Source organism: Clarias gariepinus, chromosome 27, assembly GCF_024256425.1.
Source record: "Clarias gariepinus isolate MV-2021 ecotype Netherlands chromosome 27, CGAR_prim_01v2, whole genome shotgun sequence".
In the NCBI taxonomy this organism is placed as follows: Eukaryota; Metazoa; Chordata; class Actinopteri; order Siluriformes; family Clariidae; genus Clarias; species Clarias gariepinus.
Genome location: NC_071126.1, coordinates 19,626,360 through 19,698,448, shown reverse-complemented (window position 1 = coordinate 19,698,448; position 72,089 = coordinate 19,626,360). Strand labels below are relative to the sequence as shown.

The 72,089-nt window shown below is 39.6% G+C and overlaps 3 protein-coding genes across 4 annotated transcripts; 2 read left to right on the top strand and 1 right to left on the bottom strand.

Moving 5' to 3' along the window:
- The first annotated feature begins 15,734 nt into the window (after window positions 1-15,734).
- mthfd1a (methylenetetrahydrofolate dehydrogenase (NADP+ dependent) 1a, methenyltetrahydrofolate cyclohydrolase, formyltetrahydrofolate synthetase) lies at window positions 15,735-41,111 on the top strand. Of its 2 annotated transcripts, none has more exons than XM_053488921.1 (29): window positions 15,735-15,939; window positions 16,046-16,177; window positions 16,279-16,380; window positions 18,261-18,345; window positions 19,150-19,209; window positions 19,306-19,359; window positions 22,066-22,202; window positions 22,536-22,636; window positions 23,150-23,286; window positions 23,382-23,493; window positions 23,845-23,972; window positions 25,165-25,253; window positions 25,381-25,554; window positions 26,016-26,152; window positions 27,931-27,977; window positions 28,093-28,200; window positions 28,281-28,355; window positions 28,643-28,735; window positions 28,847-28,981; window positions 29,276-29,344; window positions 29,896-30,007; window positions 31,317-31,441; window positions 32,057-32,098; window positions 32,185-32,285; window positions 32,474-32,654; window positions 36,249-36,356; window positions 36,549-36,683; window positions 39,129-39,203; window positions 39,780-41,111. In XM_053488921.1, exons 3-28 carry the CDS (start codon window positions 16,280-16,282, stop codon window positions 39,195-39,197), a joined length of 2,715 nt encoding a protein of 904 aa, XP_053344896.1. In that variant the 5' UTR covers window positions 15,735-15,939; window positions 16,046-16,177; window position 16,279; the 3' UTR covers window positions 39,198-39,203; window positions 39,780-41,111. The 2 variants fall into 2 exon arrangements, with proteins under 2 accessions (XP_053344896.1, XP_053344897.1); XM_053488922.1 differs by having other exon boundaries at window positions 15,736-15,939; window positions 27,934-27,977.
- A 13,235-nt stretch (window positions 41,112-54,346) lies between these two features.
- On the bottom strand, window positions 54,347-60,316 carry zbtb25 (zinc finger and BTB domain containing 25). The gene is made up of 3 exons (XM_053488934.1): window positions 60,249-60,316; window positions 56,012-56,200; window positions 54,347-55,501 (listed from the first exon to the last, which is right to left on the bottom strand). Exons 2-3 carry the CDS (start codon window positions 56,182-56,184, stop codon window positions 54,493-54,495), a joined length of 1,182 nt encoding a protein of 393 aa, XP_053344909.1. The 5' UTR covers window positions 56,185-56,200; window positions 60,249-60,316; the 3' UTR covers window positions 54,347-54,492.
- Window positions 60,317-63,931: 3,615 nt separating this feature from the next.
- Window positions 63,932-72,057, top strand: zbtb1 (zinc finger and BTB domain containing 1). Its single transcript, XM_053488927.1, has 2 exons — window positions 63,932-64,069; window positions 68,786-72,057. The coding sequence occupies exon 2, from the start codon at window positions 68,800-68,802 to the stop codon at window positions 70,816-70,818; it is 2,019 nt and encodes a 672-aa protein (XP_053344902.1). The 5' UTR covers window positions 63,932-64,069; window positions 68,786-68,799; the 3' UTR covers window positions 70,819-72,057.
- The last annotated feature ends 32 nt before the right edge of the window (window positions 72,058-72,089 follow it).

The following is a 72,089-nucleotide window of genomic DNA, read 5'->3' as shown; positions in this document are numbered from 1 at the left end:
GCTCGTAATAAGTTTTTTATTTAGAATTATTCTCTGCACTATAATTTACTTCTAATTTTCATGCATTAAACATACAGTATCTTTAATATGTGTCATGGGCCAAACCGAAAAACAACAACAGACGACTTAGCAGTTTAGCTTGTGTAGCGTGGATGGTTACTCAATTGCAGAAGTACTGCAAAAAGGCAGGATAACCACGCAAATTATTTTCAGAACTTTCTCGTAACGAGAGCAAGAGTCTACACAAATAAACTCGCGTTCTTACAACACACACTCTGTCAGGAAGATTAACCCAGAAATAGTGAGTACTCACGATTTGGCAGGTAAACGTCGGAACCAGCATGGGCAACTCAATGACTGAGCGATGTGAAACGCCATTTTGCCTCCCTTTATGCTTCCTGTGTCACGGCCATACTACTTCCGGGTCCTAGTGCCGTCGCGGAGCGAGTGTGTATGACAGTACCCCCCTGTCCAGGACCAGCTCCCGACGGTCCTGGGGTGGAGCATACCCGACGACGGTAGTCCCTCCACCATGGGAGATGTAGTGAAGAGTTGTGAGGTGTGAAATACCTAATGAATTCAAAGCGCGGCGGGCAGCTGGAGCCGGTAGGTGACAGGATTGATTCCGAGGTTGATGCGATATGGACTAATAAACCTGGGCGACAGTTTTTTTGATTCGGTATGGAGGTGTAGATTTCTTGTTGATAGCCACACTTTGTCACCTACGTTGTACAATCGTCCCAGGGGGTGTCGGCGGTGATGTTGAGTGGCATAATGGGTGTTGGCTTGGTGCGGACCAACTGTTGGGCCGATGGTACGTTAACCTCCGGTTCTTGGTGTTCGAACATCGGAGGCTGGAAACCGTGGCATACCTCAAATGGGCTTAGATTTGTGGCAGAAGAGACATGGAGGTTGTGTGACAGCTCAGCCCTATGAGGTAGCGGCCCAGGAGCGCTGACGATCAGCGATAAGGCATTTTAGATAGCGGTCCAGTTGTTGGTTGGTCCGCTCTGTCTGACCGGTGGTCTGGGGATGGTACCCAGAAGAGAGACTACAGGTGGAATTAATCAGACAGCAGAAGGCCTTCCAGAACCGGGCGGTGAACTGGGGCCCCCTGCCCGAGATGATGTCTTTTGGGAACCCATGCAGGTGGAGTAATATTAGCTTGGCTGTGTTTTAGCTGACGGGAGTCCGGTGAGGGCCACCAGGTGCACGGCTTTGGAGAACCGATCTACGATGGTCATGATGGTGGTCTTTCCTTCTGAGGCCGGCAAGCCCGTGATGAAATCAACGGCAATGTGCGTTTAAGGGCGACGAGGGACAGGATTTGTGTCCTTTGCCCTGGACACCTGGACGAACTCATCGATGTCCCAGGTCATGGAGGGCCACCAGAAGGCGAATTAAGCGAACTGAATAGTGCGCCGGGTACCCGGATGTCCGCTATAGGCGAAGTGTGACCCCACTGCATGACTTTGTTTCTCATGGCTGAGGGCACGTAGAGACGTCCAGACAGCGTACCTGCCGGTTCAGTCTCACCATGGCCTGTGCCTGGCGTACCCTTGTTTCCAAGTCCCAATGGATAGGTACAATGATTTTTGACGGGGGAAGGATAGGCGCGGGTTCCACTCGGGTGACGTCCTCCTCAGGTCCTCGGGAGAGAGCGTTGGCCTTGATGTTTTTGGACCCCGGGCTACGACAGATGGAAATTGTAATGTTCGAAGAACAGAGGGTGAAGTGGTGAGATGATGGACGGGTCAGAGTGGTTAAAGGTGCTGCAACTGTTCTGTAGTCCCTGGTGAAGCGATGATAGAAGTTCACAAACCCAAGGAACCGTTGAAGTTGCTTGAGGGTCTTGGGTAGGGGCCAATGACGCACAACTTCCAGTTTCTGCGGGTCCAAGGCCACCCCCTGGGACGAGATGACAAAACCCAGGAATGTGGTGGAGCGCTCGTGAAAAGTGCACTTCTCCAACTTACAGTACAGTTGATGGGCAAGCAATATTTTGAGAACCGCCCTGACATGTTGGGTGTGCTCTTTGACACTTCGTTAGTATATGAGGATGTCATCCAGATATGCGAATGCTCATCAACCTAGCATACCCCTGAGAACATAATTGATGAAGTGTTGGAATGCAACGGGGGCATTGCAGAGTCCAAAAGGAATAACCAGGCTTTCGTAGTGTCCAGTGGGGGTAATAAATGCCGTCTTTCACTCATCACCCTCTTTGATACGCACCGAGTTGTAGGCGCTCTGAAGGTCCAACTTAGTGAAGATGGTGGCACCAGAGAGGGCATCCAGGGCAAAGTTGATAAGAGGCAGTGGGTGTCGATTTTTAATGGTGATTTTGTTCAGCACCCAATAGTCGACACACAAGCGAAGTTTACTGCCTTTCTTCGGCACAAAGAATAACCCCGCGGTGGCGGGTGAGAAGGAGTGTCTGATGTTGCCTTGGCAAAGGGGTGCTGGACATGTTCTCCTCCATCGCCTGCTTCTCGGTGGCTGAGATGGAGTAGAGATGGCCGCGGGGAAGCACAGAGCCCGGCTGAAGGTCTATTCCCAGATCGTAGGGGCAATGAAGAGGAAGATGAGTGGCACCCCATTTGGAGAACACTTCAGCTAGGTCTTGGTAGGCAGGGGGGATGGCGTTGGTGTCGATGTCGGGGCCTCAGACTCCCTAGAACACGTCCCAGTCGTTGTCTGTAGGCAAAATTCAAAGCAGGTTGGTCCCCACTGTAGAATTTGGTTTTGTGTCCAGGATATAAGGGCGTTCTTGGTGCATGTTGATGGTCAGGGTGATGGGTTGAGTGTGAGTGGTGATGGGGCTCGATGATACACTGTAAAAAATTTTCATGTAAAATTACAGTAAATTACTGGTAGCAGTTTTGACCAGTAAAATGCTGTTTTATTACAGTATTTGTACTGTAGAAATAGCCTACAGTGCGTTGCTGTATTTTGATATACAGTTTATTACTTTGATTTTTTTATTTTTTTAAACTGACCGCAATAAAGTGCGACAGAACGGTTTTAAAATGCGTGAGTAATTGTTTTTTAAAAATGTGTTGATTATCTAATTTACAGCTGAAAAATGTAAATGCTGCATAAATAGAATGCTTACAATACCTGATGATTGTGGGTTTCTCATAATAGGTCGTCCGGAAGGCGGAGTCTCCCCAGGTTGTTTGGACGGCGAGTGTACGAAACTCAGCCCTGCAGCGACTCACGGACGAACCTCCCTGCCGCAAATGGTAAAGCTTCGTGACGGTCTCACCGGCAGGATGTTTGAAGGTAGGTCTTAGTTGTCATGTGAATTCATTGTATGAATGCGCAGTGTCAGAATCAGCTGTGGTCTCGCGCCGCGGCTCCGCCACCTCTCTTGGACGCTGCTATGGAGAGCCGCAATCTCACCGGTCAGCTGATCGATCAACTTAGCGTGTCCGTTTACATGCTGGGTTAATTGCTCAGTCATTCTGTCAAATTCTGACAAACCGGAGACAACAGCAGACGACTTTGCAGTTTAGCCTGTGTTGCGTGGATGGTAACCCAATCGCGGAAGTAGCGCGAAAAGGCAGGATAACCAGTCGGATTATTCTCAGAACTCTCTCGTAACAAGAGCAAGAGTCTACACAAATAAACTTGCGTTCTTACAACACACACTCGGTCAGGAAGATAAAACCAGAAATAGTAAGTACTCATGATTTGGCAGGTAAACGTCGGAACCAGCATAGGCAACTCAATGACTGAGCGATATGAAACGCCATTTTGCCTCCCTTTATGCTTCCTGTGTCGCGGCCGTACTACTTCCGGGTCCTAGTGCCAGGCGCGGAGCGAGTGTGTATGACAATATGATAGGTTAAGTTGAGTCATTTTCACTTTCTATGTAATTAGCTAGCATATATTATGTTTTTTTTCTTTTATAAAACCAAAAGACTTAATGTATTGTAAAAACATAACGTTAAAGGTATGATAAAAATTTCGAAAGTTTTGTCACTTAGAAACTGATCTAAATTCTAAACTCAGTGTTCTCCTTATTGAATGTTTTTGTTTAGAGATTTAACTGATTATGTTTATTCTACTACAATATTATTTCTATGGTAACAGCTCATTCTGCGATCACTCGGTGCACAAACGGATTATTCACTGAAGAGGTAAATTTTTCTTCTTTAAAGATACATTTATTTAAAAAATGTATGTAAGGAGTCTCCAGTGCCAGTGCTTTGTAATTTAAAACTTGATTAGCTGTGCTTTTCACTTTAAGAACGAGGACAATCAAACAACATAGAAACACATACGCATCATCATCCTACTTGACCGCTAGTTAGACCTCACTTCATTACGGCACCTCTGGAAACAGATCTGATAATCACAAAAACACCCGGTTCAATAGGATCCGAGCCGCTCCTTTTCTTCCCCCTACTGTTTGAGTAATCCATTCTGCTAATGGCGTCCGATCTGCCCGCATCGCACATCACACGTTTCAAACAGACCACTGCATCAAGGGATTATCGAGTGGACGCTGCCATTAAGGAGGAAAAAAGAAAGACTTCCATTACGCAGAAAGAAGAATGAACGCATTCTCAGGGTTTTCAGCTTCCTCGCATGAATTGAGGCCCTCATTAAAAAACAGCCAGGGAGCCTCGACAGGCTTGAAAGTGCTGCTGATTCACTCAGGCTCGGGTCGGCACTTCAGAGACGTGTTTTATCGGCCTTATCAGTCCAGCTGAGCTTTTAAAATAAGGGTGAAAAATAACAGCATTCAGTGAAATTGGAGCCTGAAGCTGGTGATTGCATGCTATAAAGTAATGTTTGGCTACAGGGCTTTCTGAGTTACAAGGTCTTTTCTTTTTTCTTTTTTTTACAGAATGTCATAAACACAAGCTGAATAAAATGCCAGAGTAAACATCAGTTAAGGTTACATGGGTTAAAAAAATAAATAAATAAATTGAAGGATTTATTTTCAATCAAGAGCCTCGGGATAATTTTTGTTTGTGACTAGAGTCAATTTTCTTTTTTTATTCTCTTTTAATGACTGTAAACTGAGGGAAAGAATTTTGTGTTACATATGCTTTCTCGGCAAAAAAAAAAATTTTGTTTGTTTATTTATTTATTTATTCATTTATTATCCAGGGGGAAATTATACCTTTTTGCAGTATGTAAAATGGAGTTACATGCAAAACTCCATTACTGTACATAACATAAACATCATGCAGGAATGTAGTTAAGTAAAAGTACAGCTATTTGCTATTGTCTTAAAACATACATATATATATATATATATATTTTTTTTTTTTTGCAAAATCTATAAAACCAAACACACTATACAACTTAGGAAATGTGATTTAAATTTTTTTTTTTTTCGGGGGTGCACAAAATTTTGCACTGTACAGTAAATCTATGCAGCAGAAACATTTGTAATCACTTGGAGCATCTTATAAATGCTCTATAAATGCTAATGAAATAGGAGATGACATTTCGTGAAATCAGGTTAATATAGGTCGTCTTGTTTTACCGGAGCTCTATTTGCATATCGTTTCACTAAACGTTGTGCAGCAACGATTCGCTAAAGGGCACCGCGGCACTTTTACCTGATGAGCTTCTGGTGTAACAAACGGCTAATCAGGTCATCTTTAAGAAAGCCTCCGTTTAAATATGTGTGTGTGTGTTTGGCAGGAGGGGGTTGGTGAACAAGAGCTTGATCAGACGTCAGTGCAGTGAATTGTGAACTGACTTAAAACTCAGCAGACTTGAAATAAATAAGTGGTGTTTTTACTCTATACACAGATGTTGCACAAACAGATAGATCCTTTCAGTGCTGTCGTAACCTTTACATCACTGCATCACCTTGGCCTCAGATTATCTGTAATGGCTCTAAAAGTCAAGACATCCTAAGAAGTCTTCATGAATATGAGATATTACTAATTACTTTGTGAAGGCTTCCTAAACATGGGTTTAATATAAAGACTTAATATCCAATTGCTTTTTGTCATTTTTGGAGATTCTGATTGGTCCCAACACTGGTAAAAAAAAATAATAAAAAAAACTAACTCCCATTTTAACCGGGCTTGGAACCGGCACTGCATGCAGTGGCTGGGTAGTATGCGGTGTGGCAACCACTTGATGAACCCGGATCCTAAGATCCCCAACCCAACAACCAAGCGCTTTAGCCGCCTGAGCCAAATAGTTTTGCTCTATAATATGACCTCATGTAAGTAGAGCCCCTCTCAAGACCTTTTGCAGTTCTATAGAGGGGCGTGGCACAGGAGTCACTCATTAGCATACTGTAAAGACATATAGTACAGTATGCTTTGAGGGAACTCCAAGACCTGTGTTTATATGGGACCTTTAAAGGGTCTTGAAGAGGTCCTGCAGTCCTATTTGTGTCTCCTATACCTTGGGTTTAATTTGAAATAGAACTTGATCCAGCACATCCTAGCATGTTATTTGTTAGTCCTTTTTGTTTGTTTCTTTCCTTCTTATTATCCAGTTGTAATGGTTAATTACACAGACAAATTAATAGAAGTAAAAGAACCTTTCTCTGAACTTTAAAGGAATGACACAGAATTAATTAACTGATAGGCCTGGCCTAAGAGTTTGTCTCCTCGGGTTATTTTTTGAGTAAGATTCACCCACTGATTTGTTCAGTTGTATGAACTTCAAAATCAGATTAGATTCCCAAGGATGAGTCTCAGTCTGAAAGCACTACCTGCTTGAATCGGATTTCAAACTTTCCTTTATTTTACCGCAACCTGACAAGGAAGCTGAAATTTGTGGTATGGACATGGATATGTTGTTTAAAAAACAAGTGAGAAGATGGTGGAAGAAATGGATATGGTAATAAATACAGAGGTACCCCAGCATTCCAGCTTGAGTGTTTTGGCTTTACGAACTTTGCAAGAAACAGGGAAGCATTTTCAACATACGGGTGACCAAACTGAGCTGAAGCGAACATCGGCTAAGTTGCAATACGTCCCGAAGCCACTCAAAACTTGTTTACGTCAGTGGAAAGACAAGTGAAGCAAGTTTACATTGTGTTTGTTTTTTTGTTTTTTTTTGCATTTTGTGTAAGATTTAGTGAAGACGTAGCATCATGGGGTCCACAGGAATGGTATCAATGATGGTAGCAAGAAGAAAAGGGAAACGCTTTCAGTTTGGTTTTTAAAGCAGCCGATGCCAAGAGGAATCATAAATTAAGGTTAAGTAAGGTTTAATGTCCATTTATTACATATTTAACTTCATTTACATGTCTTTTCTAAATGTTTTCATTGTTTTATATGCAAAAATATGACTATAGTGTTGGAAATTGGTAATATGGTGATATTTTTGGGTGGCTGAAACGGATTATCTGCATTTACATTATTTCCTATGTAAAAATGTGTTTCACAATACGACATATGGTTGGGGGAAGGGGGGGATGGGGGAGATGCACCAGGACGGGAAAAGCTAGAGGAAGTTAACCGAAACGGGGTGATGTTAGGAAACATCGTGCTGCATGTAAGTCCTGTTGCAATCGCAACCAATGCAGAGAGGTCAACAACATGTCGGATTTGGGCTCAGGATTAGATTAATAGAACCAATCAGATTTGCCCGCGGTCTGGACCAGGCCTTACTGACTCATGCGAACAAAACGTCTAAGTCAAGGTTGTGTTTTCACTTTGCAGCTGTTCCGATTCCCGAAATAGATGTTTCTTTGTGATATGAAAATCCAACAAGTTCCTCCTACAAAATATAAAGCAATCATTAATAAGTGTCCTACATACCGCCTGTGCCACTGGTACACTGGTACGGTACTTCAGCAGACTTCACTAGACTTCTTTTCCTCCTCTGGTCTCCGGTGAGTGATTTATTAAAGCACATCCTCAGAGCCCTGTTTTATTAGAGCCCTCTTATCGAGTCCTGACTCTTGACGTAAGTGGGACAGAGGAACGTGCTCGGGGATGGCTGTCGTCCGCACTGCTGTGGCAGGGACTCACCGAGAAACCACCGGGTTCCTGAGAAGAAGGATTTCGAGTGTCCAATATGCCATCCTCGCCGTGTTTAAAATGTATGAGAATAGAGCAAACAGCACAGCAGGATTTTTAGCACTTTACTCCAGAGTACAGATAAAGAAAAAAATATCTGAAATGGGATTCAGGCAGTGGGAAGAAGTAGAACACATCGACTTGAGAGTTTTCTTTTATTTATTAATTTATGTTTTTTTTTTCATTTACAGTCAGCAATTTAAATATTTATGTGCAGATAAGCTTCTCGTATTCAAAATCAGGATGTGCACACCATACATGTGACGTGAATCAGGGTTAACGACATCACTTTTAAACATAATCACTCACCTTTTAAAATTAAAACAAAAAAATAGTGGTAAAGAAAATACAGACTTTTTTGTCTTTGTTGTCAAACAAATGATATAACAGTATATACTGTAAATAAGAAGTTGGCAAGTGTTGTAAGGAACTTGAGTATCTTCAATACATCACTGCGTCAATAATTATTGGTGTAATTTATGAAAACGGCTTCCACACATGTCGAATAGCACTTGATCCAGCATAGACTATTGTTCCTGCCAATAAATAAAATCTAGCATAAATATAGTGATTAAATCAGATCCATCAGATGGTGCCACTCTCTTAATCCCATATTGCTCAGGACCTTGGCTTCAAAGTCATTTCAAGGTCAGAATAATGTGTAACTGAAAAACATCTCTGTTTTTCTCCGCCTCCACACTTTTAACGATTAGCGCTAAGCTCACCTAGTGCTCCTCAGACCCGGGCGGTGTGAGTGCGTGACCACATACAGGAAGTGCACGAGCGCACGAACGGATCCTAACGAGAACCGGGTGCGAGGAACCCAGAGTGGATCCAGACGCTCCTCTGGACTGAGCAGGTGAACATCTCCACACATCACAGCACACTGAACACGTTTACACATGATTACATCAGACATCTGGAGCGGTTCTCAGGAGAGACGTGAAACTGTCGAGTCAGGTCCGTTATTAATGGCACCGCTCGTATACAGTACACTAAACAGCAAACAGTGTGCATGATTAAAATATAGAATTTTTTACCTTACACTAGATGCATGTAAATATTTAAAGAGATTTTAATCTCCTTTTAATTAGTTTTGGTCATTTTTTTTCTTTATAAAAAAACTTTTTTCTTTACTTTTTATATAATGAGAACTGTATTATTTATGTAATAAAATTATATATGTTGGCATTTGAATGCTTGGATTTTTAGCCACATGCTTCATTAATTTTTTTTTAAAAAAGGAGATTTTTTTGTCTTCATGGATAGGTGTAGACTAAATTATTACTTATTAAACAAATTAATAAATAAATAAATATGTTTTTCGTATTATTAGTTAAATGTATGCCTATTTTACTTATCTATCTATCTACAGTATTTATCTGTCTTCTTATATTTTTTTCTACTTTTTATGTAATAATATAATGAGAACTATATTATTTACGTACTTAAATTTTGTAGTTTGATATTGTGATAATTGGAGGATTTTTAGCTGCATGATTTATAAAGAAATAATGTATTTATTTGTCTTTATTGATAGGTGTAGACTAAATTATTACTTATTAAACAAACAAATGCAAACAAATACTTTTTATAATTATTATTATTAATCGTTTTAGATTTATTTATTTATTTATTTGTTTATTTAATATTTCAGTCACATTTAAACCCTGCACTTCTGTTCCTTGCCCTAACCTGGAGCACTAAGATCTTTAAAGCCCTTAATAGATAGTTGTATGTTGTATGAAATATAAAACCTTCATATACCTCTATATAATATATATTACATAAACATCTTTGACATAATTTTACTTATTTCTAGATATTTTTATATATTTTTGTTTAGGTATTTAAACATCCATCTACAAAACAACCCTTTTGGTATCCATAATGTGACTTAAAGTCTAACATACTGTAACCTTTGTAGGTAAATCCTGTTCAGTTATTACATTTAATAGACTTTTATTCCAGCTCGATTTTAATTCCACACTGTTAGTCAGGAACAATTATCTCTGTATAGCACAGTACACAGAGCGTGACTCTAAAACCAGCTCAGAGTTTGTGAATCCGACAGTAATATTAGGAATGTAGTAAATTATTGAGAAGTCCGACTGTTTGGGAGTAATAAAGCTCAAAAGGAGAGAAGAACACAGTTTTTCTCCAGTACATCACCGAGACCAGGACACTCCGGAGGAGCAGCTGGTTAAAGTCCCACTGGTGCCCTGATAGTTCAGTTTGTTTTATGTTACTAATAATATCTTACTTATGGACGTGATCAAAAGCCGCTCGGCGCGAGTGCGCATTTATACTATCGAATCAATCCAGAAGTATTGGCACCCCTCAAGATTAATGACTTTATACGTAAAAAAGGAATAAAGTATGTAATATATGGTAGGTTTCTTCAGAAATGTGTGTGTGTGTGTGTGTGTGTGTGTGATGCGACTCTTCAAAGCAGCATGTTGGTATTCGTGTTGTCACATCACACCTCGCAATGTTACATGCAACTAATAAAACTACAGTTCTTATCATCTCATCAAGTTCCTAATCAAACATCTATTTACTGTAAGCGTTCTCTCGTTCACACGCTCCACATCTCACACTTTGTGACGGCGTATACTGTACAACCTGGCGCTACCAGACTGCTGTTCCTGTACATGGTTATCTGTTTGGGCCTCTTTTGACCTCCTGTCTGTTACTGAGCCGTATTTGGGATCATTTGCCTTTCAATGCACTTAGTAAGGCTTTTACTGCCATCGCATCCTGTATCAGCTTTCCATTCCAACACAAGTGGTGTTTAAGGCTACGTTCACATCACAAGCATTACTGTTGTTTAATTATAATTTTTTGGTCAGATCGGATTTGCATGTCATGATGGTTCACATACATAATTACACTAATGTCTGAAACGGCACGTATACACCCATCGATATGACTTTTCTCACGCCATCTGTGTTAAAACATGTCGTATTAGTGTGAGCACTCATTCACATCAAACAATTGATGTGATTTTACCAAAACATGCGCTTGTGGTTTCGCTCTAGACGACGGCGAGCAGTTAGTCGACTGTGTTGAGGACCAGATGAAGAAAGAAAGCCAGACCAGTTCCTTTGGCTGTTTCAGCACTCCTATAAAACCTCCACACTGCTCGTCCTGACTGATGATATCAATGATGTCCGGTCTAGGACCACATACTCGGATCCAATCTGAGAAACATCAGATTTGAGTCACTTCTGGCTGGTTAATGTCAATGTAGCCTTTTAGCTTTTAATATCTTGACAGAAGTCCACTCCTGCTTGCTCGATTTGCTTTACATTATGGCAACTCTTTTTGCACTTTGGCACCAATATTACATTTGGCAGAAACCCAGCACTGCTGCTCATTATCCTGGAACATCATCATTCCTGTAAAGCACGCTGGTGGTAGCACGGTACACACCATTACTTTGGCCTTCTCTAACTTCCCCCGTCTATACCTGAGTATTTCATTATAACTGGAACAGCGCTAGTTAAATAATCACATGACTTCCGATGGTCTGTTTCATTTCCAGGCTGAACTTGGGACAGTTTTAGTAGGGGGTTAATACTTGTGCAATGTGTAATGTTACTAATTTGATGATGTTTTACGCATTTTACATGACACTGTGATAGGATAGCAGAATTTCTGGATAGTTAAAAGAAATTTGTATTTATTTGTTAGGGTGGCATTACTTTGACCCCGGGGTTGAGGGTTTGAGTCGTACCTTGTGTCTGTGTGCAGGGTGTTTGCATGTGCTCCTCGTGCTTGATGGGTTTAGGCCAAAGACATGCAGATTGGTGTTTCCAAATGACCTTAAGAGTATGTGTGTGTGTGTCTGTGCCCTGAGATGGATTGACATCATAAGATAGACTTCCTGTTTTCCATATTTTTGGCTAAGGGTGCCAATATTTCTGAGGAACTCTTGAACGCTATGTAAGGATGGCTCAGCAGAAATGATCTGTGCACCAGGAAAAAAAAAAAGTCAGGCTTATATAATTTGGCTAACAAGATCAACCCGAGCAGAGCAATTACGTGCTAATGTTCATTGAGCAGGAAATAATGCTAATGCTTTTAAAGGCTCCAGGGTTCTAATGGTGCTGAGGAGAGCCCACGCCGCCGGGGCACAGAGTGCTAATGCCAGAAACACTCCGCTCATCTTACTGCACCGAGAAACACACACGCGCACACACACACACACACTCCTGCAAGTCATCTCTGGTAGCGGTCAGAGAGAGTGACCAGTGGGGTTTATGGTTCATGCAGGAGCGATGCTGAGGGGCTTCGACTTTTCATCATCAACACATAACCTGAGTTTGTCTTATTCTTTATTACGCTGGATTGTGTTTTCATTTGTTCTTTAACAAACTTTGGGGTTTTTTCTCCAGCAGACAGTGTGGTGTAGTGATATTGAGCTCATCTTCACACAGTTACAGGGTCGAGGGTTCGAGTCCCGTCTCGAGGTCTCTGTGCATGGAGTTTGGAGCTTGGTGGGTTTCCCTCTGGGTTCTCCGGTTTTCTCCCACAGTCCAAAGACTTGCAAATTAGGCAATTTGGCATTTCCAAATTGTCCACAAGGAGAGTGTGTGTGTGTGTGTGTGTGTGTGTGTGTGTGTGTGTGCAATTTATATTTGCATCCTTTAACTCCATATTTATTATATAATTAATAAAACCAGGAAAAAAGTTATATATTATATGATTAAACCCAATGTCTTTGCGCTGATGTCTAGGTTGGATTTCTCATTAATACCTGATGTCGTGTTGGTGGTCTGGGTTTTTAGTCTTGTTCTGTAAAGCTGCTCGACCCTTAATAAAAACATTGTACAGTATAAGGAACTTAACAGGAGTTAAAACAACAACATAACGTTTCCGAACTCCAGTGTAACATCAGCACTAACAATAGCAGACTAATGATTCCTAACACTCGTAACATCACTACAGAACCCAGGACTTCAGGTCAGTGTGAGGAGTCACACAATCTGCTTTCATGGCTTTGTGTCGCCATCTAGTGGAATAAAATAATAATAATAATAATAATAATAATAATGATAATAATAATAATTACTCATTCTCTATACTGCTTTATCCTGTATACAGTGTTGCAGGGGGGCCTGGACCCTATCACAGGAGACTTAGGGCAAGAAGCGGGGTACACCCTGAGCGGGGTGCCAATCCATCACAGGGCACACTCACATAATACGGGCAATCTGGGGAACCAATAAGCCTAATCTACATGTCTTTGGACTGTGGAAGGAAACCAGAGTACCCAGAGGAAACCCACCAAGCACGGGGAGAACATACAAACTCCATGCACACAGACCCCGTTGGGTGGGAATCGAACCCGGACCCTTGAGGTGCGAGGCGACACCACTAAGACACCACGCCACAAAAAAAAAAGAAAAAAGCCAATTAAAAAGTGTATATTTTTAGACATGGATGAAGATTTTCATATTTTGGGTATTTATATTCTGACGTTTATTATATTATATGCAGTTGTAAACGATCAGTTTAATAAATCTGTAACAAATCTAAAATATTTTGTTAAATTAACATCATGATCAATGAGGAACTGATGAATCACAATGAATAATTTTTTTACATAATTATTGTGCAAAATTACAAACAATATAATGTATTAATATAAGAGAAAGTTCAATCTTATTAATAAAATAAGTCAAATTGCAATAAAATTATTAATTAACTTGCTAATAAAACATAGCGAGTGAACTGTGTATTACTCAACTATTTATTATAAATAAATAAAAAATTATAATAAATAGCATTCATTCAGTCATTAATCTATTATTAACTGTTTTGTAACAGCCAAATCTTATATGCACAAACACACACACACACACACACACACACACACACACACACACACACTGAGAATAACAGAATTGAAAACCAGTGTGTATTTTGCCAAAGACAATTACATTATTATTATTTTTTTATTTATTTGATTTATAAAACATAAATGAAACTAACATTAGAAAAAGTATGGATGACAATTTATTTACATTTATTTTAATAATACTTAAAAATTTACTGTGTGAGTGAAGAAGTAAACAAAGAACCCACAGTCTAGGTGAAAGGAATAACAATAAATAAATAAAACAATAAATATATAAAACATTTTACCCAACTTACAGCTTCCTAAATGCTTTTACTTTTACTGATTCTAAAAACATCATTTTGCAACATTTTATGTCTCCTACACTGTGTTTCTCTTTTATTGCTCTCTTTATACACAGTAGTACTGTAGGTCTCGGCCATGCAGAAGTCACGGGTTCGACTCCCAGCCAATACTCGAACCCCAACCACTGGACACAGTTCTGGCTCCGAGCCCGGATTCAGTGTTAGGGTCGTGTCAGGAAGGGCATCCGGGCCTAAAACCTTGGCCAATCTTGTTATGCGGACTGAATAAACCCCTCAACAGGAGCAGCCAAAAGACTAACAACAACCAGTCAAAAGTTTGTACACCCCTTCTAACTCCAGGGTCGTTTCTGATGTTTATTTCTTTCTACTGAAGGCGTTTATCCCAAACACACAATGATCTCCCCCGAACAGTTGGTCTGTAAATCCTTCATAAAGGCTCTAATCTGAAGTTCTGGTTGTTAATTGGTGATTTCTGAGGTTGGTGACTCTAAATGAACGTCTCCTATGCAGCAGAGCTCAGTTTTGGTCTTGTTTTCCTGGGAAGGTCTTCATGAGAGACAGTTTCATCATGGAGCTTGATGGGTTTTACAAACGCACTCGACACGATACTGTTCTTGTAGGAACTGATCCAGAACAGCCGACCTTCATGTCTTAAAATAACAACTGACTGTTTAATGGTTGTGAACCTTTGACTGTATTTTGTATTTATGGTGTAATTTAAAAGGAAGAGAAGGTTCTGTCACGTATAAAAGATCTGTAATGACCTCCTGGTGACTTTAACCCAAATAGTAAACCTCCAAACAAATAGACCGGTGAAGACTAAATTCTCAAAAATAGAATTTAGGAAAAACAGTATAAATATCACACTGACGGCTTATTTGCCCCAGATACGAAATTAATGTCTGTGAGACTCTAATTGCCTTAAACCTTAAATATAAATACTTCTAATTATAAATACTAATTATTCCTGTTAATTGATTACACAGTAAAGACCTCAGTGACCACTAATTGTCTCAAAATATACAGGTTTAAAAAAAACAGTATACACACTTCAGGAAAAGAAAAAACTATATAAATATTTAAATACTAAATTTAATACCAAATGCATTGGGGTGTGTGTGTGTGTGTGTGTGTGTGTATGTGTGTGCATTTTATAAGTGTAGTATAAATTAAACTTGCCCACTTATGTATATATACAACATTTGCTTTTGCAACCAAAAAATATGCGGTGGGTGTGTTGGGGGGGGGGGGGGGGGGGGGGGTGTTGCACCAACATTTTATCCAGCAGAAAAACATCTCCATAACTCGTCGTGTTACGAAGGCGGAACCTCCTCACCCACCCCCTTTGTGATTGGACGGTAGCCAGGTATCCTTTAACCCATTGGAGGAAGAAGCACAGGGGGCGGGACTTTCCCCGGGGGCTCACCAGAGTGCAGCATGAGTTGGGGAGAGAGAGAGAGAGAGAGAGAGAGAGTGTGTGTGTGTGTGTGCGTGTGTGTTAAAATATTTATCCTGCTGGTTGCTGGCCAAGATCCTCCCAGCTCTCCAGACAGAGCCTCCCTGTGCACGCAGACATTTTCTTGTTTTTCTGTGCAGCAGAGTAAGAAATAAAAAAAGGGAAAGGAGATGAACCGGGCTCTGTGATTGGCTGAGATGGAGATGAGACGCATCACTTCCTGGAGTGCTGGAGGCTGAACCTGAACCTCTACGCATGGGCTTGTGAACTTTTTTTGTTTTTAAATCAACCACAAGGGTGTGTGTGTGTGTGTGTGTGTGTGTGTGTGTGCAGACGTAAGGAAGACGACTGCCTGTAACTGAACTGACACTTGTTTGTTTGTCATCCATTTATTCACCTACAGCTTTTCCCAGAACATCCAGAGTGAGGTGTCATAACCTGGAGAACGCCGGAGACACCAGACTTTGGACTGAGGATGAGAGGAGGAGACTTTATATCACATGCAGCACTGAGGCACTGAATAACCACTACACAGGTGCTCATGATCAGGATATATAGCATTACATAACGTTGTCTCGAACCTGAAATGCTTTAATAAACCTTCCTTCCTTTTTTTTTTGTTTGTTTTGTTCATAGCATGCTTCCTGCGATTGCAATAAATCTCCGAAGGAGAGCCGTGAAATGCTGGGGGAATCGGCGCTCCGTAGCTACAGTCATCTCCGGCAACAAGATCTCACAGTGAGTCCAAACTCTCAGTCTGAGTGTATTCAGTGCTGTAAGAGCAACCAAAGTCCAGGAGTTATGTAAGTCAAACACCTGCAGTCGTCTTCTTATGTAACGAAGACAGCGAGACAGGAGCGCATTATCTAATTCAGGGTCAGGTCTTACTGTAGGTGTTTAACCCCTTCATCAATCAGGAGTGAAAAAAAAACAACAGAAAGAAAACTTATTGTGCTGAAACAAATGTAAGGAAACAGTTTGGCTTGAACAGCCCTCGTACCGTACAGTATGTATACAACACTTATACATTAATCTCAAACCAGGACTGTTCTCTTATTTATTTATTTGATATAGATTTACTTGCATCATATTAACATTTAAACCTGTTTCACTTGTTAAGATTAAAGATCTAATTGCAACTAAAAGTGTCATAACACCTGTTATAACCCTGTCATAACACCTGAGTCCCTGAGTCATGTGTTATGACATTTTCTACATAAACTGCAATAAAATGTTTCTATTTCTAAACTCCTTTGTTTATGTCATAACCTTCTTTTTCCTGATAATCGACATAAACCGACACAAATGTTTATGAAGTCTTATTCCAACCTGTTATAAACACACCTTTAGTGGCAGAGCACAAGTGCACATCACGGTCATTATGACCTGTTATTATTATCTTGTTGTGGAATCACTATGACCATTCCTAAACCTCTTATAAGCAGCAATGAAATATTTTTTATTAACAAGTTATAAGACATTATGAACATTTTAAACACTGCATGAGAACAAATCGTGATCTTTAAGACCTGTTATGGGTTCACCATTCATTAAGTATTCATTTAACTCTGATAAATTACAGTATATACCATGAGACATAAATAGCCATTCCTGACGACAGATATAACCACATAATCAGCATAAAACTTACACTGTACATGCAATAATAAGCCTCATTCCAACAGGATCATCTGTTATAAACACTGACCTTTTTGGTTGGTGCTTTAGCACGAGTGCACATCATGAGCACCGTGTTTGTAGGATGACGTTTACACACACACTAACGGATTGGGAATGATTTCATATTCTGATTTCAGATTCATAAATTGTCTGAATAACGGATTACATTTCTGAAAATATAACTAAATAACTAATACTTAAATGGCGGACCTAACACGTTAGCTTACTCGTTACATCAAAAAAGTACGCCAAGTACTCTAATGTGTTACTTTGTAACGCCTTACACCCAACACTGTCAATGACTCGTCATGACAATTTTGGCGACAGGTTTGATATTAGTGTGATGTTGCATAAAAAAAGGTGACTATGACACCTGATGTCTGATGGAACGGACATTTCGTGTAGGGTTTTTGTCAGTTGTCATAATGGCCTCATAAACTGTTGTAACATCATCTAAATGTTGCTGTTTCACTCTATTCAGATGTTACGTCAGCTTGACATTATGACTAAAAAGAAGTGTACATGACAGCTGCCAGCAGTCACTATAAACATAAATGTAGGTTTTATGTCACATGCCATAATGTCCTCTTATGACACAGTCTAATAGCATCTTTGTCATCTATGTCACATGACAACAGGGGACACCATGGTCATGTAGGTTTAAGTTGTAAAAAAAAAAAAATGTCAACATTGTAAGAATGTTATGTCGTCCCTACATCATCCATATAACTTGACTCAATTCTTATTTTTATCTTGACATTGCAAGTGCAAGTTCATGTCGAGCATGCGTTATGACAGTTCATGTCCCTGTCACAAGACACTGATGTACTGTAGGTGTCATAAACACAACATGTAATTAAAGTGTTTTTTTTTTTTTTTTTTTTACGTTAAGCTCTTTTTTTGCCCTAAACACTAAAACCATGCTTGTTTATCTCAAGACATGTGACGGAGCGTCTGAAGAAGGATGTAGAGGAGATGTACCGTCAGCTCCCGGGCTTTAGACCAGGCCTGGTGGTGCTACAAGTTAGTCTTGTGTTTTGTTTGTTTTTATCTTTAATAGTATTTTTTCTGCTAATAAAAAAGTGAACACTGTTTTCATTCTGATAATCTGATTCACAATCTTTCATTTATTCTTTCTTCTTCCTTTTTTCCTCTTTCTTTCTTTCTTTCTTTCCCCAGCTGCTCATTTGGTAACGTGCTTTTCTCTTTTTCTTCATTGTTTTCACATAAGAAAATATTGTAATAATTGCTAAAGAAAAAACAGCTATAATGAAGATAGGTATATTATGATGAACACACACACACACCAACAAATGACCCCATTTTGACCACAAACACCAGTGTGACCCTGTTTTGTCCACCATACGACAATGTGTGTTCCCATTTTGACCCCATACAAAATGTGTGTGTGTGTGTACGCTATTTTGTCCATCATGCACCAGTGTGCGTCCTCTTTCTGATCCCATATACCAGTGTGGGACCCCATTTTGTCCACAATAAAGTAGTGTGTGACAATATGTCCAACATAGACTAGTGTGCAAAAAGCATGTATCCCATTTTGTCCACCATACACCAGTGAGTGACATTGTTCCGACCCGATGCACCATTGTGTGACCCAATTAGTCCATCATACTCCAGTGTACCATTCCATTCAACCCATACACTAGAGTATTACTTTAAATTAAGAGACAGTTTATTTGGTCCTTGTTTGCTTGCCTATGGGCTTTTAGGATGTGCTTATCTTCTAGCTCATGAGTTTATCCAACATGGGACATTAATACATTTCTACGCATGCAGCTTAAGCATGTATAATCTTATCCACTTCAGGTCGGGGACAGAGACGACTCCAACCTTTACATCAGTATGAAGTTAAAGGCAGCAGCCAGAGTAGGTTGGGATTCCACAATACAAACGTGTTTATTTGAAAGTGCTATTTTTTATTCTCTTTATCTTTAAATCTCACTCACTTTCTACCTTTTGCAGATTGGAATTAATGCCAACCACATCAGGCTTCCTAAGACAGCTACAGAAGACGAGGTGTGTCCAAAAGATTTTGCTGTTATGCAGTTAAATTCCTAAATCATTCAATTTATTATAGTTTGGACAACACTGTATAACTGTGAAATAATGACGAAGCAGTACATACTGTAGACTAGATATGTACTTAGTCCTATATTATTTGGTCAGTGTGGTCGTGATAAACTCGGTTTATTTTGTAGAAAGACAATTTACTGTAACGTTCACAGAACAACTAAGCTTCTACTATCTATATTATTTAAGCACAACTTGTTTTTAATACTTTGTAAAACTTTTGCAAAGGTTTTTAACAAATTAAAAGCTTTCAATCTTGTCCGTGATTCCCAACATTATAGGGAAAAACATCCATAAGGTTAAAAAACTTTCAGTTGGAAGCAAAATAGTTTTCTTCATTTTAAATGTTAGATGAAAATGTGTGTGTGTGTGTGTGTGTGTGTGTGTGTGTGTGTGCTATGTCAGTTTTTGTAGAGCTGCATTTCTTTTATTTTTTATTTATTATTTGTGGTGGTGAGCACCCATTTATCTGTCCTCTTTATTAGAATAAATAACTTTTTTCATATTATTTGTATTTAGTTTATTATAAGGTATTTTGTGTCTCAGAGTCGCAAGGAGAGTTTTATTGGTTCCCTATGTAGTTTTGTGGAAAACCCTGGTGAAGCTTTGCTCTGGATCACATCCGTGGTTTTGATAGATAGATGATGAGAAAAAGAATTGAGCTTAATGCAAATAGAGCACGGTGAGATTAAATTTGATAGGGAAACTAAAATGCAAATTAAATTAGAGAGGATTTGGAACAACAGAGTTTATGTTTGAATAGAGTGAAAATTGGTTGTGAGAATCAAAACGAGCGAGCCCTGCGGTCTTACAGTATGAGTGCTTGTTTAACAAGTCGTCCTCCATTCAATTAAAAACATACAGATTGTTTCTTCACAAGGGCTGAAAGCTGTTTCTCAGCTATTATTACTCTATACATGGTTTTACCCCAAAAATGCGGGTCATACTGTACAGCTGGACGAATGGGTCCACGAATGGGGTGCACAATTGTTTTGGGGAAAAAAAAGTCAGATTTTCCCATTCAGACTGCCATATGTCCCTCACGCACCCTCATGAAACTTGTATCCAAACGTTCAGTCAGGTCACTTGAGTACCGTGGAAAAAAGGTACTTGGGAAAATGCACTGTTTGTGAGTTCTGATGATTTGTTTTGGACCCGCACCAAACACTTTCACTCCCACGGGCATATAGCTCGCTCGTTTTGGATCTGATCGGAAAACAAGACAAATCATGTCGAACGAATTGAAAATAATGTTGATTAAAAAATAATTAACCCTTTTAACCCTGGTCTGAAACTGCTCTGCTGAAAATGAATGGGGTTTCATGGCAGAAAGACGGTGACTCAACAAATACTACCGCTGCCTTTAAACTATTGATTTCATGCTCAATTTTGGACAAACCGCTGCAATCCAGACATGGTGATGATCAGACAGGTCTTCTCTCTCCAAGAATCTGTAAAGTAAATAAAGTAAAGCTCTAGCATCAGCATTTCTTGAGATGTTTGGACACAGAATCAGAGGACTGGCTTCTTTATTCATGGAATGTATACCATGATCATGATATACATTGTGTGTGTGATGTTATGGCAACTCTTCTAAGCCACACACTCTCCACTCACACACACTTACTGCACTCACAGCCAGTATAAATGCTTTGTGGCCTTAAACCTCCAGGGTCGAGGGTTCGACTCCAACCTCTGGTCTTGTATTGAGTTTTTAGAGTTTCTTCAGGCTTCCCGCGACCCTGTACAGGATAAGCGAAAATGAGTGAGAGTGAGCGAGAACGTTCATATCATTTAAACGAGGCAAAAGCAGGGAACTGATCAGATCGCGTGAGCTTTAATGCTTCAGTGTGTCCGGATAGAGAAAGACTCTGGCATGCAGAAGGCATACGAGTTGTGCCAGACGCATAATGTCAGCATTTCACAATCTTGTTCATGATTCCCTACATTATAAAAAAAAACCTGTCAATTCTTTTTACAAATTAAAGAAGCACAGTTATTTCAGAATTGTAATTTAAGAGAAATGTGTTCGCCTTTCTCTGATTTTTTCAATTTGTGTTGGTGAGCATCCATTTCTCTATCCTCTTTATTAGAATGTTTTATTTTTCTGCATTATTTAGTTTATTATAAGGTATTCCGTGTCTCAAGGAGAGTTTAAATAGTTCCTCAGTATTTGCAGTAGTGTTGTGGAAAACTAGTTTTACAGTCTAAAGATAAAGAAAACAGCAGCTACTTAAACTAGATAAATATTTTTCTAAAAAACTGGAACTGGGACTGTGTTCACTTGAGTACTGTGGAAAAAAAAAGGTACTTGGGAAAATGCACTTTTGTGAGTTCTGATGATTTGTTTTGGACCTGCACCAAACCTTTTTACTCCCACAGGAATAAAGCTTACTCGTTTTGGATCCGATCGGAAAACAAAACAAATCAGGTCAAACAGATTGGAAATAATGTTGATTTAAAAAAATATTTAACCCCTTCAATCCTGGCCTGAAACTGCTCCACTGAAAATGATTGGAGTTTTTTTTTTTTTACACTACAGAGACAGCGACTCAGCACAAAGAACTGTTTCAGTCTCTAAACTGTCTCTTCTTTCGTCTTATTTGGACATGGACGCTGCAGTTTTCAGTAACATGGTCCATGTCTTTTAAGGTGCTGCAGAGTATAAAGCTGTATAACCAGGATCCGGATGTTCACGGGCTCATCGTACAGCTACCTGTGGACTCCATCAACCCCATAAACACAGAGACAGTCGTCAACACCGTGGATCCAGACAAGGATGTGGACGGGTGAGAGAGAGAGGGACAGAGAGCACGTAACAAGAAATCACAACGACTTGTCGTCTGACTGTCAAGTATTAATGTTTATCAAGAGATCAAAAGATACAGTTGATTGGCGGGACATCAACAATCAACTACAAAATTAAAAAAATTGGGAGTTTACTAAAGAGTTCGTGACATCACTTTTTAACTAAAAAACAAAAAAAAAAATGTCAAATATAATATATAAAACTAATAAGGTTATAAGGTACAACAGTAGCCGTATTCGCCATACGTTTAAGCTTGTGATGTCACGGTAATTAAAGGCGTGTTAAATTAAACCTGTGTTACTGTTCACTCCAGTCTGTGCAGCATCAATGCAGGGAAACTGTCTCGAGGTGACCTGCAGAACTGCTTCATCCCCTGCACACCCAACGGCTGCATGGAGCTCCTCAAACACACTGGTGAGAGCGCGGAAATGAAACCAGACACACCCGAGAGCTTCAGGGAGCTGAACTAAATCAGCTCGTACTGAATGAGCAACAGCGTCCACCATGGTGCTGGATTTTATTTATTTAAAATGAATGGAAGGAGACACCAGTGTCGGAGGTTTGTCATAGAAAGCTGTAGTTTTTTGGTTTTCTGAGATTTGTAAAGATCAACATTTCAACATTAATTTTTTTTATTATTTATTTATAATTAAAGAATAAAAAGAAATGCAATGAAGGGTGAATTGCTGTGATGTAAGAAGAATAAACCACTTATAGATCTGAATTTAACTAAGAGGTGAAAATTTTGAAATCTGTATCACTGATGAGCTTCGGGAGTGTTTTATTCCTCACACAGCTCGGTATTTCTTATTACAACAACACATTTTTGTACATTAAAACATGAATATATTTCTGGATGCAGTGTTTGAGATTAGAACATGCTGTGACAAGCTGCTTGATGGTGTGTGTGTGTGTGTGTGTGTGCAGGTGTTTCAGTATCAGGTAAGAACGCGGTGGTGGTCGGGCGCAGTAAGATCGTCGGTGCTCCCATGCACAACCTCCTGATGTGGAACCACGCCACCGTCACCTGCTGTCACTCCAAAACTCCAGACCTTCCAGCAGAAGTATCTCCTCCTGCTCCTCCTCTTCCTACTCATATCCAGTAGAGTATTTCTCAGCAGTAATGTGCATTTATGGTGAAAACTCCTGCTCTGTGAAGGTGAAGAAGGCAGACATCCTGGTGGTGGGCACCGGGAAAGCCGAGATGGTGAAAGGCGAGTGGGTAAAAGAGGGCGCGGTGGTCATCGACGTCGGCATTAACTCCATCCCAGGTTTTTTTTTTATTATTATTATTTTACTTATTAACAATACATACAATTTTAATGATTAACATTGTTGTCTTTGGCAGTTGAGCACAAATGATCATGTGACATCGTTCACACAATTATACATAAATCACCTGACAACCTTTTATTGCTCTGCACATGCAAATGAATAGTTTTTTCATTCCTGGAAATGCATATCGTTTAAGTCATTACCCATAATGCTTTTCTTTGCATCAAGACACAGCTACATACAGTAAATAATGCACGAGTTCTACCCTGAGTCGGCCATGATCATTTAATTAACTTCAGGTGTCCATTCGAGTATGAAAATGTAATTAATGCATTTTCCCTCCACAGACAACAGCAGGCCGTCCGGTATGCGCGTGGTGGGTGATGTTCACTATCCATCTGCTAAGGAGCGGGCGGGGTACATCACTCCGGTTCCTGGGGGAGTGGGACCCATGACTGTAGCCATGCTGATGGAGGTAATAGACTGAACAGGCCAGTGCTAAGTCAGTTGGATTGCGGCAGGACAGGGGCTCAAGTCCCTTTCATACACACGGGAGTCTAATGAGAAATCCCACCCAGAGTGATTTTGGCGAGTGAATTGGCGTACTCTTGAAGATTTTCCTGGAACTCCCGGGATCTCGTCCTCAAACTCCCCAAGCCGCTCTTCAATCTCGCCAATCGCTGCAAGAAGCTACGGAATTATTGCATATGTTGATCTTTTTCGAGTTTTCACAAAGAAAATAGACACACTTCTCTCGTAGCGCTCTCCAGCTACTCGTGGACTCAATCCTGAGACACGCATTTGTTCTGGTGAGATTAAGGAGAATGAGGAAAGTGTTAAAGCCGAGTGATCCAGGAGAGAGTTGGTGAGATGAAGAACAGCACTGGTGAGAATTCCCGCCAGGGACAACGGGGGACTTGGAGCACTATTGTTGTTCTCTTGTGCTTCACACATGATACATTCACCGCACTCTCCTCGTCCTCATCAATGCTGTCCTCAAATCCGTATGTCCACCATGTAACACCATAACTAGGTCACAGGATGAGCATTTTCTCACCAGAATCACTCTCTACGAGATGACCAGTCAGACTCCTGTACTGTGTGTATGTATAAAAGGGGCTTTATTGGTCAGCACTGTGGTCTCGCACCACCAGGCTTGGGGATTGATCCTCACCTCCGGTCTTTGTGTGTGTGTGTGTGGAGTTCTCCCCATGCTTGTTGGGTTTCCGCCAGGTACTCTGGCTTCCTCGAACATGCTGGAGTCATGCACTGTAGGTTGACTGATGTTCCCAATTTGCTCATTGCAGTATATTGCACATCATTTGAACTGTGAGTGCGCCCTCTTGTGGTGAACGTAGATGTTAAGAGATATCTAAGCAACAGAGAAACATGATTCAAAACAAACATTTATCGGTTACTGGATTTTTTATCAGTTCAATTCTCAATGGCTTAATAATGTAGTTAATTAATAAAAATACGTTAATAATTAACAACGCTTACTCTAAATGGAAATACATTAAATAACAAAAAAATAAAATAAATTGCTGTAATTGCTTGAGTGTTAACGGAACTGCTGCTACATCACACCGTATTGTCACTCATCATTGTGTTATTTTTTTATTATTATTATTCATAATGTTTAATTTCATCACTTTTATTATTAACAGAATACAGTGAAGAGTGCTAAAAAGGTTCTGCAGATGTACAGACCTGGAAGATGGAACGTGACCCACACGAAGCCGAAACCTCAGACGAGGTACATGAGCGACCTGGTGTTGTATATAGAAAATGTACATCTCAAATATTAATAATAAAGCTTTGAGCATTTCTCTGAGTAAAGCCCAGAGTCTCCAGATGGTTCTGATCCTAATCTTCACTCACAGCGGTGTCCAGATCGCTCACTGTGCTGCACACAAGCCCGTTGATCAGCTGGCTAAAGAAATAGGGCTGTTCCCCCGGGAAATCGAGCCGTTCCTCAGGAGCAGGGTGAGGGTGAGCCCGGACGTCCTGAAGCGACTCGACAAACAGCCTGATGGGAAATACGTGGCGGTCACTGGGTACGATCTCATCTGCTTAATAAACAAAGTTTAAAACTTCTTCTCCGCTAGTTAAAGTTACTGTTCCAAAGTGGATTTGTTTGCTAGTAACAAGATCCTCCAAATTATCATTATTATTTTTTTAATAATGACCCATGATGATACATTTTAACCATTTATAGTGAACCGCCTGTTTTTACTTATGTTATAGCAGCTACAAACAGTCATTCCCTCTCCAGCCTCTTTCTGTTTCTCTTACCAATAAAATGAAAACCATACACCCATTTTTCAACCTACAGCTTTAATACTTTGACACTGGAGACTCCTTCCATTTATGTTAAATAAATAAATCTCATTTAAACCTCATCAAGTCCCCGTGAATGAGTTGTGACTTTCTGACCAATCAGAATCCAGCCTTTAACCGCTCTTACAGCATAGTTCCCAAACCATAATTCTTTTTTTTTGTCTCTTGACGTGATCAGAATAACATCCACCTCAGGACCTGAAGGCCGGCGGAGCGTCACTCTTGGCTTGGCTCAGGCTTTAGGAAGACATTTGAAGCTCAATGCTTTTGCCTGCGTGAGACAGACGTCTCTACAACACTGTTTAGATCTCAGAGGTAAGGATGGGAAATTCCTGCTGCCAGAAATGAACCTAACCGCAGTTACAGTTACAGCAATGCTACACACTGTTAGCGCTGTAAAAGCGATTGACATTTACAGAAGACTTCCAACACGGTACGCTGATGAGACGCAGTAAAACATCTGAACGGTGCAAACGTTTTAAGGAATGCCGAGCGTCCGTGAGTGATGATCCTGGCCGAAGTGCTCTGAGCCCACGGCAGTCGAACATTTAGCAAAAGGAACGCTTGATCCTCGAAAATCAGTGGATAACTCGTCGCCAAATTAGTGCAGACAGTCATTCTCGCACACCCGCACATTACAGGAGCTCAGCTGGGAGTTATTGCCACGTCCCCTGTACTGTCCGGACCTCGCTACAAGACATTTGTCCTGCCCACGGGACAATTTAGGCATTTCAGACGTGAAGCAGACAGTCTGATCATGTCTCTGGTGTACTGAGAGATCTTCCTACCTTGATGGTGTCCAAGCACTAGTACATTAGTGTATCAGGGGATTATATAAAGAAATAAGGGGAGTTTTTACTTTCAGGACTGTGTTCTGTTATTCTGTACTATCAAAACGTCCCAGACGTCCCGATTAAAGCTGAACAACTCTGCATGACTTATTAGACAAAGCTTGACTTTTGCATCTTTATATATTTTCATTCAGAAAGAAATTAAGACTTTATTTGTAAGTTCCTGCTACGTAAATGCATAATGTTGTTAGAATTGTAACGCTGTCATATTCGTAAATGAATAGGTTATCATTTATTATTGATTATTACCTCATGTATTGATAAAGCTCATGCTGTAACCTTTTCTTACTTCGAACTAATAAATAAAAACAAATAAATCCAGTACAATTATTTTCGGTGAATATAAGCTCTTAACATAACCACAAATACAATAACGTAAAAGCTGTTTTTAACAAGCGTCAGTTGGCGTAACCGCTGCTTCCGTTCACTTTAAGGTCAAGTCGGCATAAGAAGCCATAACCAGACATTTGGTCGTCATTTAGTTTGCCTTATGAGAGGTGCACTGTATTAGTCTGATGATGAGGATGATGATGAAGGTGGCAATAAAAACTGTTCTGAGGCCGCGCTTTTAATTCTAGTTTACGGATAGGAACTTTTTTTTTATTATTATTATTTTTTACAGAATCGTGGTTTGCCCAGGAAAACTTTACAAGGGTGCCAATAATTTTGGATCTGGCTGTAGATGTATTGGCACCCTTCATCTGAAATAATTAACAAAATGTACAAGTCGACATAGGAAGCCATAACCAGACATTTGGTCGTCATTTAGTTTGTCTTATGTGAGGTGCACTGTATTAGTCTGATGATGAGGATGATGATGAAGGTGGCAATGAAACATCAAAACAAACGTCACTTATATAAAAATGTCCACAAAGCTGTTACTGCATTCACACAACAGAACGTCCGTCCTTATGACGCACCAACACAGCCAGTGTGGGACGTGTCATGTCAACTTGACATCAAAACTGACTAAAGCACTAGACCATGAATGTGAAACCTTGTGTAGATCTTATGAAGCCTTATAAACACTGTGCATATTATGTTACAGTAGGTTAATTCAGTATACAGTAATAACTTATAAACTACACTCTGCACCATCTCAGGCTGTGTAGTAACAGCTATAATCACACTGTAATAAGACTGTTCAGCATATTTTCAGCAATATTTAATATTTTAATAAAAAGAAGTGTTGTAGTAAGTGAAGTGTTTGTCGTGCGCGTTGTAATAAGCTCTGTTTATAAGCAGGAGCTGCTGCTGGAGGCGGATTTCCTCAGATCTCCGTAGACGAGGTTATTATTTAATATAGATATCTTAATATAATACTGATTTCTTTTTAATATAAAAAGGATTTTGAATTCCGTGTGTGTGTGTGTGTGTGTGTGTGTGTGTGTGTGTGTGTGTCAGGCCAGTTTCCACCCCACAGGAGACTCTGAGGCGGTCTCAGCAGCCAGCAGCTTCCTCACTGACACCGTCACATCTTACTCTCACTACCAGGACAAGTTCTCTGAGCAGGTTAAATCAGTGTGTGTGTGTGTGCTTGTGTGTGTGCTTGTGTGTGTGTTTGTGTGTTAATGTTTGTCCCCTGTCTTTAGGCTCTTTTTGACCTTGTGGTGCCGGTCAGAGATGGTCATCGAGCCTTCTCATCATCACAGCTCAAAAGGCTTCAGGTAGAAACACACATAAGATACAAGTCACTCATGAAGCTACATAAGACCTACATAAGGACTTGTTCCAACAGGTCTGGAGTATCATTAAGACATTCTCTTGTTCATGTTCATATCATGTTGATAGTTGGGTAATGGTGTAGATTTTTGTTGACGTAAGGTTGACATTACAGAGTTATAACACCTGACATGGTGAACTTGTTGTATGTCACACAACACTTTCTCTAAATCAGCTCTTGTTTAATCATTTACAAATAAATCAACTATGTGATGTCACTGTGTCTGTGCAGAGACTTGGGATAGAGAAATCCGACCCCTCGACCCTGACCCAAGACGAGATAAGACGTTTGGTCCGGTTGGACATTGACCCAGACATGAGGATGGTACGTGTAATATATATATATATATATATATTTTTTTTTTTTTTTTTACACACCATACTGAAGCCATTTTACCCCTGGGAATGATGTATTTTCATGAATGACTTATTGCAGGACCATGCGTCTCTGGAGACCGAGCTCACGGTCGTCATTTCTCTGAGCGGGAGTGTAGAGGACCTGGAGGACAGACTGGCTCGGATGGTGGTGGCTACGAGCACATCTGGGAAACCTATAACCATCGAAGACCTGGTCTGTGTCACTTTATTAATTAATGGGTCTTGATTTAGGACCTTGACTTAATAACGTGGTGTGTATCAACTAAGACCTGATATATAACAAAGTGCTGGATCGAGTGCTGTTGGATGTTAAAAGGGCGTAACACGATTCTGAATACAAGGAACTTTCTCTGTATTAAGTTAATGAAACATTTAGATGTAAGGAATTGAGTGTGTGTGTGTGTGTGTGTGTGTGTGTGTGTGTGTGTGTGTGAGAGAGAGAGAGAGAGAGAGAGAGGACTAACATCCTGGTACTTTGTCATCTCAGGGCGTTAGCAGTGTTGTTAGCCTGATGTTGAAGGAATCCCTGAAGCCCTGTTTAATGCAGACATCAGAGGTATAATAATGATACATTTGGCTTCTTTTATGATGTCATAACTTGTCATATATATATATATATAGCCATAGAGTTATACAAAGCTTCAATACATAGGCCATAGTCAATAGTCAATAATCAGTTAATACATATTTTAAACCCTGTACTGCACATTGTCGGAACTGCAAGTGCGCCCTCTTGTGGTGCACAACTGAGTGGAAATATTATGCTAAACAATTATCAAATAAATATTGTCAGTTACTGGGTTATTAATCCTATTAATCATATTAATCATCAACAATCCTAATGTAAAAATGCCAATAAAGTAAAACAAAAACGTTTTATGCATTAATGTTTAATATATAAAATTTCAATTAAAATGCTTTCTATAAATAAAATACAGTACATATGCTCTAATATGGCTCAGTGACATGTACATGTCTTTTTATTATTCTACATTCATGATAAAATTTAAATTTTAACGACCAAAACAATGTTTAGTTTTATTCCATGCTTGCCCCATAATGATCTCTCTCTCTCTCTCTCTCTCTCTCTCTCTCTCTCTTTCCCAGGGAACTCCTGTTTTTCTTCACATCGCTCCATTAGCTGATGTCGCTTGGGGCAGTCCATCCATCATGGCAGACAAAATTGCTCTAAAACTGGTTGGGCCTCAGGGTTTTGTGGGTGAGACTTGCTCTGTCACTCAAATTCCTGTGCAGGCTTCTTCAGCTTCAGAAGCTACATAGCAAAATCTCCAGTGTTCAGTTTTACACCTACAGACTTCAGTTGGACTGGAGTCACATGAGCAGCGTAGGTGTTAAATCATCGAGCACTGGGGAATTTTTTCCCTCTAAATCATGATAAAAACTGTTCTGAGGCCGCGCTTTTAATTCTAGTTTATGGATAGGAACTTTTTTTTATAATTTTTTTTTTTTTACAGAATCGTGGTTTGCCCAGGCAAAACTTTACAAGGGTGCCAATAATTTTGGATCTGGCTGTATAATGCTGTGATTTATTTTCCACATACATTGTTATATAGGTTTGTGATGTTAAAATTACAATTATTGAACTTATTTCCACTATTACTGTGTTTCACTATAGTGAACACCAAAAGTATTGGCACCCTTCATCTGAAATAATTAACAAAATGTACAGTAAGGAATATATACAGATGAATGTTGTGTCTTGTTTATGTTTTCTAAAGTAATGCCAATTTAGAAATACTCTCATAGTAGTCATGAAACTAATATTTTAATAGGGAATACGTATATTATATATTAAATATATACAAATATACAATAGATATGTTGCATGGTTTAAATTTTAATTAATAAATGTTCTTATTTTTGTTCAAAATATGTTTAAAATGATTGGCACCACACCATTATTAAAGGATAAACACAACAAGTTTGGAAAATCCTTCAAGGATATACTGCACTGGACCACTCATGCCAACTTTTGGAGGGTGCCAATAATTTTGAATCTGACATGTTGTTTAGCTTACTTTTTTTTTTTTTACATTTATTCTAATATATATACTAATCTTTTTTTTTTTTTTTCAAAATCTGATTTCTGTAGTCAACTCCAGAAGTATTGGCACCCCTTATAATAAAAGATAATAATAAGCAGTAACACTACATATTTACAGTAAAATACATAACACAAGCAAGAGTTGATAGGAGCAGACTCTGTGTAATGTTATTTTCATATTTCACATGTAATTAATTCATTTTTCCTGCACAACACTGCTTTCATAATTATTGGTACATAACAACTTCAACTGAATCGATAAATTTAGATTACTTTTTAAGAGTACAAATAATTGCATTGCTTATCATTAAAACACGGTTTAGAAAGAGAGCAGATTTCATAATAGAGTCACAGTAGAGAATGGTCTCATGCTGCTGTTTTCATGCACATCTCCATAACGCAATCTTGCATTTCACTGTATGTGTATGTGAGCGTAACCGATCTCCACTTCCACCCCGATCAGTCACGGAGACGCCTCAGTGTGAGAGCTTCCTCAACATCACGTGCCGCTCCTCAGTCCCGCGACCACACGTGCTGGTGTTTGTGACCTCGGTGCGGGCCCTGAAGATGTGCGGTGGTGGCCCAGTGGTGAGTTTTACTTCCTTTAAAACAGAAGTGTCTTCAGGGCTGGACATGAGAGTTAAAGAATGATCAGAAAAAGGGAAAAGCAAAAACAGAGGGATTTCTCACTCCATGAGCAGCAGTGTGAAGAAGCTCTTGCAGGAGATTCAGTCAATTCAGGTGAATCAGGACGAAATGTCCCAGAAGAGACGAATAGCTGAGATTCTTGAAATTACCCCTTTTTATTGTTCATATTATACAAGATTTATACTTCAATTATAAAATAAATATGTAAAACAGATTAAAAGGTTCTGGTCAACCGGTGCCACCTGAAAGACTGTTGTCTGTTAGAGTACATAGCTGCCACAGAAAAGTAGTGAGAGAGAGAGTGTTTACATCACAGTTAGGACATGAGAACATGTTTATATTATTATTTATTTATTTATTTTAGCATCCTACACACACACACACACACACACACACACACACACACAGTGAAATCAAGTGTAGTAATAATGTTGTACTTTTCCATCAGTGGAAAATCTCCTGGGCTTCTCCTGGCTCAGTGAGTGTGTGTAAGTGTGTGTGTGTGTTTGTTTAATCGATGGGCAAAGATAGTGAGTAATTCTCTCTCTCCTATAGGACACACCAGGCTTTCCTTCACCTGAACAGTTTTCAAAGCAGGTAAAATATATATATATATGATTCAGGAAATGTGTGAATCTCTATGAGGTTTGGATGGAATGCAGTAAAAATTCTCTGTCCTCTAGAACCTGGAGCTGCTGGAGAAAGGCTGTGCTCATCTGAAGAGGCCGTTAGAGACCGCCCGGGCGTTCGGGGTACCAGCAGTGGTGGCTGTAAACACCTTCAGGTCACAAAGTCTCCTTTAAATCCTTTAAACAGCAGCTCTGGGGTTTGTTTAGAGGATGCTATACTATATAGGAACGCCTTTTTTTTTGTTTGTTTAATGGAAGAAGTGTCCAGTGTGAGAACGCTATAGACTCCTCCTCCTCCTCCTGAAGCAGGACTGATGAAGGTGTAACTCTGTCCTGTGTGTAGTTGTGACTCGGAGGCTGAAGTGGACGTGGTTTGCAATCGGGCGAAGAGGTTCGGAGCGGTCGAGGCCGTGCAGTGCAGCGACTGGTCTGAAGGTGGCGCCGGGGCACTGGAGCTGCTGGCACACAGCGTTCAGAGAGCGTCTGAGATCCAGAGCTCGGTTCACCTCCCATACGAGCCGCAGGTGGGGCCCTCGACCGGTTTTACCCGTTAGGTGACGTGTCGTGTCCTCTTGTCTGTGTGTGTTTGTAGTTTACTGTACATTTAACTTGGAATTAAATTATTCCTACTTCTATTTTTTTTTTTATCTGAAAAAAAAATCCAGTGAAAATTAAAAATTCTAATTCAAATTCAAATTTTATTTGTCACATACACAAACATACACAGTACGAAATGTAGTGAAATGTATTATACGACTGCCATTGACCCTAGAAGAGAGTTAAATTTTACAAATAAGAAATAAATATGAATAAAAGAAATACGATAGAAATTAAATTACAAAATTAAATTAAACTAGGAAAAATAGAACTAAAAATAAAAATAGAAATGTGCTATGAAAAAATAGAACTAAAAATAAAAATAGAAATAGGATGTACAAAATAGAAATATACTGTGCAAATTGAAATATACTTTACGGTGTGTGCAAATATGCATGGAACAAAGTGTCTTAGTGCAGAGGTTATTAAAGTGACTTTGTGCACTGGTCCAGGATGTAAACGTAAAACTGTAAAATGTAGTGTAGTTGTGAAGGTAGGTGTGCAAAGTTATTAAAGTGTCTTTGTGCAATGGTCCAGGATGTAACGTACGACATGTAGTGTACATATGAAGGAAGGTGAGCGTGTAATTGTCCATAGTGTTCATGGATGTAAGAAGATTGATGGATTTGACCAATTATGAAAATATTGAAAATATTGTGTAGTTCTGCATAGTGGTGTGGTTGTGGTTGAGAGACCTTATCGCCTGCGGGAAGAAGCTCCTCCTCAGTCTCTCTGTGTTGGCCTTCAAGGAGCGGAATCGCTTCCCAGACCGCAACCGAGTAAACAGTCCGTTATTGGGGTGGCTGAGGTCCTTCACGATCTTCCTGGCCTTGGTCAAGCACCGCTTGTTGTAGATCGAGTGCAGGTCAGGGAGCTCGATGCGGATGATGCGCTCAGCTGATCGCACCACCCTCTGTAGAGCTCGTCTGTCCTGCATGGTGCTGTTCCCGAACCAGGTCGTGATATTTCCCGTCAGGATGCTCTCGATGGTGCAGGAGTAGAAATTCCTGAGCACCTTGGAGGGCAGTCTAAAGTCTCTCAAGCGTCTGAGGTGGTAGAGACGCTGCCGGGCCTTTTTTACCACGGTGTTGATGTGACAGGACCATGCCAGGTCCTGCGTGATGTGAACACCGAGGTATCTGAAGCTGTCCACTCTCTCCACTGGGCTTCTGTTGATGACGGGGGTCTGGTAGTTCCTCACCTGCTTTGTACTAAAGTCCACTATCAGCTCCTTTGTCTTACTGACGTTCAGGAGGAGATTGTTCCTCTGGCACCAGTTCTCCAGATTTCCAACCTCCTCCAGGTAGGCCGTCTCATCATTGTTCGTGATCAGGCCCACCACAACAGTGTCGTCAGCGAACTTGATGATGGTGGTGGAGCTGGTAGTGGCCACGCAGTCGTGGGTGTACAGAGAGTACAGCAGGGGGCTCAGAACACAACCCTGGGGGGCTCCAGTGCTGAGAGTGAGAGGGGCTGAGACATGTCCGCCCATCCTTACTGCCTGTGGTCTGCCAGTTAGGAAGTTGGAGATCCACTGACACATAGATGAGCTGAGTCCCAGGTGCTCCAGCTTGGTGGTAAGTGTGGAGGGAATTATGGTATTAAATGCAGAACTGTAGTCGATGAAGAGCATTTTCACATAATTCCCCCTCCGAGTGTCCAGGTGAGTGAGAGATGTATGGAGGAGATGAGAGATTGCATCGTCCGTGGAACGGTTTGGACGATAAGCGAACTGTAGTGGGTCGAGTGTGTCTGGTAGTGAAGAGATGATGAAGTCTCTGACCAGGCGTTCAAAGCACTTCATCACTACTGAAGTGAGGGCTACAGGGCGATAGTCATTGAGTGAAGCAGGATGAGGTTTCTTTGGGACAGGAACAATGATGGATTCTTTGAAGCATGTGGGGATCACCGACTGAGATAAAGAGATGTTGAATATCTCAGTGAACACAGGTGCTAGCTGGTCTGCGCAGGCTCTGAGGAGACGGCCTGAGATGCCGTCTGGTCCTGCTGCTTTCCTGGTGTTCACTCTCTTGAAGGCTCTCCTCACGTCATGCTCGGTGATGATGAACGCGCTTCCGGTGCTGGCAGTGACTTCCTGTCTGCAGCCGTTAGCACCGCTAGCATTAGCATCGCTAGCGTCCTTAGCTGCAGCCTCGAAGCGAGCATAGAAAGTGTTGAGCTCATCTGCCAGAGTCACGTCTGCGTTTATCATACCGGATGTTGGTGCTTTATAAACAAAAATACAATCAAATAAAATAAAAAAACAACAATCATTCTTTAATGTTGGTAATGATTTCCAGCAAACAAATTTTATTTGTTTTTTTTTTTATATTTATCGTCTCCTGCACAAAAAATACTACTACTATTAATAATGATGATGATGATGGTGATGATGATGATATTATTATTATTAAGGAGAAGAAGAAGAAGAGAAGTATAATAAGTAATTGCTAACTATTTAGGCTTTGTGCAAATTAATAAATAATTTTGTTAATATGTTTGCAAAGTTATTAAAATAGAAATCGTAATATAAAACCGATTGTGTTAACGGGTAGTATTTATATTTATAAGTGTGGGGAAAAAAGAAAAAATAGACATTTTAAGATTTTAAATCTGGTCAGAAAATATTGTTTAATGGCCAGGGTTCAAATCATGCAATAATAATAATAATAATAATTCATTCGTTCGTTCACTCTGCCATTAAGGAAAAAAAAAATTAAGTTACGTATTGCAATTCTTTTAATGCTAAAATATTTTTTATTCTTTTTTTTTTCATTATATACATTTGTATATCAAGTAATATGTTGCAGTTCCTCTATAATCCTACAGATGGTGTTCTCTAAACTATTCTCACATTTAAAATCTATAATAATAATAATAATAATAATAATAATAATAATATCAAAGCATGATATGTATAAAATTATAATATTTACAGAATCGCAGTACAAATCTAATCAGCACCTGGGCGTGGTGTTAATATCGCATCGGCTCTGATCTCTAGTGTCTTGTGACACATTCTGTACTTCAGTACATTCAGGCATCTGGCAGACGCCCTTATGCAGAGCGACTTACATTTTTATCTCGTTACATATCAGAGTAGTTTAGGGTTAAGGGCCTTGCTCAAGGGCCCAACAAGGACAACGTGGTGGTTGTGGGATTTGAACCTGGGACCTTCTGAACCGTAGTCCAATGCCTTATCCGCTGAGCTACTGATAAAAATGTTCTAATCCACTGGAGGTCACATCAGCATTAAGATGAACATCCATTCAGGAGATAATAATGTTTTTGTAGTGATTTATTTAGTGATTTGTGTGCTGCAGTGTGTTATGGCCCTCTGAGTCAATTATCACCTCTGACACGGAGCTGTTTCATTATCGGCTCATATATTTATAATTTCAAACACGTCATTTTTGAAGAGAGTGAGGAACATCATCAGAACACGTGTCACTACGTTTAAACCCAGTACGAGAAGTGGTGGTGTTTAATTGGTGTGTGTGTGTGTGTGTGTTTGGTTTCAGATGCCTGTCATGGATAAGCTGGGAAAAGCAGCCCAGTTGATGTTCGGTGCTGAAGATGTGGAGCTCTCAGCTGAAGCTAAAGACAAGCTTCAACTTTATATAAATCAAGTGAAGTTTATTATTATTATTATTATTATTATTATTATTATTATTATTATTATTATTAGTTCAGTTATTAATTCAGTACAGGTTTAATAATGGAGGTTTAGATAAGGTCCTAACCCGAATCACAGAAACAATTCGTATTAAGGCTCATTTTCATGTTGTAATTTTGTCCTGGCCTGTTCCTGATCCTCACAGGGTTTTGGACATTACCCAGTGTGCATCACTGAGGGTCACGTACGCCTGAGTAATGGTGCTGACGTGAAGGTGCTGCCGATTTCAGATATCCATGCCTACGCAGGAGCAGGATTTCTCCGCTTCGTGCCGAACATGGTGAGCTTCACACCTCGTCACATGATCACGCTCGTCAGATCTGAGTGTCGGGACTTACAGCAATGATGGGTGTGAAAGGGGCGTGGCCTTCATATGTCATATATCGGCCAGTTCCAGTGAGGGTGGTGGAAGAGGTGTGGCTCCCAGTTGAGGAGGCATCTTGTCCCTAACACATATTGTGAAAAAGGTGAAGGAGGCGTGGCCTTTGTGTGCACATTCCAAGGGAAAAACAATGTGGTGTAGCTTCTGCAATGTTATGGAAAAAGTAAAAGAGGCGTGGCTTCTGTGTTTGTCAGTGAGAGGGAAGGAGGGGGAGGAGGTGTGGCTTCTTTATTTGTGATAATAAAGAACGAATTGTGATAAGTGATAATAAAGAATTATAAGTGAGTGAAATCTGAGAAGGGGGTGTGGCTTCTGTGTTTGTCAGTGAGGGTGACATGTGAAAATGGGGCGTGGCTTCTGTGTTTCTTAATCCATTTAAAGAAGTTGAAGGGGTGTGGCCTCTGTAATGATCACCAATGACCAAGTGAAAGAGCTGAAGGGGGTGTGGCCTCTGTTTGGGGGAGGATTCTGTGTTTACCAATAAAAGTGAAATATAAGAAGGGGCGTGGCTTCCATATTTATCAGTGAGAGTGAACATGACTAGGAGGCGTGGCATTTGTGTTTGTCCATGAGAGTGAAATATGGCAAGGGGACGTGGCTTCATTTTTGGCCAGGGATAGTGAACTATGTGAAGGGGGCGTGGCATTCATGTTTGTCAGTAAGAATGAAAAATGAGAAGGGGGTGTGGCTTATCTGTTTCTTAATCCACTTATATAAATTGAAGGGGCTTGGCTTCTGGGTTTGTCAATGAGACTGAAATATAAGAAGAGGGCGTGGCTTTTATGTTTTTGTCCGTTAGGGTGACATATGAAAATGGGGCGTGGCTTCTGTGTTTCTTAATCCTCTTGAAGAAGTTGAAGGGGTGTGGCCTTTGTGTTTGTCAGTGCCAGTGAAAGATGTGATGGAGGTGTGGCCTATGTGTGTCAGTCCCTGTGAAAGAGGTGTGGCTTCTGTCTTTAACTGGTATTGAACTGGTATTGTCTGTGAGTCATTATGAAGGAGAGGAAAGTGGGCGAGGCCTTTAAGGCTTTCAGGAAAGTTCAAAGTGAACGCTTCTAATCCGTATAAAAGAGTCTTTTCTCTTCAGTCCCAGTGAAGGAGGCGTGGCCTCTGTACAGTAACTTTCCGTTATGCAAGCTTGTCTCGAGCTGTGCGTCGTTGTCTAACATCGAACTAGTTATCCAGTGAACTTTTATAGAAAACATTTCATTTATGACAATGAAACGTCTCGATAAATACCAACAGCATCCTGAACACGCTGCGACCCTCTGTGACGTCTCACACACAGCGTACGGTGACTGAGAGGGGGCTCGGTGGGGATGAGTCAACGCGGCTGATGAGTCTGGGAGAATGTGCCTCACACCGGTCACGCGTGGAGCGGATATTTTTATCCAGACGTGTTGCTAGGTTGCAGGTCTGCGCAGAGCTTGAGAACCACAGCGAGAGCCAGCATCGATCCACCTGACCTTCGCACGCACGCCGTTTATAGCTCGGGCGTTTTTGTGAAATGTTTTCCTTGCGCTTTCTTCTTCTGTTTTAAATATAAATCTGCGTCCGTACCAGGAGCGAGTCTCGGGTGCAGAGCCGACCAGATGGTGTTATTCATTTCGTCTTGTTGATTTTCTTTCTCATGCACGAACAAAGCGAGTAATTCGTGTAAAGTGTGATGCTTCATCACTAAAGGAGGCGTTAAAAAAATAAGGGTGGTGTCATTAGGCCTGCACCAAGTGTCAATTGTGTTATGACTCCTACATGAATGCTTACACTATAATAACCTTTTTAATGTCATGCGACCATAGGTTTAGTCATATGACACTTTATAAGATGTTGATACTGTAATAAATAATTTATCCTCACATTAGTTATGACATACACGTGTTAACTGTTATGTATATCTATGTCATGTGACATTGTGATGGCTGACTGTTTAAACTATAATAATAAGCGTACATGTGGTTGCTCTGTTTCCTATGTCAGCTTATAAGTCCTTTATGAATACCTCAATGTCATTGACATGACAGAGTAATGCAGAGTATTTTTTTTTTCTTTTTCTGCACCTTGGAATACTTGGAGTGTTGTCATAATTACACAACTTGATCCCAATGTCATGTTCATAGGAATGCATAACCCATACACAAGCCCTTCATGACTGATAACCGATGGAATGATAAGGAGATTCGCTTATAGAAGGTTAAAAGTTGGCTTTAGGTTTTATATTTAAAATCATATTATTATCATTATGTGACCTTGGTGTATTTAGAGTGACAAGAGATACTAATGACATTGATATAACCTTAAAACCTATAGGTTAAAGCATCTTTCTTTCTCTCTGTATTTTTTTAGAAAAACGGTCGTGAAGATCTGACGTGGCCGTGTTTACTTCTCGACAGTCACCTCGAGAGTAACAGGTAGTCACAGGTATGTTCATAATTTACCGCAAGTAATTGATACTTGTTGTGCGCTCTTCATACACTTCTGACTTATAAGCTGACATAGGAAACAGAGCAACCACATGTACGCTTATTATTGGGTGTTCAAGTCAAACCAGGACTTACTGTAAGGTGAATGGAGGTGTACAAGATTAAGGGATTTTTACAGGAGACTTCAAGCGCAGTACGGTGATGAGACTCTTAGACGCGGAAAAAACATCTGAATGGTGCAAACATTTTAAAGACGCTTGTGCATCGGTGAATGACGATCCCGGCCGAGGTGGCTCGGAGATCATTGCATTCCTGTGAACGTTTAGCCAGTGGAACGCCTGATCCTTGAAAATCAACAGATTAGTTGCCATGGCAGAGACGCATCTGTCTGTGTGAAGTGTACACACAATAATTCACCAACACAACAACATTCAACATTATTACCTACAGGAGTGTATAGACTTGGTAAAGTCAATGATGTTAGACTCCTAATCAGTACAGACAGAGATCTGGTGAGATTGTGGAGACCTGGAGAAGGTTTTGAACCCGTTGCTGGATTTCTTTTCCATTTCAGGATCGAGTTCCAGGAAGCCACGTCCTCGAGATGCTTCTGAAAAACATTTTTGCTCCTACGCATTACCCGACCCATCCATCAGGAGAAGCAGCTGCAGCTCCTCCGAGTGTGTGTGTGTGTGTGGGGGGGGGGGGGGGGGGGTGTATAATATCACTACAGTAGTTTATGTGCCAAATACTCCAGCTGTCTTATGTGTGATTTAACTATCACACCAACCACAATGTATTTTCAGTATTTATTAATCAGTATTTTCAGGTGTTATTAATGTCAGTCTTGGTGATTTCCTTGGTGCTAATTTCCACCAACTGGAGGGGTCAAACAAACAAACAAACAAACAAACAAACAAAAAGATTCCTTATTATTTTATATCTTTAATAAAAAAATTTTTAAATCGACTATTTTACAACACAGCCTAAAACATTTAAACTTTTAAAAAATCTATTATTCGTATCACATGACTTGGACGTATTAAAACGTGCATAAACTTCACCCTGAGCGCTTTGTTTTAAAGATCATTTAGTGATATATTTCTGATTTAACAGCCATTAAAGTGATAGAACGAGTTATACATATGTTTGTATTTTTGTAGCGACTTCACTTTGGCTTTATATAACGGTAACTTTTGGCGGATTTAAGTATATCAAATATATAATTAGTTGTAATTGTGTACTATGGCATGCCTCTTTTAAATACTTTATTCTGATTGGTCAGTGTGTGTTAATTCATTTTTGATAACTGCAGGTTTATAATAACGTTCTGGTCCTTATAATTTAACATTTCTATAGCAACTGATCTTCTTTCAGAGGTAAACACAAGCAAATAAAAAGAAAATTGTTAATTTCCAGATTCTTTTAACAAATCAGAGACATTTGTTTGGAATTTGTGGAAGGAGTCTCCAGTATCAGGGCGTCCAGTCAGAGTAACGCAATAACTTACATTTTTTTCAGCAAGATTTCCCTATAAATTTCATTTTGGTTGTTTGTTTGTTTTTATTTTTTTAATTATTAATCATAATTTGATTGATAAAACAATGTGATTCAGTGCCACTGTGTTGTGGTGTAATAGGAACAAAACTCCACAGGATTTCCTTTAACAGTAACTGTGACCATTAAAGTGACTTTTATTCATATTTATGGGGTGAAATACTGTTAAAGTGCTGTTTACTGGGGTAAAGTACTGTTGGGGTAAAAAAACATATAGCTGGAATATTGAACTAGGATTCATAATATTGAACAAATCACTCAAAATGCAACTTATTACCTGATTTAATGTGACATGACACATAAATCTACATTCTATTAACACTAATAAAAATATTTTATTTAAACATTATTATATCGTATTTCTGTGATTTAGTTTAACAGTGAAAGTTTGCACACATTTTTATGTTTTTTTTTGTTCTTGTGTTTTTAGCACTCAGGTTTTAGGGCTAAAATAGCATCTGGTGTTTTTATTATTATTATTATTATTATTATTATTATTATTATTATTATTATTTACAGTATATAAAGAATAAAATCTAGGAATTATTTTATGATTTTAAAGCACCACTAGCAAAAAGTTAACTATAAATAGCCCAGATGACACACACACACACACACACACACACACACACACACACACTTGTTAATGAACATGCAAGTTCTTGGTGAAAATCTAAACCATAAGGGTGTGTGATGTGATAGAGTAATGAGTGTGTGATTAAATTTCACAGTTAACTAAATGATATTATTTTTGTATCCTAATCATCAGGGGTTTCTGATCTTAAAATATATCATTTAAAGGGTTCCTGCAACTAAATTAACCACTCGTGTACATTTTCACGTTTTGTTTAAATTATGAATTTATTTTTACATGTGACTCTTAAACATGATTATTTTTTTTCCACTTATGAATATGTTGATACTCATTATTTTTTATACTCATTCATACCCTTCATTCATTAATTTAACATGTGATTTTTAATCATTTATTTTTTTTATAAATGGTGCTTAAAATAATTCATGTCCACACGATTTCTAAAGCATGTGATTTATAACCATGATTTATTTACTTAGACATGTGATTTGTTTAGATGAACCATTTAGTTCCACATGTGCCTTTTTTTTTACACTCAACATGTGATTTTTAAACATGATTTCATTACTTCCAGATGTGATTTTGACAGTAGATTCATTTACTTCTATATTAGATTCTTACACATGATTAACTTAATCCCACATGTGATTCTTATACTTGATTAATTTACATCTACCTGTGGTTTTTGCATATAATGATTTGTTTCCACATGTGATTCATGACCTTGACTCATTTACTTTTACATGTGATTCATAGCCATAATTTATTTATTTTCACATATGATTTCTTAAAATGATTTATTTACTTCTACATGCGATTCATTATCATGATTCATTAACTTCCACATGTGATTCATAACCATGATCCATTTATTTTTACATGTGATTCCTTTTATTTTTACGTTATGTGATTCATAACCACAATTAACATGGATCATTTTGTTTCACATGAGATTCTTACACTTGATTCATTTACATCAACATGTGATTCTTGCATATAATGAATTGTTTGGACATGTGATTCATTACCATGATTCATTTACATGTGATTCCTTAACATGATTAATTTATTTCCATGTTTCATAACAATAATCAATTTAATTCCACATGTGATTCATAGCCATGATTCATTTAAATCCAATGTGATTCCTTAACATGGATCATTTGTTCCACAGGTGATTCTTACACTCGATTAATTTACATCTATGTTCATGTGATTCTTGCATATAATGAATTGTTTGCACATGTGATTCATACTTATGATTCATTTACTTCCACATGTGATTCTTTGGCATGGGTTTTTCACTTCCACATGTGATTCTTTGGCATGGGTATTTCACTTCCACATATGCTTATTAAACATTATTTACATTTCATTTTAGGCAGACATTTCCATTTGTGCACTCTTTGTAGTGAAGGACTAGACGATAGTTGTGTATCTGTCATGGATAGAAATACACAATATGTATAATAATATACAAGACAAGATTTATCATCTCCTTTAGCTCTTTCTTCTGATGCATTGCCATGTGGCTGCAACCTTTCACACTCTGTCCAGTTAACTTTAGCATTTACAGGGTTAAACCTAATAACTGTTTTTTGGCTTGATAAAATATTGACTTTCGGTCGATTGGTTTGTGACGTCGGTGACAACGTTGCTATAAAAGCCATTTGGATGACGACGTGGGGAACTGTCAGTCAGCCGGTTGCTATGGAAACTGATGAGCGCATGGTGCAAACAGAGCTTCTCCCATACACACACACACACACTTATACACACGGAATCACATGCACTCACACATCGAGCTCTTCAGTGTGCGCTCCAGTACGCAGGTAGGTGATGGTGATGATGCTCGTGGGTTTTAAAAGCTTTTTAATGTTTTAACTAAAATCTGATGCTCTGTTACATGCAAACTTACAGGCTGGAAACTTTATTCTGCAGAACAGCTGTGTTTCCTCTAAAATAAAATGTTAAAGACTGTATATATTATTATTATTATTATTGTTATTATTATTATTATCATTATTATTATTATTATTATTATTATTATTATCATTATTATTGCATCAGCAAACCGCTACTTCCTTAGGACTTCTTATAAAACTGTTTAGGGGTGTGGTTACTCTGACAGATTGATCTTAAAAACTAACTTTCTGCTATACGACCTGTGTTTTAATCTAGATAGAAAATTTATTGAAATGCTATTCTTCAAGGGTTCTTTTAATGCTATATAATAATTATTTTTGTTGTATTATAAAGATAAAAGATTCTAAAGTCATTGTAAATCACTGTGAAATCAATAATGGAAATCTCACTCGTGTCAATCTGTGACAAAAGCGAGCTAGTTACGTTAGATAACATTAGTGATATCAGGGTATTTATAACCTCCGAAAGCCATGTGACTTCATCGATTTACGTCTTCATTAATATTTACACATGAAATGAGGTTAAAGGTGTAAGAAAAAGAGCTCAGACTATTTTTATCGATTTATGAGCATTGTGAAGTAACTAAGTAACTGTGCGTGTGTGTGTGTGTGTGGTGTGTGTGTGTGCAAGCAATATATCTGTTCCTATTTAAAGAAGAGAGCACAAAAGGTTAATTAAGTTTAGTCCACACACCTGCTTCCAGATGGAAAAAAACCCTGCGTCTGTATTTACCTGCGTTGCTGTTCATCATGGACACAGTGTCGGTGATACACAGGCTTATCACTACGGATAAGATTCAGTACAGCATGTACATGATTCAGTTTGGCACCAATATGGTTCAGTTCAGCACTGGCTTGATTCCGTTCATCATAGACACAGTATAATTAAAATCAGCATCTATGTGATACAGCTTGGCACCAATATGATTCAATTCAAATCAACTTTATTTCTATAGCATTTTAACAATTGTCATTGTCACAAAGCAGCTTCACACAGTCCAAAGACAATTATCGAAATTGAAATATAACGTGAAAAATAAGTATGAATCAAAATGATTAGATTCACATTTGTTCAGTTCAGCACGTATATGATTCAGCTTGACCCAGATATGATTCAGTTCAGCACGTATATGAATCAAATCAACTCTTATACGATTCAGTTCCACAGTGATATAATTTAGATTAGTAATAAAGTTCAGTTTAGCTCCATTAGGATTTAGTTCAGCAGTGCTATAATTTACAAAGATGTGATAATTTTTTTTCTATTTGATTAAGATTTACAATAATTTTTTTTTATCTCTGTATCTAGAATACATCGCTCCCTGGAGCAAATAGAGTTACGGGCCTTGCTTAACGGTTTAACAACGGAAGCATGGCACTGCTGGGGCTCGAACCCCCAACCTTCCAATCAGTAACGCAGCGCCTTTACTGTTTGAGCCACCACTGCCTCTTGATACAATTAATTTGAATTTCTTTATACCTGCAATTTAAAAATTAAACATCAATATAATAAAAAGCTATTTAGAATACCTGATTTACTACTGATGAGAAACAGTTCACTTCCTTCCTCCAAATAAAGAAAGTATTTGTGTCTGTGTTGCACTGTGGTAAAGTGCTGTCCCTGATGTTGGAGGCTGAAATTGGAATCCTGATGAAAGGATTGAAAATGCATTGAAAACATGTGGCCTCGTAGGTGTCAGCCTTCACACTCAGCGATCCTTAGAAAGAGGAACTGGCTGCTGGGGGAGAACCACTAGACAAGATAGTGACTGGATGGAACACGGCTGGAAAATGTAGCCATCATGATTTTTGAGGTGATTTATGAAGCCATAATCCTTTAATAACCCATTAAAGAAGGCTCCAAGAACATCTGTACATGCAATAAACCCAAGAATTAAATGTACCCTGGTTCAAAAACTATAGTAAGATACTTTAATGAACATTTAATATTAAGCAAATTTAAAGAATATAAAGCGCACAAGTTTTTTTTTTTTCGTTTGCCATGCAACCATGCAACAAGTCATTAAGATTTCTTACTTATCCAATGAACACTTGGAGAACCAACTGTGTTCCAACTTCATAGAACTGTTGACATTCTTAGAATGTTTTAAGGTTCTATGAAGAACCAATGTCACAAAGTCTCTTTATGAAAACTGGCTTCAATCATTTTGATCTACATCATGCTTTAAAGGCTTGATGCAAAACCCAACAACAGTGCTGACTCATTAGAAGGTCTTTCAAATAGATTTCGAAAGACATTTTTTTTTATTATTAAGTCTTAAGGATTTAACCATTAAGCCAACAAATATGTATGTGAGTAATGGAGAAACTATTTGAGATCTTAGATTCCTTACATCTAAGTGTAATCTGGATGTCCTTCTAGGAGAGCATGCCTAAGGATGCCAAAAATCAAATGGGTTTAGAATAGAATCATTTTACTGTAATCATCCACACACCACCAAAGAACCCTTGAAGAACCACTGGATCTAAACAGAGTAATGTTAAATATGTTAAATAAACTCTTTAGATCTTCTTTGCTTGGTTTATTAGGAGAATCTGTAAAATTGTTACTGAAACCCATTAGAACCCAAAGAAATGTTCTTATCATAAATGTTTTCAATAAGGACACATTTTGGATGCAAAGAACCTACAATTATTCAGTGACTCCTTCTAGACTCCTTAAACCCTTGGCTTGTGATGCATGATTACAGTAAAAAAAAAACTTTTCTGGTTTCAAGACGGTATAAATTTTCACATTAAAGCTGATTAGTCTTCATCAAATTCAAGATATTTTACTCAAATTAAAATGAAGGTAAATTTCATTTTGATATAAACCCGATTGTTGTCATTGTTTCCTCGCAGCAATTTCATCAGTTTATCCCACTGATATCTCTGGAACTGGATACTGGTTCCTTACAGCTCTTGGAGGAAACTTATCGCCTCTAAACTGATGGAGACTGAAGAAAGCAACGGTGCAGAGTTCCAGGAGAAAACAGGTTTGAAGAGAAAACTAACAGGACCTCCACGACTTCTCTTGGGCAAATCCATATCTCCAGGTCAAGTTGAGAGGAAATCAAGAAAGCAGAGATGGCACAACAATGACGATGACGCACCAATGGACGCCGCAAAACACGAGCAAGGCGACCTGACAAGTCCTGAAAGCCCTGAAAGTGTCCCACCTACAGAAGTTGATGCAGGAATATGCATGAATCTCCAAGATGAGTGTTTGGAAACAACATCAAATTTGGAGCGGAGCATGAAGAAAAGGCGGAGAAGAAGCAAAGCTGGAGAGACCATTCGACGGATTTTCTCTTGTGTTCGGAGGAGAAAGGAGTTGGGAATGAAAGCTGTGGAGGATTCGGAGGAAAACTCTCACGACACGACACATAAAAGCATCCAAGATGAGGAACTCCTGACCCAATCAAGCGATTGCTGTAAAACAAAACACAAACAAGAGCCGGTGAAGAGGATTAGTGCAAGGAAGCTCAAGGTGAGAATGTGGCGCATCTTCAAAAAACAGTCATCCAAAGACAAGCAAGAACATAATAAACATGAACATAATGATACATTCAGAGAAATATCCTCAGAAAGAAGTGTTGATCAGTGTAGATCTGGCACTGTAGAACCAGCAGCTGTGAATGAACAGCAGAACGGATCAAGTGGGATTGACGTGGATGTGACCAGTTCGGGATCACAAGATCCAAAAAATGAGGTTATAGAAATGATTTCCTTGAACGTAGAAGTGAACGATGACTCAAACGCTGTGTTTGTCCATGAAAATCACCAAGATCCGTCTGAATCCCACTTCCTGTGTCTTGTGAACGATGAGGACACCAAGATAGAGATCAACGAGGTTCCACTAACAGGGGTCTTGGAGCCGGAAGATCCCAGGACGCCTCCAGAAGATCTGGTTCCGGATCATACGGTAGTCGATGTTCCTGTTGAAAATGAAAATGTTTTTAGATTCAAACCCGTCATCACGATAGAAGACGTTCACTCATCGGAAGAAGAAAACGATGAGCTGTTTGAAAGCACAACTCCGCAATATGGCACGCTGTCGCCGCTCGTTTCGCTTAACGGATCCTGCTACACCTTAAAGACGTCGCAGAGTCGCTTTTCCGAGATCGTGCTCGCTCAGACGGCTTTGTCTTTGGTCCGCGCTGCTATTAGCAGTGCCGTAGAACAGCTTTCAGCAGAACTGCAGAGCCATCAGGTGGATCAGGATCATCTCTAATCCTCTCTCGCTTCCCTCACACACACACATATATATACACACACTCTGATTCCTACTGATTTCTTTTATGTACTACCCATTGTTGGATGAGTTAGCACGGTGTTGTGTGTATGCGTGGTTGTTCTGAGAGTAACAGATTTGAATCATGCCTTGGCCTGTGAGTATTTTCAGTGTTATCTTGATATAATAAAGAAAAAAAAACATTGTAAATGCGTTCGAGACTGGAAAATTTATCTATTTATTCAATCATCACATATTCGCGTTGGTGAAATTTGATGAAATTTTTGCATATTAAAAATAAATAAACGCTTCACCGGTTTAATTCCATGACTTCTCCCACAGTTGTACAGTATTTTTAGCCTGAATGTGACATTATCTCTCATATGACTGCAGCGTAAGCCTGGTTTCTATAGCAATGGAGAACCCACGGTTTTACAGGTTCCAGCCACACAACATCTTATTTTATTTTGCATTCTTTTTTTTTTCTTTTTTCATGTTCAACTCTTGTGGAAATAAACATTTTAAAAAAGGAACTCTTGATTTGCTTTGCGTTACGATGGAATGAGATCTTCGAAGTTATTGTTTTAAATACATGGAAATGTGTGGTGAGAGCAGGCAGGGAAAGAAGCCATTTATCTTCCTGTGGATTATGTCCATATGAAAATAGAAACCATGTAGGCAAATATGTGATGCTCCGGAGCTCGTGCACAAGGTCGGCCTCAACGTTCGCTCGAGACCGCGTACGATTTGGTTTCCGTCACGTATTATCAGTGAAAAAAAGTCAGAGAAGAGCTTTGAGCAAAAGTGATAATTTGTTCATTTGAACGGAAAAGTTCAAAGTACATTTTTCAAGCAAATGCTTCCCTCTAGTGTTAATGATGAAGAAAAGAAAGACTTTGCTTTTAAAGGTAGTCCTAGAAACCGCAGAAATGACACTTATTGCTCAATTTTTTATTTTAATAAAACACTATGGAAAGAAATGATTCATAAACGATTACTAAAAACTTAATGCCTGATGAATCCTGGCATCGTCATCCTGGAATATAGACGTGTTATAAGGGGAAGAAAAAAACTCCATAAATGTGATGCCCTGGTCATTCAGTACATTCAGCTCGTCAGCTGACTTCATTTATTGGACAAATAACGTTACTGACCCGACCAACAGGGAGCGACCCCAGATAATAACACTGACCCCACAGGCTTGTACAGCAGCCACTAGGCATGATCCTGCATCGCCCTGTGATCGATCACCCTTATGCACCCATCACTCTGGAGCAGGGTCAATCTGGACATCACATGACCTTTTTACATCGCTCCACACTCCATTCTTTACACTTCCTAGCAAACTAAAGCATTTTTCCCCTCGATTAGTCTCAGGGGTAAGTGATTTTTTTAGGGCTATACAGCTGTTTAGTCCCAATGCTGTGAGTTATCATCACATTGTGTGTGTGTGTGTGTGTGTGGAATTGCTCTTACCTTCACTATTAAAAATGAGTTTGTTTTTTAAGTGTTTTTTTTCATTTAGGATGTTTTTCCACCACATTTCTTGCTTAAAGATGATGTCTCACCCCTATCCTTTCAGTTCTTCAACAAATTTTAGTAGTTTCAGCAATCTCTTTTTTATTAAAACAGAGTAACATCTTTACCACGACCACAGGATAGCTTTTAAACAGGAATCACACGGCACACAGGATCATGTCCAGGTATCTTTTATTCTATGTTTTTATATGAGTTTAGAATATTGTTTATATTAGGGTTTATAATATAATTAATAATAATAATAATTATTATTATTATTATTATTATTAGGGTTAAGTGTATTTTCAGATTCCTGGTTCAAAATCTAAATAATAATAATTATTATTATTATTAATATTATTATTATTATTATTATTTTGTGATTTAGATTTTGAACCAGAAACCTGAAAATACACTTAACTCTAATCACCCAAAATGCCACTTAATACCTGATTTGATGTGATGGGTGAAATGTTTTTAACGTATAATCAATATTACATAGGCTATATTCTTATATTTATCTGAGAAAATTGAAAACATCTTTAATTGAAAATTACATTTATTTAAATAATAAACCTTGCAGCTCAGGTCGTACAGTATTACCCGAGAGGCTGATGAAATAAAAATGCAGCCCTCACAGTTTTTCACGAGTTTCTTTTATTTATCACAGTACAGTTGACCTTTAACCTCTGCTCAAGTGCTAAATGAATTTTAAAAAATGCCCATGCATTTAGTTTTTTTCCACATAAAAACTACAACATGAATGCTTTTTGCCTTTCACTGTTTGAGGCACAGAAAGTTCAGATCTGATGACGGACGACCTTTAACCCTAGTGTTCTTTCTTTATTTCTTTTTTTTATGTGTGTCTTATGAAACTGAACACAGAATTGCAGTTATGTAATGTGACATGCAAAGACGGACTTTTCTGTCTGGTGTGAGCCCACATCCCTGCTGAAAAGTGAAAAAAAAAAGTGTTTTAATGTTTGTCCATTAAAATCAACATGGGCTTCACTGGTGTTTACATGTTTATCATTAAAATAAATAATAAAAAATACAGATAAGCCTTAAAGAACCATTAGGAACAACACATTCCATCACAGACCACACACATATGGAAATCCATTAGAAACCACTACAGATCGCTGATCTTTCAGCAGGAATAACAGTTTTCTCTCTTTCTTTTTTTAAATAAAGCACCAGTTTTCTACACAACAAAAACAGGCACTAGACTAACATACCACTGACGTACTCAACAAAAACACAGAGTCTGTAAAGATCCATCGCATTTTTTTTTCCGTATTTATAATAATTGGCTTTGTCAGTCACACAATATTTTAAGTGCTTTCTGTTTCAAACCTGCAAATATGTCTAAGGCACTGAATTTGATTGTATCGTAATACCATAACATTTTGTTTGCTTTTTTTTCGTAACTCTTAACACAATAAGATTCAGTTACTATGCCTAGATTCCATCTGATTGTTCAGTAGTATTAAATGTGGTCGCTGCTACACGTTAATAAAACGATTTCTTTTTATTTACTTCGTTACTATGACAAAGAAGAGTGTTTTTAATCCGTCATCTGTGGCTTTGCAGTGCTGGTTTAGTCTTGTCAGTCCGCTAAAGATGACTCAGTGCTTGGCTCTTCATTTTAGCAGATCTGGCAACCCCAAAGAGGTATTTATAAAAAATAAAAAATAAAACAGTATCACAGTGGTTTTAATAAAAGTTGTTTGTCTATTGTATCACAGTAAGGGTAAAATGTCTAGTGTGTTTCTAGTTATCAGTGCAAATAAAACTGTTTACAAACTGTTTGATTAATCGTTATAAACCTATTTAGTTTTTTTCCATTTAAAAATGTCACAATTATTTTCCTTCAGCCTCACATTTGATGATTTTTGAGAAATTTTCATATATATGCCAGTGCATCCTTATAAAACACGGTTAACTGAAGTCATCTATACTGTATATGTGGGGCGTTCAAGTCAAACTGGGACTTGGAAACTGGGAAATTTCTGGTGAATGTAGTACAACATGTAGCGACAAGTAGCATTTGAATGGTGCAAACATTTTAAAGAAGGCAGTACGTCCGTGAATGACGATCCTGGCCGAGGTGGCTCAGAGCCCACCATCACCAACACCACTTGCAGATTACAAGAATTCGGCTGAGAGGTATTGCCACATCCGCTGTACATTTTATCCTAGTGTTAGGGCCATTAAAAAAGTTCCTGGGAGGCCATCGTTTCAGACCTGGAGCAGGCCATCATGGCTCCGTCATAGCATTGACAAAACTTTCTACCTCGATGGTGTCCAAGCGCTAGTGAATCACTGGGATAAGTGCATTAGTGTAGCAGGAGATTAGATAGAGAAATAAAGAGAGTTTTTACTCGCGTCCTGTTATTCTGTGCAATTAAAAGTCCCGCTTTGACTTGAACACCCCTCGACTCATTTAAGCTAAGCTGAACATATGTCAATAAACTTAATTGACCTGAAAACATCAGCAGATCTAACAAGCAGGAAAAGTGGCTTGATATTAAGAGTACTGGCGAAAATATTATTATTATCACATGTAGAAAAGGGGGCTCGGCCGCTGAAGGGTCCAAAACATGTGCGCAAATTTTAGACATCTAAGATTCATCTGTCGTGTTTTCCTAAAGAGAAGAAAAAGGAAGACTGCAGCTGTGGGGTTATAACACAGAAGCGTGAGAAGGTTGATGGGTCTTAGTCCAAGCGCTGATCAGTTTCATCTTTAAACCACAATGTCAACTACTGTACACACCAAACAATAACCCTTCAACACATGAGAACAGAAACACACGGATGGACAAAAGTCAAACATTTTCCATCCTCCTGCAATACAGTAACGTTTTAAACACACCGCTGTCGACTTCACTTCACCAATAATCACTTATTTTCCTCATAAATCTAGTATTAAATGTGGTATTTAGTGTGGCACAGTTTCTAAGCTGGAAAGCTTTTCTAATACCATTCATAAATGTTTTATTACATATTCTGACATGTTTGCTAATGATATAAAGCGTTAGCAGTTAAATATCTCAAGAGAAAGCATGTCAGGTTAGCATTAACAGACAATAGCAGAGAAAATTGTAAGTATTTATAAATATGAGGTTAAAACCCTGTAAGTATGTAATCCTGTCACTGTATGATTGGTGAGATTATAAACGTTTATTTATCTTTCATGTGATGTCAACTAGTTAGCAGCAAATATTAGAAAAAATACTCGCAGAAATTCAGCTCAGAGTTAGCTCGTAGTCGCTTGTTTGCTAGCATTAGATCATGAATATTACTTTAGCCCACATTAGCAGTAAAATTAAATTGTAACTCCTGTTAGGTTAGCATGTTGACTAACAGAGTAGCATTCATAGTAGGGATGATTAGTGTTCATTTATTTCATTTCTTTTTTAGCAATCCTCGCAGAAATCCTTTAAAATTTAAAATAAGTCATTAGTAATTGTCTTGAATATCTTGTCAGGTTTAACAATATATAAAGCATTAGCAGTCAAGTATTCCAAAAGAGATTTCATGATGTTAGCTCATATTACCTGACGTCCTATTGTTGGTAGAAAAAAATAATTTTTTTTTATTTTTTACATTTATTTATGAATATAATTTTTTTATCCTGTCAGAAATCCTTTCATTTCGGGATTCAGAAGATTATAAATATTTATTTATTGTTTTTTTGTTTTTGTTTTTTAACATGTCATGTGATGTCAAGTAAAGATTATAAATATTACAAAGATTCTCTCAGAATTCCTGTCAGATTAGCTCATGGTGACTGCGGTGCTACAATACTTCATCCAGGTTAGCATTGAAGCTAATCTGAAAATTCAGTCAAATTAGCATGTTAGCAAGCAGTTCAGCATTAGGAGTAGAAATTACCACGGTTTGTGAATATGATATTAAATTTTTTTTAAATAAGATTAATCAGAAATCAGAAAACCTATCAGAGATCCTGCTAACTTAGCTGTATTTCATTAAAAGTGTAAATGATCATTTTTAGCTTAGCAGACTAGCATTATCAATGAAGATTAGGATCTTACTAAGGAATCCTCGCAGCAATTGTATCAGGTCTTTAGCTAGCACGACTAGCATCAAGAGTGGAAATTGTTTATCATTTATAAATCCACTTTTTAAAAAAAAAAAACTGTAAGAAATCCTGTCACATTATACAATTTTAGCTAGCTGGATAGAGTTAGCTTTAAAGATCATTAATATTATTTAAAAATCCTGTCAGAAAATGTAACAAGTCACCTCATATTAGCTGGACACTGCTTACAGTATAAACATTTATCAATAAAAATCTGATTTAAAAAGACAAAAATCTTTCACTAGCAGTGATGACTATAAACAAAAATCTGTCAGTTATTCAAACAGTGGCGGCTGGTGCAAAAAAAATTTTTAGGGGGGCGCCAACAAACTTTTATTTTTAATAATCGCCTGTAAATAGCCATAAGGAGTGCTGGAAAAGCACCGAGTGTGAGCTCGACCGCGATCACTGCTGCTTATTTAAAAGATCAGGTCGATCTGGTCCAAGCTCTTTAACTTTGTTTCTTTCTTCATCCGATCGCCTTGCGAAGGGATATTTTAGCAAAGAAATTACAGAATTCTCTCTCTTGTTTAGCTGCTTCCACATCAATCACTATTCAATACATTAACTAACAATCTGCTGAGCGTTAATAAGACTCGTTGAGAATGGTCCAATCACATGAGCTCAAATATTTAAAAACAATATTCATTCGCTAAGAACAAATGTGGGAGGGTTCGGGGTGCACAGAGCTCTGCCCCAAGGATGATCTGAAAAAATCAAATTAGAGCTCAGCCTTAAATCACATGCTTTTCAAAAATTTACATGCACACTTGTTCGTCCGGCGTCCCGCGTGCACAAACACAAATGAACGTAATACAGTATAGAATTCTTTTTTATGAATAAATTATTTTAAAAAATACAACAGAATATTGTGACTGAATTAATTTATTTCATTATTAAAATAAATAATTATTATGTTAAATAATTGCATGTTAAAGTAGCACTCTTCTCTGCCTAACTTTAAGGGGGGCGGCGCCCCAGCGCCCCTTATTGACCGGCCGCCACTGTATTCAAACCCTGCTGAATGAAGTTGTTAATGAAAATAAATACAAGTAAAAAAACAGGTGTTATGTAAAATTCCATATATATATATATATATATATATATATATATATATATATATATTATATATATAATTAACCTACCTTCTAATTAACAAACTAGCTCTGTAATTAGCATGTTAGCTACTCTAGCTAACTGATTAATTAGCAGGCTGATTTCGCTTCACAGAGAAGAAAAAAAATACTTGTGGAATGTAGTAGTTACTTAACTAAGTCAGGAGTGGAAATTTACAAGGGTGTGTTAAAAGTTGACTGGAATGCAGGGAACATGTCCATCGTCCTAGGGTAGGTGTCATTCTACTGCCACTGCATCAACACTCTCATGAGAGACTTCTGAGTCCAGGGAGTAGCACGAGCTACCATTATCCTGGGCTACGTCCTCAATTTCTGACGTTCCCTCACTGGAATGGATCAGCGATCCCCCGAAGCGCCCATACCGGTGTTGGCGCAGTGGCTTTCCCATGTGGGCGAACATGTGCTCCTGGAGTTGGCTTTTCTGTGAGAAGCGCAAGTTGCAGACTGCACATGCCATCTTCCTTTTACGTGTGAAGCCTGCAGGTGGACTTCCTGTGCCTGCTGTGCCTCGCCTTAGCTCTGATGCCAACTCGTCTGCTAGTACGTGGCACTGTCGCTCTTCTGTTGGCCCTTTAATGTCCCCCCTGCTGTCTTCAGAAGGTCCCTCCATGAGGGCGCAGGCCGCATGGGTAAAAAGATGTTCCTGAAGTCCCTCAGGAGAGAGGCATCGTTCTCCACATTGAGGACACAGCAGAGCCAGAGGGCCGTCCTTAAAACCAACCTGGCACGGGCTCCCTTGGGTTGATGGCAAAGATGCAGGCGCTCGTGGTTCCTCACCCTCATCTGGCTCCTCCTCTTCCTGTTTGATCCGTGCCAAGATGTCACACTCATCCCCGGAGGTGATGGCTCGCACACTGAGGGACTGGCGCTCCGATGTATGCCCTTCGATCCCTGCTAAAGCTGGCAGTGGACGGCTACGCGAGCCACACCGCCTGTCTTCAGGTTCCCTTGCTCCGGTACCCTTCATGCCCGGGGACTCTTTAGTGCCCAGCTGGGAAGAGATCTGGATGCCGTACAGGTTGGATATACGGATAGGATCTGCGGTGGCGTCACTTCCATTGTCTGTTGCTTTGCGGCACAGCTGGTACGCGTGGAGGAACTTGATCCCATCCTGTAAGCGAGCCTGATCCACAGGTTGCTTGGGACCGTTGCCTGTGTACATGATGTGCAAAAGGTAGCTGAAGATGTCTGGCTGGATGTCAGTTGGCTGGATCTTAATACACTCACTAACATAGAGAAACAAATAAAGGATACATTTAGCACATCAATCAGTCATTTCTGACTTTAAAGTATATCTTCAAGGCATACAGTGTAGAAAATGTTGGCAGTGGTGGTGCAAGTCCGCAATTAAAAATGGTTTTAATTATGAATAAAAAACTTGCACAAAACTTTTACACTTGTCCAACATAATAAATTGTAGAGTATCTATTTAATAAAACTGTGGACAACAGTTGTTTCATTTGCAATCAGTTTTCTAGTCTACATGAAATAAATCCTACTATAAGAGGGAGAAAGAAATTAAAAACAAAATGTATATTTAATAGCAAATCCTACTAATTTGGTCAGTGATATAAAAAGTGGAGCGTACTGTAGAAACGATAACGTATCACCTTTCTGACCAATAATATTCCAGGATTCATCATCATTTTACAGCACTATAGTATTCGGCCATATATATTTATTATCATATTCATTAAACACTTTTTAAATGGTTTTACTCATGAAACTTGCTGAACCTGGACTGATGAATGAAGATCATCTTGAAGTAGTTGGAGAATGCAGCCAGCACTGCTCGATGAGCCTTGAAATACACGTTGCCAATGGCAACCGTGCAGTCACACAGGAAACCAAACTCCCTTTGGACATTGAGCTGCTGCAGGAGGAAAAGGCTGTGGCTGGACACGTCCATGATGCCCCCTCTTAACCTAACACACACACACACACACACACACACACACATTAGGCCCAGTATTGTGTAGCTTCCCCTTGACTCCGAAAGTCCTCTGGGGGTGTGTGCTTTGGTGTCTGGCACCAGGATGTTTGCAGCAGATCTTCTGAGTGCTGTGGGTGGTGAGGTGGGGTCTCACTGTATCAGACTTGTTTGTCTGGTGCATTCCATGGATGCTTGATCCGATTGCAATCTGGGGCATTTGGATGTCAAATCAACTACCTCATACTCTGTCCCTGTTAAGCTCTATACACATCTGGCTCTGATGCACTGGGTGTCCTGATACCTTTCTATCGTCACCAGCATTGACATTTTTCAGCGATTTGAGCTACATTGGCTTTGCTGTGGGACTGGACCAGACTGGTTGGCCTTCTGTCCCCGCAAGCATAAATCAGCCTTGGGGGCTCATTATCTTGTCACCAGTTTACTGGTATATAGTTGATAATTAATGTTATTTAATTCTCCTGTCTCCAGTGATGTTAGTGTTATGGTTGATCTGTGTATATACTACTATATATAAGACGAATGTCTATACATAAGGAATGAAACAGAATTGAGGACACAACATTTATCATCAGAAACTAGTCTCCTGGTACATAACTTCAGTTTTGAAAAGTTTCCAGTTCACCTAAAATTTTTCTAACCACCTAATTAGCAAGTACTTAAGTTTACAGATTTTCTTGAAATTTACAAACTAATTCGAAAAAAGAAATCATGTATAATGCATGCAAAATACACATATTATAAAATTATACATACACAATATTCCTTCAATCTGACCGAAATCTCTCCAATTCAAGATTCCAACATAACTGTTTACATGGACACTGATCTAATAAGATGTGTGTTTACATGCGCAAAGCGTTTATTCAGATTAGAACTTTTTAACATGCACAAAGTGGTTCCGCCCACTGTGAAGAATTTAATCCACTGGTAATATACAACAGAAGATGGAGATGTTTCAGGTTAGGTTAGGCTTATAATTGTTACTTATACATCCCGCCTTTTGCATTAAGATTGATTTCAATATATTTTCATCGTTTTTTATCTATAATTGGTTAGATGCTGCAATATCTATAAAATGGGGAGCAAATCAGTTTCCTTTATTATCTCGGGACAAAGCTAAAGACTGGTGGGAGAGAGTTGTCTGGTCTTACGGTTGAGTAACATAAGCAAAGTGTCTGGAAATTTCATCATGTCACCTAAGGTGACCCCAACGTAGGGCAAACATGCACAGAAAGAATATATTTATTCTGACAAGAAAGAATCGATCAGAACAAGAGTTTATGTGAGTAATATTTACCTACTGGATGAGTCACTTTTATGCCAGTTCATTCTGATCAGGTCTGATCGGGTCAGGCTGAGGTGTTTACATGACAATACAACTTACTCATATACTATTAAAGACAATACAAGTTTGCTGGCAGTAATGGCGCCTCCCCAGGAGCATCCCCAAAGGAAACCAAGTGTGCCAAAACTTTGTTTTACTGAAGGAGAGAATGATGAATGGAAAGTTTCATCAACACATTCCACAACAACAAAAGCAACAAAAAAAAGCAAAGTGTCGTTTCTGTTTTGTAGCTAGTTAGATGTAATGGCGTGATGTGTTTTTGTGTAAAGGCTGTTTTTCTGAACAGAAAGACTTTTGGGTTGCTTCATTCTGGTCAGGGTTGTGGCGAATCTGGGGGCTTTTCTGGGAGCACTGGGAGTAAAATGGAAACATATACTTGTGCCAAATTCTAATGCCCTGGTCTATGGCAACATACCACACACACACACACACACACACACACACACACACACACACTCATGGACATATAATGGGACTTCATGGTAGCCAATCCACATTTGTTTGAAGAAATGTGAAAACCTAAAGGAAACCCCATGTGGGCACAGGAAGAACATCCACATAGACAGTAAACCAAGCTCAGGATCGAACCATGGACCCTGGAGCTGTGTGTGTTCCCAGGATAGCCTGATCTGACCAGGATGAAGGGGCAACTAAAGAAAGTGGAATTATTATAATTATTATAATTATTATTAGGGCCCAAGGACTACAGTATGACATCATAGTGTACAAAGAGACATTTTTCCGAGGTCTTAACATGCTCAAAAAGTCATGAAAATCAGCACACATATTGGAATCTGCCACCATTAGGAAACAAGAGAGGCTTGGCTCTGGACATGGCACCAGGGCTTCACAGAAGATTTTGCTGCATAGCTCATACACAGTTGAATATATATACGTGTAAAACTCGGTACACTTTTAGATCTTATTGAGCTGAACAACTTTCGCTATGCATGTCATGGGCACTACTCAAAAGGAAGTCAGTTATTTTGGCTTGTACTTGGTACCTCGGCATACGAACACTCTGCCTCACAAATTTCCGCCTTAAGGACCAGAATTTTGCATCGGCATGTGAAGCATGATGAAGCATGAACCAATGAACGTACATCCGGGAGCCGATCAAAACTTGTCTGGAAAGCCAAGTGCCAGAAGTTTCCTTTTTTTTGTCGGGTTTTGTGGATTTTGTGCAAAATTTTGTGAAGACATAGCAGCATGGGTCCCAAGAATGTAAGCAAGGACGGTAGCAAAAAGAAAAGGGAGTCACTTACAGTTTGGTTTTTGAAGAGGAATCATAAATTCATAAATTAAGTGAGGTTAAATGTCATACATTTATAAATGTTTAAATTGTGTTTATATGCAAATATATGATTATAGGGTTGGATAATCATACTGGTAATTATTTTGGGTGGCTGGAACATATTATCTGCATTTATGTTATCTTCTATGGTAAAATGTGTTTTGCAATATGAAATTTCAGCTTAAGAACTCGCCTCCGGAATGGATTAAATTCCTATGCCGAGGAATTCCCAGGTGTAAAACGACATTTTCCCATAATAAACAATGTAAATGTAGACAATATATTCCAGCCACCCATAAATATTACCAATAATGTCTAAAAATGAATAAAAGACATGTAAATGAAGTACAGTCTGAAATAAATAGAGATTAAACCTCACTTAATCTTAAATTATGAATCCTCTTGGCAGTTGCTGCTCCAAAAAACAAACTGAAAGCGGCTCCGTCTTCTTCTTGCTACCGTAATAACGTTCTTGGGACGAATGGTGCTGCCTTCATTAGATCGTGCGGAAAATGCAAAAAGTAAAAAAAAATAATAATAAAAATAAACCCACTTACTGGATTTCCACTGACGCAACCAAGTTGTAACCGGATGTTTGCGCGGTTTGCTGAACTAATTTGCTGAACAATGCTTCATAATTCGTATGCTGACACACCATCGTATTTTGAGCTGTTTGCAAAACACACACAGTGGAATCTGATATACTCCTCCTAGGGAATGTATATGATCGGTACTCACACCAGGCCAATTTAATCGTTACTTTGCAACTATTATGATTATGATCATTATTATCATTATTATTATTATACAATAAGACAGGTTTAATATGAAAGCAAACTAGGCGCCCTCTATTGGCGGATAGTATTATTATTATTGTTATATTTGTTCTCACGTTTTTTGGGAAACCTATAGCCCAGATGTGAACATCTGGATGGGACTGGCACGGATCAACTGTCATGATCCGTGCAGATGTGCTCATGCATCAGTTCCGTCACAAAGAACAACAGTAATGAAAAAAAAAAACAGCTTTTATTTCTCCTACATTTACAACTTATTCGTCTATTCATTCTATTCGGAGGCCAGCACCGTGAAAACCCTGGCGCACTGTCTGACATGATGAAGTGTTTATCAGTAACAGCTGAAGGGAAAAGCACAATCTCAGCGTTGCATAACAATAATGTGACAATGCATGAAGGGAGAGCAGTTTGAGCTTGTGTGCACGGCAGCACTGCATTCATTCTCATCCATGCCTCTGTGCACAAAAATAAAGAACCAAAAAAAAAACAAAAAAAAAAACCTGTTAATTTCCCATGCATCTTCGCACATAAAGCATGCACATGCGTGAAAACGTGGCTGGGAGTAAAGAAACGGCGTCCTTACCGCCTCGCACCGCGCAATCTGCTTTATTTCGTCTTATTTTCCTGCAAGGGGGGAAAAATTCTCTTGACGGTCCTTCCTGAGCGACTGACGTCTCGGTCACGTGACCGCACCGTGCTCATGCGAAATGCATGCGGCTCCAAACATGGTATCGGTGCTGAAAAGTGTCTCACCGAGGTGAAAAAGATGATTTATAAGATCAGATCACATAACACTATTTTTTTAAATAATACTTAATGCTTCTTATCTCCTGATCCATGCCTCGTTTTTTTGTAAATATACATATACATTTATATGTTTATCAGATGAAAGAAACATGCCCTTTGATGTTTAAGTGTTCGGAACCTTTTTGAATTCAAACCTTTAACGGTCTTAACTGTCATTCAGATGAAACTCGGCCAATTTAGATTTCATCTGAGAAAACATTAACCTGAAAAAGTGTATTATTATAAAATACCTAACTTAGATATTGAGAGATTGCAACATAAATTTGAAATGGTTACGGACACTACTTTTTTTTTCTTTTACCAAAAAAAATAAAATAAAATAAATTTAAGCAACATTTTTTACAGGTCATATTCTTCTACAAGCTCGTACCAATTTTAGTATTAATACTCATGAAGAAATATGAATAATTTGTATTTTAAATGATTACTGTTTAATGTGAGGCAGTACAACATTGAAAATTTGTCATTTTTTCAGCAGTATATACAGCATTATATACACATGTAAAATCATCTCTCCACAAAGTTAGCAACTTGACATTTTTAGGGAAGCCAGATTGGTCACTTCCATGTTACATAAACTTCAGAAGTAACTTCTTTAGAACACACATTTTCTGTGTTATATGTATAACATAAAATCAGCACCAATACTGTGTTTTGGTTGATGGCAAAAACATTTCTGGTAAGGTTTCTCAAATGATTTCTCGGTTTTGTAAGGGAGGATTTCTGACGTTTGGAAACGATAAAAATACCAAGGACTGAAACAATGTTATGAATAGATCAGTAACATATAGAAACTTTACAGGGGCTGGAAATAAAAAAAATAAAAAAAAAGGACAGTCTTTTGGCCGCTCTCTTCCATGCGGTGATCAAACAGCGCCATTCAGTCTAACCTCCTTTGAAGTCCTCCTTGGGCGCGTGGCATCGACCCCTCCCGCATGCTGCTCTCGCCAGAACTCTAGACACTCTCTGGACCCCAAGCAAAACTCCTCACCATGCTTTTATAGAGTGGCATGAGCCTGAGGTCCATTTCACTCATCCTGCACCAGCCGTGCCCAAGCTTGCGGCCCCCGACCTGCACATACCTGCAGGTCGTTGAAAAAAAAAAAGAAAAGAGAGAAATATATAAATATTTAGAAGAAATTTAGGAGGAAAGTGATAACGCTTTAGGAAAAGGTTATCTTATAATAAGACATGCATCTAATAAGAAAACATCATTGTTACAAGAAAAGCACTTTATCGCAAAGACGTGTCATTATTTCAAGAAAATACATTCTTGTTACAAAAATGACATTTTAAATGATTTCATTTAAAAAAAGAAAACACTGCTATTTTAAGAAATATAATTACAAGGCAATGTTTACTTTTAAGACTAATTCCCTCACAGACTATATATATATATATATATATATATATATATAATTGAAGAAAATTGCTTATTAAGTGTATTGTTGCCTGATAAGTCTCATACATACCAGTCTCAAAAATGATGGGTTGCAAGAATTAATTATCATCTATGACTGTTTAGATGCTTTACTATATATGGTGTGATATGGGGAGCCAATCAGAGCTCCTTCCCCAGCCAGAGTTCCAGCTAATGACAGTGAGACCCAGCTAAAGACTGGAAGAACAAGTAGCTCTCTCCCAACAGAGTTTACCAATGAGTAAAGAAAGCACAATTTCCCCCCTGAACATTTGTCACATCACCTTGTTCTATCCATCTTGTATAAACATCATAATTCTATAAATATCCTGCTTCAATTTACATATAATACACTACTTACAATAAGTGAGGGATATTTTGAGAGACTTAGTGGATGCCATGCATACAGTGTTTGTTTCACTTCAGACATTTTTGGGATAGGGAGGCAATTGTATTGGGGTGATAGACACACCTCATTTTGTGTTTTTCATGTAATAGTCTCATTGTGTACAGGTGTACCTTATATTGGGGCCAATCCCAAAAGACAACCTTGTGGCATTAATTTTTACATTCTGTGGGTATAAAAAGCTGGTATTGTCAGTAAGTCATTCCAAGTTCATCATTTAAACAGCCATGAACACACAACGTCACTTAACGGACGAGCAGCGCCACCTGGCCATGGCGCGCCTTCGGGTCGGTGGCGGGCAGTCAGATGTTGTAGATGTTATATATATATATGTGTGTGTGTGTGTGTGTGTGTGTGTGTATGTGTGTGTGTATATACAGTATACCGTGTATATATAGATGTGTTCCAGTTCCAGTATAATCCTACAGGTGGCGCACACTACACTATTCCTTTTCACATCGCACCCTGTCCTGTGCAGTGGGAGTGAATAAAGAGTTACAAAGTTTGTTTAGAATTGTTTCGAATATAATATTGAAGCAGGATATTTATAAAATTGTGATATTTATAAAATCGCAATACAAAGCCATAGATGGATGGCTTTGTATTGCGATTTTATAAATATCACAATTGTGAACCTCTGGATTGTGGAGGCCAGTGGTATTTATTCCTATTTTGTACAACATTGGTAGCACCTTATACACACACACACTGTTGGCTAATCTGCATGTCTTTGGACTGTGGGAGGAAACCAAATAACCCTGAGGAATCCCACCAAGCACGGGAAAACATGCAAACTCTATGCGCACAGACCCCGAGGCGGGAATCAAACCCAGACCCTAGAGGTGCGAGGCGACAGTGCTAACCACTACGACACCAAAGAGAGAGAGAGAGAGAGAGAGATGTGTGTTTTCTTTTTTTCTAGCTAGTCACATGTTGCTTTGTAGGGCAAGGAAAGGGTTAAAAGGAAAGCAAAGTGTATAAATGTAATATGTAAAAAAAAAATTATAAAAAAAATAAATAAATAGATTTTGGAGTCAGAGAGAGAGAGAGAGACAGAGAGAGAGATAGAGAGAGATGTGCCATTTTCTTTCTTCCTTGTTTTTCTAGCCACATGTTGACACTGTTCTGTAGAGCAAATAAAGGGTTAAAAAGAAAGCAAGAAAACAGAACAAGTCTGGGAAAACAAAGTGGCATCAAAGTTTATTAGTACTTCTAGGCATGCATAGTGTACATTTTATTATTCAGGAAATGTGTGTGTGTGTGTGTGTGTGAAGCGTGCACGTTATTGCACTTTCGTTCTGGGAGGAAGAAAATACATTGTTAAAAAGAAGAAGAAAAAAAAAAAAAACACTCCAGCGTAGAGTGTGTGAGGAGGAAGGCGTCTGTCTCTCACACACACACACTCACACAGCTTCCCTCCCACAACACACACACACACACACAGGCGTACATGTATTTTCATGTTCATGTATGGTTGCATGGTCACTGCAGTTGTTTCTGCATGCATGGCCGCGGTAGGGCGGGCTGCAGCGCATTTGCGTGAGCGGGGCCGGATTTAGATTTTTTTTAGGGCGGGTTGCATTTGCGTGCGTGAGCGAGGCCGGATCTCTCTCTGTCTCCGTCGCGCAGGCAGGCAGGCAGCCTACAGTGCGGTGATCCGACGCGGCTGTGCGGAAGTCTTCCTCCTCGCCGACTCCTGCCCCGGCTCTGCTCCTCATCCGCACGGTGTCGAGTCGACCCCAACTCCCTCCTGTCCGCCTCCGTACCGTCGGTAAGTCTCCGTGTGCTAGCTTCTGCTAATCAGAAAACAGCTCTGCGTACGTGCGTGAAGCTCGTGCGGGACGCAACCTTCGACTCAAACATCACGTCACCCGGTCTGTCCGTGTTCGTTATCTCATTTTATCGCGTTTTTTTTATTCGTGTTAAACCTTTTAACCGCGATCAAACCCCGTTTTGTTGTTACACCTTCAGATAATCGAGCCGTATAATAGATAGTTGGTGTGTTTTACTTTTGCTGCGGTGTGATTGACAGCCTCGACGTCCCGCACGAGCCTGTTCACAGGGGACCAGCCAATCAGAGCGCAGAGGGGGCGGGACTTTACTGGCGTTTAGACTTAGCGAGAGAGAAAAAAAAAAAAAAAAACACAAAGAGAAAGTACAGTACGCGCGTGCAGCTCCTAGTCGTTACTGAGAGAGGGGGGGGAAAAACAAACAAAAACAAAATGTCTACCGTGTTGTTTAGTCGTTCTGCCTCCTGAAGTCGTGGTTAGACTTGAAGCTGACAGAACGACATTAGATTTGTTCCAGGTTACATGTCACCCATGTGGTTTCGGATGTAAGCTCTACCACGTGCAAAGTGCTCAGACCATATTTAATCCCTCTCAGACCCACACACGGCTTTATTTGTATTTCTTTCCCTCAACAAAAAACGTCAAAACCATCCGTTCTTGCATATCCTTATAACAAGCATGTGATTGAAAGAAAAAGTAAAGTTTTATTTTGGAAGGAACTTTAAAAAGTTGCTGGTTTCCTGAGGAACATTACCCACAATGCCTTGTGATAAGTGGTGCACTGAGGTGCCGATACTTTTTTCTAACTAAACTTGTAACTGTGATTGCGCAATGCTGAGAACATGACGTCATGTCAGCGCGGTCACTGGCGACACCAGCAGTCAGGAAACCCTGACCTGTCACGTGACTTCAGTACCTTCTGAAGACTTCAGAGTTTATATAGTGACACCTTGGTATACGAATTTAATCTGCTACGTTCTTAAGGCACAAATTTCTGATTGTGGAATGCCTTCTCCCATGACAAATAGAAAATGGGTGGATAAATCGGTTCAGTTACGAATGGCCATTCTGTTGCGTGATGAATAAAAATAATAATATATATATTATATTTATAATAGAGATGAACCAGTCGACCGGAGATCAGTTGATTGCGCTCAGATATGAACTATTTTGTTCAGAGTGCAGAAGCTTCCTGGGTGGTGCAACAGAAACGCTTTTTCAGCGTTACATTTTTACGAGATCTGCCATTTCCTCCAAACTCTGTGAGTAAATTAGTCTTAAACCCACTTATTACACACGCTTACACCAGTCTTAACACACACCGCGAGCGCTGATTAGCCGAAAATTGTGTGCGTTGGTGTGCCCGCGTTACAAACCGCACACACCCGTGTGCTCGCTGGCATTTGAGGCAGTGAATGCGTCACCGTTTATAATCCTACAAGTGGCGCAGTCTGTACTATTTACACTTTTTTATTCGTAATTTGCTAATTTGGAGTTTGGAAAAAAAGGCAAATCAGAGGCTTTTAATGTTCATGATTGTTGATAAGGTAACGCCATAAAATGTGTCTCTGTTGCGCCACTCGGAAGCTTCTGCGCTCGGTACAGAATGGTTTATATCTGAGGCGGATCAGCCGATCGCTGGTCACGGCCAATCAAACTGAAAACCAGCCGATTCGATTAACCGCCGCATTTCTATTATAAATAAATGCTAGGATTTTTATTTTTTTTTTTTTGTAAAATTGATTTTGGAGTCAGCGTCACGATACGTGAATTGCCATACAAAAGAATCAGGTTCATAACTGAATCAATCTCTCCTCATCTCTACTGCTCATACAGGGTCACTGTTTCGAAAAAAAAAGTAGATGCATTATAAACTCAAGATTTGTTAGTTGGCTGTTGCATTGCTAACAAAACATAGATCTCTTTTAAAAAAAGGTGGCTATGTTTTATAGCTTGAAAATGATGTCATTTTGATTCAGAACATTAAACTTCTACTTTCCTCAGGATATCATAGCCAACCTTACTGACTCTCATAGAACACGTCTCTGCTATACTTTTACATTAGATATAACATTAACATGATATTGAACTTTGCTGTGGAAAAGACTCTACAGTATTTGTTTTTGTTGTAACCACACTAGGCAGCATGGTGGCTCAGTCGTTAGCACTGTCGCCTTATACCTTCAGGGTCCGCGTTCGATTTCCACCTCAGGGTCTGTGTGTGTGTGTGGAGTTGCTATGTTCTTCCCGCGCTTGGTGGATTTCCTCCGGGTACTCCGATTTCCTCCCACATTCCAAAGACGTGTAGATTAGGCTAATTGGCGTTCCCAAATTGCCCGTAGTCTGTGAATGAGTGTGTGTGCCCTGTGATGGATTGGCACCCCAGCCAGGATGTACCCCTCCTCGTGCCCTTAGTCTCTTGGGATAGGCCCCTGCGTCCTTGTATACAGGATAAAGCGGTATAGATGATGAGTGAGTGCGTAACTGTACAGCAGTGATGTCTCTTGATGATGTCATGACTAGACACTACTATTAATTCACACCGAAATAACATGCTGTAAACCCACTGACAGTTTCGCACCAGATTCACTAAAAATATTTATTGTTTCCTCTGAGATTTGCCATAACTTAAGACGACACACTGATTTGACCAGAACACCCATACAGTAGTTGTACACATTTTAGTGGTGGCTCAGTCGGTTAAGGCTGTGGGTTACTGGGTTACTCATCAGAAGGTCAGGGGTTCGAGCCCCAGCCTCGCCAAGTTGCCACTGTTGAGCCCTTTAATTTTAGTACTCGGATGCAAATCTACTGCAGATTTTCTTTGAAGACCTGATGAAAGGGTTCTCCATGCTCAGTAGTTGCAAACACCAACCTGTTCGCCCCTTTGATTAAATGTTACTCCTCTCACAAGATGTGTATATATATATTCATAAAATATTTTGATGGCCCCCTGATTTAAAAAAAAAAGTTTACAATCATAAATTCCTTAATTGCCACAACAGACTCTAGATAATGAAACTCCTTGCAGTAATTCTAGCCATGTAGCCACGACTCAATACCGTTCTGTACTGTAGATTGACCTACAGGTGTAGTCAGAGGGGGGAAAAAAGCCATTTTGCAATTTTGCTGTCTTAATACTGTCTGCTGCCACCTAAAGGGGAAAGGTTATATTGCAGGAAATCTAGTACACTCTATACAAGGGGTGTTCAAGTCAAAGTGGGACTTTTGATCGCACAGAATAACAAAAAAAAAAGTTCTAAGAGTAAAAACTCCCTTTATTTCTCTATATAATCCCCTGCTATACTAATGCACCTAAATAATAACTAATAGACTAATAGTCTAAACATTTAGAAATGGCTTGGAGTGAGGTCAGGACTGTATGGGAGAGGTGACAGCTGAGTTCCTGTAATGCACAAGTGTAGCTGTGGCCCGTATGAAGTCTTGCAAAAAGAGAACACCTTTGATGATCAAAGCAGGCTGTGTTCTCCACATGTTTAGACTTTTAAAGGAGATCCTTGGAGGCTAGCGTTTCAGACGTGAAGTAAAGCGGACAGTCTGATCATGGCTCTGGCGTACTGAGAAACTTTTCTACCTTGATGGTATACAAGCACTAGTAAAACACAGGCCTACAATGAAGCAGCAAATCTAACACTTTACCAATAGTATTATTTAAAAATAATTTAGGTAAGTGATCTCTTTCTAAAATTGATTCCTGGCCATTGTCCACTCCCTTGCCTGCTCTCACACACACCATACAATAGTTTTTAACTGGAGAAGAACAGTCTACTTCTGAGACACATGAAACCAAAAATCTTAATGATCCGCTGCTCATACTATTACACCCAAAGGAAAGAGTGTGTATACGGTCTTCAACATACACTGACGCTCAAGATCGGCTAGTGTGGCTGTGATTGACGGGAGAATGAGTAAGCCCCTTCCACCATCAGAGCACGGCCAATTTTTCACACTTAAACATCCTCGCTTGCGGCTAGTGGCAGGGATTCTCCACAGTACAGCTAGTAATAATATTATACCCTTCATTATTCTCCTTCATCCTGACAGGACTAAAATGCCCCTTTTATAAGATAAAAACAAACAAACATTGTTTCTGCCTGATTCATCAGTTATCATGATTCTTTCAAATGGAAAAATGCAAGCAGGGAAACGAAAACCGACGTTGCACAGACCTAGTACTTAGGACGTCTTTTTTATAAACAATATAAAAAAATCATTAATTAAGGAAGAGATAAGATAAGTGCAGCCCTGCTCTATTTGCCGTGTTGCTCGGGACCCTGAGTGTTGCACAATATTGACCAAACACGAAGTTTAATTTGTTTATGAATATGTAACACACTACATATAAACCCGGGTTCTGCGTAGTCAAAAAGAACTTGTTCCAAATGGATGGCAAACTCTCTTGAGACATGAGACCTTTAAAAGTGGCTATTTATACACTGTTATTTGGCAGTAATGATGTTTCCACAGGAATACATATTAAATGTGCAAATCGAAAGACCTCAGAGACGCATAGCAGCTGAGAACACTTTCATTATTACTTACTTATTCCAAGCAGTTTTGCTTCCTGTTTACTGCTGGAAATTTCCCTGAAGCAAACTGAGATCTGTTCCCATGCTGTATAAGGCTGAATAATCCGGCGTTTGTATTCTGTTTAAGCGCTTGTCTATCTTTCTCAGTCCTTTACAGGGTGATGGCAAGGCCAAGCCACAGCGAGCATGTCCTGCAGCAACTCAACAACCAGCGGGAATGGGGCTTCCTGTGCGACTGCTGCATCGCCATTGGCGACATTTACTTCAGGGCGCATAAGGCTGTCCTGGCAGCCTGCAGCTCCTACTTCAGGATGATGTTCATCCGAGACCAGCAGGGCACTGCGCGCCTCGATCTCAGCAACATGCAGATCAGCGCAGAGTGCTTCGACCTCATCCTGCAGCTCATGTACCTCGGCCGCATCGTCGTAGGACACTACGAGTTCGAGGAACTTAAGTCGTCCATGGCTTATTTGCAGATGTACTACATCCCCGACTCGTTGGAGGATCTCCGAGACATCCGCGCATCCAATCTTACTCCCTCTTCCTCAGCTTCCTCATCGTCATCCAGTTCCTCGTCATCCTCCAGCGTTGTAGGAGGGAAGATGATGTTTGGCGTCCGCATGTTCGAGCAGGAGAGGCCGAGTCCTGCCAAAAGTGACCACGCGCCCAAAATTTCAAACCCAGCTACTCAGCAAACCACGACTATATCTACTGTAAGACCTGTCGAGGATGTGGTTCTCCCACTTCCACCAGTGCACTCTGAGAACCTTGCAGAACAACCGTGCGATCTGAGAAAGAGAACCTCTGGCCGAAGCGCCACGCTGAAAGAGCGTCCACGATTCGGGCGCACTTATACTTGCGACGACTGTGGGTTTGTCTTCAGCTGCGAGAAGCTCCTTATTGAACACATCCTCACGTGCACCAACCGCAAGGCGTACCAAAACCCAAGAGTCGGCAAAGCGGGCGACAGTGACTCGAGCAAAGGTGAGAGCTCGGCTTCTGAAGGAACCGGAGACCAGAGAGCTCTTTGTAAAGGTGAGGAAGATTGGCCCGACCATAAATCTGACACCGAATCTGTCATCAGATCCATCGCTACTGGCATGGACACAGATTCAGCATCGAACATAAACATCAAAGTAGAGCAGGAAGAGGACTCTGATACCGAGACGGAAAACATCAAAGTGGTCCAGGTCAGGAACCACAGCGTGGGGAGCTGCAAAGTACGCCGCAATGTGTTCAGGACCAATGTCGGAGATAACATGAGATTTGACAGCGAAGAAGAAGCAGGTGTTTCTGTCATAGATGATGGTGCTCTGGAGGGCCACAGTAAGGGTCCGGAAGCAAAGATTTGCCGGGTTAAAGAGGAGAAGCAGGACGGAGAGTGCACTCCGTGCGAGCTGTGCGGCGCCTTGCTAACTGAGGAGGATCAATCAGCTCACTACATCTCCAGCCACATGGGACACATATGTGCTTGTGGAAGGTGTGGTCAGGTTCTGATTAAAGGCAGGCAGCTGCAGGAGCATGCCGAGCGCTGCGGGGAGCCCCAGTGCCCCGAAACGGATTCCCCGGGTGAAGAGAGCCCTTTACCTGAAGACGCCCAGGTGATGGAGGAAAGCCTGCTCGAAGGTGCCGACTTGGGCTTCCGTTGTCCTCTTTGCGGCTTGATTTTTGAGACCGAAAGCCTGGCAGTGGAGCACACTCTGTCCTGTCCTGAGCAGGATTCTTTCCGGCCCACCACGATGGAAGACGAGCCGGACCACCGGCGCAAACACTTTTGCGCCATCTGCGGCAAAGGGTTCTACCAGCGGTGCCACCTGCGTGAGCACTACACCGTTCACACCAAGGAGAAACAGTTCACCTGCCAGACCTGCGGAAAGCGGTTCCTGCGCGAGCGCCAGCTCCGCCTGCACACCGACATGCACAAAGGGATGGCACGGTACGTTTGCCCCGTGTGCGATCAAGGCACCTTCCTGAAGCACGACCACGTGCGCCACATGATTTCCCACCTGTCAGCCGGAGAGACCATCTGCCAGGTGTGTTTCCAGATCTTTCCCAGCAGCGAGCACTTGGAGAAGCACATGGACGTTCACCTGTACATCTGTGGTATGTGCGGGGAGAAGTTTCGCCTTCGCAAAGACATGCGAAGCCACTACAACCTAAAGCACACCAAGAGGCAGTAAACGGGGAAGAGGGTCTAATCTATTGATTTTTTTTTTCTTTTTTAAATAAGCCATGATTTGTTATAAATGTGAGAAATCTATGCACTTAGACACCAAATAACCTATAAAACTGCACTTTTAACGGTATGCATACTCCAGGTGTTGTTGGATCCAGTGCCTTGAGCTTCAGGCACGCTTTGTTTGTTTGGTAAATCTCATTTCATTTTACTCTACATGTAACATGTCTCACCAGTTTCAAACAGAACAACAAGATTAAACTGGTGACCTGGTCCATTTTCATTTGATGATTAATTATCCTGCATACGTCCTTAGCCGGCTTTACACCGTACGATTTTTTTTTTTACCAGATCTTTTGACCTTTGCTGTTGTGTATATAAAAAGAAAAAAAGCACCATTTCACCAGAGATTAAAACATACCAAAATTTTTGTCTGCCTGAGAAATAATAATAATTTAAAAAAATCTCATTTGCTGCTGTGGCGTTCTTTTAAAATCCACCAGCTGGAATACAGCGTAGGACGACGATAACGTTATTCATAAGCTAACGTTTCTGTGTTTATGTGATTTATTTTTTTGCACAAGTGAATCTACGAATCACGGTTACTGACGGTAAAACAAAATGGAACAATTTTCTTTAACGCCATGCAGATTAGAAGATCCTCCTCGTACCACAGAACGCAGAGAGTACACGTCTGTTATATAATTATTTTCTTATTTTTAGAAATCGTACGGTATGAAACCAGCTTTTGAGCAGGATGTTTTTTGGTGCTTTGTTTTTTTTTTTTTTTCCTTTTCAATGGTCTGTTACTTATTATTATTATTATTATTATTATTATAAATATCTTGACTGATCATACATCTGGCATAACCTTTTCAGGCGACCTCTGTATACACCATAATCTCTAAGCCTTGTCTCACAGGCTTTTTTTTATAGCATTAAGACATACTGTACAAGTCTTTGTTTTTTTTTTTGTTGTTGTTTTTTTAAACATCAGAACACTAAAGTTTAACATTTAATACAGTCTTAAAACACTCTTGAACTTCTTCGTCTCTGTAGTTTGGTTTATTTTTTTCTCATCACTGTCATTTTGTCTTACACTTATTCTGGGATTTCATGTATAAACTATGCAACTTAAGCTTGTTATAAAAGAATTTCTTTAAAGCATATTGTCTGTGTATGTGTGTGTGTGTGTGTGTTTGTGTGTGTTGTGTCAAGTCATTAAACCGTAGCTACTGTTGGCTGTGGATATTTTTTGTTTCTTTGTTTTGTGTT

Bases quoted from the DNA above. Each gene is read 5' to 3' on its own strand.
- mthfd1a (XM_053488921.1), top strand. From the start codon at position 16,280: ATGCTTCCTGCGATTGCAATAAATCTCCGAAGGAGAGCCGTGAAATGC. The intron at 25,254-25,380 runs GTACATGAGCGA...CTTCACTCACAG, and splicing joins AAGCCGAAACCTCAGACGAG to CGGTGTCCAGATCGCTCACT. The intron at 31,442-32,056 runs GTGAGTTTTACT...TCTCTCCTATAG, and splicing joins TGTGCGGTGGTGGCCCAGTG to GACACACCAGGCTTTCCTTC.
- zbtb25 (XM_053488934.1), bottom strand. From the start codon at position 56,184: ATGGACGTGTCCAGCCACAGCCTTTTCCTCCTGCAGCAGCTCAATGTC. The intron at 55,502-56,011 runs GTTCAGCAAGTT...TCTCTATGTTAG, and splicing joins ATCTTCATTCATCAGTCCAG to TGAGTGTATTAAGATCCAGC.
- zbtb1 (XM_053488927.1), top strand. From the start codon at position 68,800: ATGGCAAGGCCAAGCCACAGCGAGCATGTCCTGCAGCAACTCAACAAC.